A 56684-nucleotide genomic window follows, 5' to 3' on the forward strand; every position below is an offset into this window, starting at 1 on the left:
CGTCGCCAAACCAAACAAGTCATTATGCAAAATGTGCATGAAATAGCTCGTCGCTATCTATCGATCGCGTCCGGCCGACAAAAGAAACGGTATGATCACCGCGCCAGAGTAAATTCATATAACGTAGGCGATAAAGTATGGCTGACTAATAAGATAAAGTTAAAAGGTAGGACCCCTAAACTAGAAAAACGTTGGTTAGGCCCATGTGAAATATGCCAAGTGTTGTCAGACCTCATTTACATAATAAAGTACAGAAATAAAACTAAAGTTTTGCACCATAATCGCTTAAAAAACCATTGATGTCAAGAATCTAAAGATTGTCTTGCTGCTGTTACAGTATGCCGTTACCTGGACTTGGAAAGATCCCTCTCAAGTCATATGCACGTAGGAAGTTTGTGTGCAGAGAATGCTGTGTCGAGTCTGATTTCGAATTGCTGTTTTATAGGCATAACCAAGATCATCATGAAACATTTGTTGAATGCAAGTGGAGGTGCCACTGAATTTCCAATTAGGCGTAAACGTAACCTTGAACGCCGTGAGAGCACATGTAGCCGCAGGAAATATTATGAAGATCGGTCACCCAAAAGACTCGCACCGCAACAGCTACAACGGCAAAAACTTTTACAACTTCTACTACTTGGGCAACTGTACAGAGCATTACCCATAACTACCCCTGCCTACTACAATTCAGTTCCTGACCAAATTGATCCACCTCCATATTTTGGAATAATGCTTGAACAAGATCCAGGTATTCAGACTCTTCCCTAACTTCCATCGTATTATTCTAAGAACGGTTTAAATCCTTTCAGTGAACCAGATCTATTCAAGGGATCTCTTTTAGGCGATTCTGATGATTTATCTAATGTTTTTATAGCCACAACAGGCACGGCCTTACCAAAATTTTCAACGGCTGTAATCCCGCAGTATATAGTGCCTTTGTTACTTCAGTCGCATGTACGCCTGCAGATTGTTCAGTACCTATATCTGTAACGTCCACTGATGTACTTTCTGCAGCAATGCGACAGGAGCTGGACGATAAAATGCAACAATTTGAAACTGTAACAGCTGAGGTTAGTAACTCTCCATTACCTCCTGATGAGATGTTTACGCCATAAGAACAGCCTGCACTACCTGCGCCTGCCCTTCCCACTGCTTTGATGGAAAAATACACCCCAAAACAGTGATGTCACCAACCTTGCCAGTGTTCCCCTTCTCCCAAGGTGTGCGCCCCCAGAAACAGGAGTATAGATTAGTAAAAGTAAAAGAACAATAATATCAGCCCTAAAATGGAAATTATGAATATATTATGCATGACCCAAGGACATACTTATGAAGAACTCCATCTGCTTATGTAAACACTACATATTCTCAAAAAATTAGAGAACAAAGAATCAAGGCCTTGCAGTTAGGAGTAAGCACAGGAGAAATTGGTAACACTTAAAAGAACTCAACCGTAATTAAAAAAGAAAGAGAGTTATTTTCCAATGGGGACTTGTACACCTATAAAACCAAATCCAGCAGAACAAAATTAACAGTCAAGGAATATGAAAACTCCGCCTTGTATTTGTAAGCATTGTGTCATGGATCCTTTTTAAATAATGAAAAAATTGCATGTAAAATAAACAAACAAGACTGGACTGTAACTAAATAAATATGTAAAAATTCTAGCTCAAAATGCAGAAGTTACTTTTATAGTGAACGCGAATTTATAGTGAAATAAACTACCAAATGTGATGATAAGTTACTAAAACCTGTGTGTGAGATTTACAAATATACAGATGTGCTATGGACTGAGCATTTCACTAGAGTAAATGGAAAGTTAAAAGTTACAGGAAATTAAGATTTTACATGAAGCAAATAAACACTGTATGGACTTTGAAAAGTACTTGAGAATTTAAAGTTCGAAGTGTATTTATGATCATTTTTTATCAACTAAAAATATTGGAAAACGTTGACGTCATGACGTCATCGATGACGTCATTTCCTGTGGACTTGTTTCAAGATATCTCCTACAAAAGAACAGTGTAGAGACGTTATAAAACTGTATTATGGGACTAAATCATTGAATACGGTAGTGAAAACAATGAAAAAAAATCATCCTAGCCTCGGACAGCGCAGCAAAAAAAAAAATTCAGAGAACTGTCAAACGTTTTGTATAATCTGCATCAGTAGAAGACAGAAGGCATAAAAATCTTGGGCGTCCAAGAATGGCCAGAACAACAGAAAATATCGAAGCGGTGAACACTGCCATTAGTGAAACTCCTCAAAGGTCAGTGCGGCGAATATTAGGAGATAAGACACACCCTGCTAGTGCTACCAGTGTCTACAGAATGTTCAGCAAGATGAGGCTGCTCCGAACATGGCTGGGGACGTGATAGAATGGCTAGCAAAAACATTTGGATGAAATTTCATTTCACTCAGGACCATTACCACACCACTTGTCCATGGGGTAGAGGACGGTTCAATGATATTTCTGCCCAACATACCTTTAATTTGAGTCTCAATTTTTTTGTTCAAGTGTTCGGGGACTCTATGCAAAGGTTGCTTCACTGGTCTAGAATCTCAGGTTGGAATTTGATGTCTTACTATACCTGTTCTACCTACATCAGTTTCTGACTGAGAGAAAATATTTAAATACTTATTTAACAATTTAGCTTGTTTGCTTTGTGTTCCGGTAAAACCTGTGATAGATTTCTCATAAAGTTCTTTCAAATGTTCAGTTATTTTGGGAGGAACGTTACATTTGTTTGACGTGGAACTTACACTCGAAACAGAACTTAAAATTGCTAAATTTGTTCCAGGATACAAGGTTTGTTCTTCATGAGAAAGGTTCATTATCCGAAGTGTGACAGTACTATTTCCACATACTAAAGATTTTGCAATCAGACTATTATTATAGGTGTGTTGGTTCTCCATAGTTTCTACAATATATAGTCCGTGTTTATGTATCAGTCGAACTTTTCCCTCAATGATTGTTTCAGACCTTGGTAGAACAAGCGATTTCTCTTTAACAAGAATTCTATAACACCCTCGGTTTCCTTGACAGCTTAATTTACATGTTTTCCCGTGAAGCAGCATTGTATCGTCTACCATATTTACAACTACATCATGAGTTGTCATAAAATCAAGACAATATCAACATCAATGTCCGAGATAACAACATTTGCCGGACATTTACATTTATTTATTATTATTTTTTTATTATTATAATTGTTATTATTATTATTATTATTATTATTATTATTATTATTAAAGGTGAAACTGATGCAGTCAAAATGGCATGCTCAAATATCTTTAGATCTTTATGTTCAAGCATCTTAAAGAACTGTGATGAAACCATTGTTAAAGGTGCTCCTGTGTCAATTTAACAAAATGCCTCTCCTCCATTAACTATTCCAATAGCATACAACCCGGTACCTTATTTTGAATTCGAAGAACTATTCCTAGAAGATGAATTAAAATTATGTTTAGGTTTTGGCCCTATTGAAGATTTGTCATTATTTTGTCGTCTTTTCGGACAAGAATACTGAGTGTGACCTTCTTCACCTCAGTTAAAACATGTAAACCTATTGTTTGTATTTCTATTCTATTTGTAAATGTCCTAGATGTGTCTGTATTCTTAGGTGTGTTAGTTTTGTCTTTATAGATATGTTTACCCTCATTAAAGCTATCTGATATTTTTGACCTATTTTTTTTTGTTTTGAAATGTACCAAACTTTGTCTTAAGTTCTTCAACTGACTTTGCCAACATTTCTATAGTTCTGTTTCGCTTTCTCATTTCATTTTGTTCTGATGAGTTAAAGCTTCTTAAATATCTTTCTAGACGTTACGTTCAGCCTTATTGAAAGCTTCTAGTTCTACTGCATGACGTACAGCATCATTTAGATTTATTGGCCTAACTTGTTTTATTCTTAAACGCATTTCTGAATTTGAAAGTTAATCAATGAATTGTTCTTTTGCTCGAGTTTCTTTTACATCTCCGGGGGCTAAAGGGTATGCTAAATTAATTGGTCAAACGTCTTATTGCTGGAACCATTTCAGATCAAGTTTCTGTGGTTTTCTGTTGTCTTTCCCTTAGTTGTGCTCTGTATAGATCTGTCTGGTTCGGGGTGCAAACCTTGAAGTGCAGTCACTAAATCATTATAACTACTACATTTACTAGACTTTCCTAAATTTCCAAACACATCCTAGGCTTGTCCTCTTAGTGATACAGCGAGATACAACCCTTTCTGTTCATCTGACCAATTATTAATTTTTTAACAAGCCTCAAAATGTGCTTTATACTTAGTCTATCCAAGACCCTTTACCATCACGTGTCGCTGGTTTCAGTAAGACAGTAAGCTTGCTTTGAATAAATTCAACATTAGGTTCTACATAATCTAGAAGTGTACCTATACCTGTAGATTTATCACTACTAGATATATTCTTATCATCCGAAGGTTCTTTTTCAGTTTTATTTTTGTTTCTATTAGAAAACCGTATCTTTAGTCTCAACGGACATTTCAGACTTCTTATCACTACTTATTTCATCTGAGCTTTCCTCTGGTTTTGAAAATATATTTCTCCTAGTTACAAACTTACCCCAATCCCCAGCTCCTGCACCTTCATTTTGTAGTTCATTTCTTAACACTAAGTAAGGTATCCCAAACGTTGATTATTTAACATTCGGGTCAAAACCAGGTCTAATGCTCGAAAGTTGCCATTGACTCAAACTCTCATGTTTTATATGTACCTCTGGCAACTCCCGTTTTGGTTTTGAGTATACAGGGGTACTAGGTATATCATCTTTAGCATTCTCCAGGCCTGTAGTCTGTAACTCAGCCAACTGTCTTTCTAAAACTTCAATTTCATATTTCATTCTCAAACTCTCATTCTATTTTTGTAACCTATCTATTTTTTTCCAAATAGAAAGAAAAATCTTCAGTATCCCTTGCTTCAGTCATAACTCATAAATATTTGTGTATTTAAGCTTAAGATACGTAGGTAAGTGACGAATATATATTTATCAACGATATCCCACCGCTGCCACCAATTTTTGTAGCGTGCAACAGGAGCGTTCCTTATTCCTAATCTTTAAATAACTTGAAATATGTATAATAATAATTTTTCTTGGGTAACTTTGCTTAATGATTTTAACTATTTATATGTCAGTATTTTCCTGCGGTTTCTAACCAAATATTGACTTATATTCCTAGAAATGATTTATTATCAAAACAATTAAAATTTCAATCTCAAAATATTTATCTGAATAGATAAAATCATAAACATATAAAATATTTCAAACTTTCAAAATATTTCCAACAACTCTATTTCGGTTTAAACGTTCTAATACGTACTTCAGAAATCTTAAATAGATCTTCTCTTTTTTGAACTCTAAATATATTTCTATATATTCCAAACACTTTCAAACATTTGCCCATGAGGTTTTACTGGAACAGTAAAATATTTTTAATGCCAGATATCTGAGATTTATGTGCATCAGTAAATATTAATACTGCTCCGACACGACTCTAACTCGGACAACCAGCAGAATGATTCTACAGCACTGTGCAGCTCTATTTATACCTCAGTCGTACCCCGCAACAACTATTTCGGTAATTCTGATTGGCTAATATACCTTTACAAGAGATCACAGAGTGATCTTGGCGCCCACCAATGTGCCATTTTTGAGTGTTCCAAATTTCAAGACTTATTGACTAGCTCAAGGTCAAATTTTCATTTCCGTACACAACACTGCGCATGTGGTCCAAATTCGAAAGCTGTAGCTTGAGAAATGTGAAAGTAGGTCACTAGATCAATTTCAAGGACAAAGTTCTTTGTACACAAAACTATGCATGTGCATCAAGTTTGAAGGCTGTAGTTTGAGAAATCTGAAAGTAGGTCACTAGGTCAATCTTAAGGTCAAAGTTTATTTCGGTACAAAAAACTATGCAAGTGGTCCAAATTTGAAGGCTGTAGCTTGAGAAATGTGAAAGTAGGTCACTAGGTCAAAATCAAGGTCAAATTTCACTTCAGAACACAAATCTATGCAAGTGGTCCAAATTTGAAGCCTGTACCTTCAAAAATGTGAAAGTAGGTCACTAGGTCAATGTCAAGGTCAAAGTTTGTTGCGGTACACAATCCTATGCATGTGGTCTAAATTTGAAGCCTGTAGCTACAGAAATGTGAAAGTAGGTCACTAGGTCAAAATCAAGTTCAAATTTAATTTCGGAACACAGAACTATGCATGTGGTCCAACTTTGAAGCCTGTACCTTCAAAAATGTGAAAGTAAGTCACTAGGTCAATGTAAAGGTCAAAGTTTGTTTCGGTACACAAAACTATGCATGTGGTCCAAATTTGAAGGCTGTAGCTTGAGAAATGTGAAAGTAGGTCACTAGGTCAAAATCAAGGTCAAATTTCATTTCGGAACACGAAACTATGCGTGTGGTACAAATTTGAAGCCTGTACCTTCAAAAATATGAAAGTAGGTCACTAGGTCAATGTCAAGGTCAAAGTTTTTTTCAGTGCACAAAACTAAGTATGTGGTCCAAATTTGAAGGCTGTAGCTACAGAAATGTGAAAGTAGGCCACTAGGTCAAAATCAAGGTTAACTCGTGTCAAGGTTCATCTTGCCACTCAAAAATATACATGTGGTCCAAATTTGAATGTTGTAGTTATTGACAAGAAGATTTTAAATTGATGTACTTACGAAATAAACGGGCCTTAAAAGTGGTTCAAAAAAAAAAAAAAAAAAAAAAAAAAAGAAGATTTTAAAAGCTTTACCCTATATAAGTCTATATGAACCATGTGACCCCCGGGGCGGTGCCATATTTGACCCTAGGGGGATAATTTGAACAAACTTGTAGAGAACCCCTAGATGATGCTACATTACAAATATCAAAGCCCTAGGCTTTGCGGTTTGCACAAGAAGATTTTCAAAGTTTTTCCCTATATAAGTCTATGTAAACCATATGACCCCAGGGCGGGGCCATATTTGACCCTAGGGGGATAATTTGAACAACCTTAGTTGAAGACCACTAGAAGGCCATATTTGACCCCAGGGAAATAATTTGAATCATCTTGGAAGAGGACCACTAGATGATGCTTCATACCAAATATCAAAGCCCTAGGCCCTGTGGTTTTGGACAAGAAGATTTTCAAAGTTTTTCCCTATATAAATCTATGTAGATTATAGAAATAAACAAAGGGCCATAACTCACTCATAAATTGTTGAACCAGTCTGATTTTTAGGGGGACAAACTAGTGTACCAATACATCATTCTGACAAAGTTTGGTCAAAATCCCCCCAGTCGTTTCTGAGGAGATGCGATAACGAGAAGTTGTTAACGGACTGACGGACGAACGGACGGAATGACGGACGGACAGACCACGGACGCAGAGTGATTTGAATAGCCCACCATCTGATGATGGTGGGCTAACAAATGTACTCATAGAGCGTCTTCTGGCTCTTTAGAATAGCACTCTTTATAAATAGAACATAGTCATACAGCAGTTATACCATAATGCAATGCACGAACTGCGAACAAGGGAGCGTTTTCTATATACATGTATTACGAATCATCAACAAATTGAACAATCTCAGTAAGTAACATGCCAACTGTACAAAATTGTCGCACCTGTTATACGAATAAACAAAAGGGATGAAACAATAACTAATTAAAAAAATACACTGGAACGAATGTAGGAAATATACAAAATATACAGACATATTATTTTAACAAGACGATTCAAAACACAGTCAGCAAATAAAGAGCCCTGTTAAAAAGTATGTTGCATGCACATTATCCAATATTCTGCAACAATACTAATAAAATCTTGCATTGGAAGAACAGTTTTAAAGTCTTAATAACAAATTATAATATTTACGAATTCGACACGCCGAAGAGCACTTGTGTTTAAAACATTTAATGCTAAATCATTTTGATTCATGACGTTCAAAGAATGCATCAGCACAATTAAAATCATAACTATATGCAACTGATTCACATAACATAAGACGCAAACAAGATGATGATCCCGAATTACTGAGGTGGTCGAGATGTGAGCTGTGGTTGGTGTCTGTCAAACATTTCCTTATTGAACATACACATTTATGCATGATTTGGTAACCAAAAAAATGGTGTTGCATTAGATTAGCAACATGTTTTACCGCAGATAACAACTAAATATTACTACCAAAAGTCAAATATCTATGTCCAACTAAGGGGTCATTTGTAATAAAACACAGCTTATGTGTTAATTGTTTCAACGAAGTTCAAGATGTGGCCGAAATTAAAATGTGTGCGACAGTTTACTTTAAGATAAACATGTTGTTCATCATCACATTTCGAAATTACAATAAATTTAAATTGTGCGTTCATAAGTAACATTCTTATATGACAAGCAATGCTTAAATCATATTATCGACGTGATATTTTGCGCCATATATGCATCTAGAAATAGCGCTTTCAAATTTGCTCAAATAGTTTACTTGATAGCATGTTTAAAACGAAATGTCGCCTTGCAAAACTGTCTTGATTAATTTATACATATACCGAGTTCGTTATTCGCTTTGCAGAATAAGTTGACATCATTTTCGCCCACATTGAAGTATTACCATTTCCGGTCCTGGCGTGTATAAACAAGGAGCGTGACGACCTACCATTTGGCGCCAATAAACAGTTCTGTCATATTTTATCTAAATTTTACGATTGAAGTTACATTAAAATCGAAATAATTTATAGCAAAATCCTGTATGAACAGGCGGTTATACTTCGAACGGAATAATTTCGCTCGGACTACGCCCTCGTGAAATTATTCCGCCTGACGTATCGTGTATAAATAGTGTTGAGACACGGTTTTGCTATAAATTATTTCTTAAATACACATCAACCTCTCCTACTTGTTCTGAACATTCTTGTCATATTTTTAGAACAACTGTATGAAAAGATAAAATTACAAAAGAAAATGTGCTCAGCATTGAGGACAGTATTAAGACTGGTCAGTCCGGTTTCAGTATAACGTTACTAGGTAGGGTAAGATAGTATTATAAAGTTGGGCATCGTGCTCACTGCTACAATTAGACACCGTCGTTTATTTGAAAATTGTTGAAAAAGACGCTAAGCCCGGACACATGCACGCACACACACGAACGGCATCTGGGTGGAACTAACAGTCATTCCGAAGTCAAAAAGATGTCACCTCATAAAATCAGTCGTTCGGCCGGAGTCCAAAGCAGTGACGTTATTTAACTACTAGTTATAACTGTTCAAATAAACTTACAAGCATTTTCAAATTACATCTTCAAATTTTGTTCATGTGTCTTCTTGCCAAACACTTCTTGTCAAGATATCCAAGTACTTTTATGAAATGTTAAAAAGTTGAAGTGTTTATTATAGTGTCATCCATATACACTCGTACCTCTCATATCATTTTTAGCTCATCTGATTTTTTGAAAAAAAATGATGAGTTATTGTCATCACTTGAGCGGTTGTCGGCGTCGGCGTCGGCGTCGGCGTCGGCGTCTGCGTTGCCTGGTTAAGTTTTATGTTTAGGTCAGCTTTTCTCCTAAACTATCAAAGCTATTGCTTTGAAACTTGGAATACTTGTTCACCATCATAAGCTGACCCTGTATAGCAAGAAACATAACTCCATCTTGCTTTTTGCAAGATTTATGGCCCCTTTTGTACTTAGAAAATATCAGATTTCTTGGTTAAGTTTTATGTTTAGGTCAACTTTTCTCCTAAACTATCAAAGCTATTGCTTTGAAACTTGGAATACTTGTTCACCATCATAAGCAGACCCTGTACGTCAAGAATCATAACTCCATCTTGCTTTTTGCAAGATTTATTGCCCCTTTTGGACTTAGAAAATCAGTTTTCTTGGTTAAGTTTTATGTTTAGGTCAGCTTTTATCCTAAACTATCAAAGCTATTGCTTTAAAACTTGCAACACTTGTTTACCATCATAAGTTGACCCTGTATAGCAAGAAACATAACTCCGTCCTGCTTTTTGCAAGATTTATGGCCCCTCTTTGACTTAGAAAATATCAGATTTCTTGGTTAAGTTTTATGTTTAGGTCAACTTTTTCTCTTAAACTATCAAAGCTATTGCTTTGAAACTTGCAACACTTGTTCACCATCATAAGCTGACCCTGTACAGCAAGCAACATAACTCCATCCTGCTTTTTGCAATAATTATTGCCCCTTTTGGACTTAGAAAATCATTTTCTTGGTTGAGTATTATGTTTAAGTCAACTTTTCTCATAAACTATTAAAGCTATTGCTTTAAAACTTGCAACAGTTTTTCACCATCATAAGTGGACACTGTACATCAAGAAACATAACTCTATCCTGCTTTTTGCAAGAATGATGGCCCTTTTTAGACTTAGAAAATCATGGGTAGGACAATATTTCTATTACACAAAAAAAATCAGATGAGCGTCAGCACCCGCAAGGCGGTGCTCTTGTCTTTATTGCAAGCTGTCAGGCTGAATGCATTGTTAAATTTCAAAACAAGCATAACTGACTGCTGGTAAGAGTAAATTAAGGCTTCTACAGGGTTTACAACCTCCATTTAATATTGGATATATGAAACGTGTGGAGATCCCAGACTGATCACTGGTTCCTGCAATTACTGTGTCAGCTCCCAATAAACACTTTGATGAGAAAGGCAAGATGCAAACTTTAAGCATTTTCGGTTTTTTGTAAATGAGTAAGTACTGTCTATAGCCATATAAAACTTCCAGCACGTGTCAGGAATAACTAAGTAAACTTAAAAGTTGTGTCAGTGTTTAGACAGGATATCAAAAAACAAGATACACAAAATATTTTATAGATTCATTTAATGATATCAATTAATGATTTACCTTGATACATAATGATACAGGTACTCTGTGAGCAATATAACAGAAAACATGATGTACACTACTCCTACATTATAATGTAGTACATGCACTTAGTACATCTCATCTTTTTAGTAAAGGAGACTAAAGGATTAATACCTCTCTTCAAAAAAATGCAGGAAGTAATAACTTTCGTACCATTTTTGTTCACCATTGTCCAAACTTACAAAGTAAGAACACAATTTAATTTATTCAAATATGTATCTTTTTTTCAAAGAGCTTGATATATACTTTAAAATCTTGACCAGCTTTGAACACAATAGCAAGTTACCACAAAAACGATGTTTCTACCAATATTGAGGCCTTGAAAAATGTGGAAATTATCTAAATGCCTTTATTTAAAATATCTTATCTCTACTTTCTTGCAATTAATATGACATTATGATAATAAAGTGGTTTTATGCTTAAATTGCGTAACTAGTCTCTACACCAAATATCAGACCCAAGTCCATAGCAAATTATGTGCATATAATGAGCAAGAATTTAAGATGGCTTCCAGAAAAAGACGTTTCAGCTGATATGTACCAATACCTGAGGCATCTATCATACGTATAATGTATGAAATGGAATGGTTTAAAAATTGCGTTAATAAAATGACTTTACACATGTTACACAAGTAGAAAAATGTTTATATACAAAACTGATTACATTGTACAAAAATAGGGCTATCTACATATGTAATATTATGTGCATTATATATTGATAAAAAAGATGTAAAAATGATATGTAATATACAATGGAATGTAGCAAAAATATATACAAAATTAAATTTGAAAAATATACATATATAATAATGCATTTGTACAAGTAAGATCTTCACAGATAACAATAGGGTAACATTTTTAACTGTTACATATTTGAAATGTATACAATGTTAAATTACTTTGACTAATACAGAAAACTCTCGGAGGCAAATGCAGCATTTATCTGAGAATCAACAGTAGATTACACCAAATGCTCTACTGTATCCTTACTATGTAAATTACAACAGATTAAAATAATGTGACTCAAAATCCCATAAAAATATAGTTTTTTTTACAATTCTTGCTCTTACTGATGCCATAAAATTTCTCTGTTTCTTAATTTATGTTTCTATGTAACTTAAAAAAAGTTACTGAAAGTAAACTTTACACTATGCATCTATATATTTTTTTTATTAGAGCCCAGTTAAAAAAACAACTGTCATGCTGGTTCAACAAAATTTGAAGAACTTGAAAACCTTTTCAGTACAAAAAAATGTTTCACATTCAAATGGTAATGAAAATAAAAGAAACTTATTATTGCAGCATTTAAATGAAAAAAGATGGCATTGGAAATAAAGCACTATTTGCTGAAAATAAACAAGTACAGTTAACACACAAGCCTCATTTATTAGTAATTCTTATTCTATAAAACAATGAAGATTTCATCTTTTCAACAGTAATAAAAACTAGCTATAAGCATTACCTTTAAAAGTTATAAACAAGGGTACCGCAATGCAAAGCAATATACGCCCGAAGGTATTACCTTTGACGCCTAAGCGTAACTTTGAAGCGAGCCATCCGAAATATGTGCTCTGCATGTAATCTCGATGCGGTGCACATTTGTGCCAAGTTTCTTTAAAATCCTTCAAGCAGTTCAAGAGTTACAGGGCGGACACGAAACAAAGTCATGTGACCTTTGACCCCTAAGTGTGACATTGACCTTGAAGCAGGCCATCCAAAACATGCGCTCTGCACATCAAAATTTCTAGTGGACAGACAGACACCGGCGTCATAACGTAATATGCCCACTTTGGGTGTATGAAAATGTAAAAGCACAAAAACAGAACTAGAGGTATTCAAGATGTATAAAAACACTATAGTTTACAACTCTAGAATAATATCCAGACAATCTAGAATACCATGTACAATGTGATATGTAATATTTCACAACGCTAATGTTTGTGTCACCAAGTAAGTCTGTGGCATATTTCACTGTGTAGTATGTTCCCACTTGTCAAAGTATTGAATACAGTAAACAGACCGTCTTGTTTAGCTGTAACACTTGGACACCTTTTTATCTATCCTTTGGAAATACATATTTACAACAGTATATTTAACTTTACTTGACTTTATTGTGCATATCTGACACAAAGAATCTTTCACTAACTTGTCCGTAATGCATATTTCTTCGCAATGAATCCAAGAATAAGTGCTATGCACGTGAAACTTGCCTTTATCACTGTGCCAACATTGAAGTATGGACAGTACGGACACTGGTACGATCCACACACATAACAAATGTTGAGGTTGAACATGTTGTATGTTGAGTAGAATGTTGTGTTGTGCATACCTGGAAAACAGAAAATGAAACATAGACAATTTTTGATAATTAAAATTTACTGATGCCTGTACAGAAATAAAATAATTGTAGGTTATTAGATTTGTATTGAGATATATGCGTAAGTTCTGCAGTAGAAATATTGCACGACTTTGAAGCGCAATATTATTTGGCGAAAGAACAAGTGAATATTTTTCATGCAAATCTAATAATCTGTTTATTGCATATGCATCTAACCTTAAAATTATTATACAATTGATACAAATGTGTTATAAAGCCTGAGTGAAACTGAAAATATTGTCAAAGAACTTTTAAACGCAACAATATACATGAAACTGACTTCACAAATGACGTCACATATCTGGTATGAGATTTAAACGTCAATACGGAATAATATTGATGTTCAGGTTCCAATGAAACTTAACGGAGTCATTAAATGAGTACCGGTGTAACGGTCATTTTTTTCCCAGGGAAAAAACTGACTGGTCAGTTCTTCCCCCCCTTGTCAATTCTTTCTCCCCCTTGTCAATTTTCCTGGCTAACATTTGTAACTTAGAAATCAAAATTATGCAAATTTCTCCTTAATAACATTAAAAAATTTAATAAATTCATATACAAACATTTCATAAATTAGCAAATTTTGACTTTTATCATCAGTTTATGAAATAAGTGGTTTGAACTCATAAGGGTGTCTAGTTCTTCATTTCATCTGCATAATAACAAAAAAGCTGGCTTTCGAAGCGAATTGGAGTCCACTCCCAAAACTCTCAATCTGAAGCTAGTCTCTAAACCATGACTTAACACAGATAGCAAAGTCACACTTACCAGGTTCATAATAATCATAGACCCTCATTCTATGCTGGATTGTCATATTGGCTGTGGGATACCATCTATCTGCCTGGAAGTTTACACACGTTTTACTGTTGTCCACCTGGAAAAACACAAAGTCAGCTTTACAATACTGAACATATAACAACATTTCATTAACATTTTCATAAATTTGGCATAATAAAAAAAAACCATCTGTAAACAGAACAGATTCTGAAGAAGTTTTCAGATAGGACGTTTTTAGTACCTTAAGTTATCTTCAGACTTTTGGCATATCATTACCAATTAAGTTCTAATGCTTGATACTGTAGGCAAATGTGTGTGTGTATATTTAATCTATTTATAGTATCCACAAGTAAGTGTTGAGCTTCCCTGCTTCTCTAGCGTGCAAGGTGTAAAGTACTCATATACAGGACTTTTATCTCCATATACAGGACTTTATCTGAATGTTAGTAATTTTAGCTGAAACTCACAGCCCTTGGTTTTGTAGTCAGTCAGTGTTACCACTGCATCACTGTGTCTGCTCTTTCACATTAGTTTTATATCACATTTGACTGGCAACAGTCTTAACCCCTTTAAGTTTTCACCTTTACAAAGCATACATCGTGGACTGAGCGCGAAACTATTGTAACTGTATATAAATAAAGAACAAGATACAATAGTTTCGCGCTCAGCCCTCGACATATCTTATGGAACTTTGATAACTTTTTCTACATAATTGTTTTAGATTTGCAAGTCATTAAAATAAGGAAAATTAGAGCTATCATTAAAGGCGATTAATACCTACAGATGCTGCGTTGACAAAGGGAAAAGAAAATATTGTAATCATTACCTTTGACCTTCATTTTATCTTGACCTTCAACCTAGCGACCTGGGATGTAATATCTACAGTATCAATTGTTGCTAGTTTTATGAAAATGCTGCCAGTGGTTAAGAAGATATACAGCGGACCAAAATTCGAGTGATCTGTTCTTTACCCTCATTGACCTAGACCTTGGACTTAGTGGATTTGGTTGTGTGCTCTGCACAACATCTTATTAATGAGATAAACGAACAATACTTGTTTTATGAAAATCTACAATGAGGCTTACAACGATACAAAGCAGACAGAAAGTTAAGCTATGACCATTGGCCTGTGTGATCTTGATCTTGGACCTTGTGAACTGGTTGTGCATTCTGCACATTGTATTCATAAGGTAAATAATTGATGCAAGTTTTATGAAAATCTTCCCAGTGGTTAAAAAGATATGAAGTGGACATGATGAACCGACAGACTAATGCACTGATTTCCATGATTAAAATACAGCCTCCATATACCTTGTATCTGGGGATATAACTACAGAAAGTCAAACCATATTCGTCAATCTACAACACTGACTTCTAAAAGAAATGAAAAACTTACATGTGAGAAGTAGAAAACTACTTTTCTGTAGTAGAATTCAGCTCTTTTCAGATTTGGTACAACACCAGAATTTACGTAGTCTCTAAGTGTGTGATTCATCACCACATAGCCGGTGGGTACGTCAATTTCAAGAACAGTCAGGCCCGACTGTAAACTCTTGTCTAAATATACCCATCTATAATATAAATACACAACTTGAAATAAGTAAACTGTTTCTTTCTTTGAAAAATATCGGAATCAATTTTTGAAAATCTAGCTGACCAGTTTCCACATATACAAAATTATGAATTTGACCTTGGTATGCACTAGATCAACAGCGTTAAAGAGAAAGTGATTGTAAGCCAAGAGTCATTCATTAAAAGCTCTGCTGTGGAAAACTGCTAAAATTTTACATAAGTTTGCTACTGTATCCCTGATGACGACCGTGTGAAAGGTTGAAACGTAGGATTATTAGTAATCAAAACCTCCATAGTCATTTGTTCCACTTTATCTTCTTTTACTGAAGTTTGGTCCTAATCTGACTGAAGTTAAATTGATATTTTTGCGATACAAGTGCTTAATCTATTGGAGCTAATGTGAGCCTTATGTAACAGATATCTACAAATAAAAAGCTTTTTTAAAAACTTTCAAGAAAACTAACCTAACACATGGATTCATCACCATAACCGAAGAGTTTCTTCCAGTAAATCGAATGTAGTCCGATGTCAGTTCAAAGAACTGTATTGTATCTTGTGTTTCCTTCAACAAGAATCTGTATTCTACATTGACGGTTGTAGTCAGCTGCATCATTGATCTACCCACTCCCTGGGCATTCACTCTGATAGATCCATACACATAGTCTTGAGGCACCTGTAATCAAATAGGCTTGGTTTATCAATTTCTCTTCAAGAGCCAAGATATAACACTGTCAAATCATTTATGTGGTGGATTCACTTTTATGATTTTCGTTTTTGTATTAATCAATGAAATGAAATTCCAACAAGAAAGTTAGCATTCTTTTACCTTGATACATGGAAATCAACAATTTCATATCCAAGGGAACTGCCACTTTGGCCAAGTCCATGACATTTCATACTGATAAAATTAAATGTGGCTTATACAGAAAATTAAAACCCAGTCTATGCTGATTACTTATACATTGTATATCTGACTGCGATGTCTTATGTTATTTACTATTCATAAAATGGAAGTTAAATATGGTCAAAAATAGAACCAAGACTAGTGGCATTTAGAAATAATAAGTATCATGCAATGGTAAAGAGTTTCAGTTGCCATATATACTTGCCATTTGACATAGCCTTCTTCTTCTATTTCACACACACAAAAAACATATTTTTCACAGAGGATAAAGATGCATTTGTATAAATTGGCTACCTATACATTTCAAAGTCAAGTCAGTTTGAAAAATTCTTATATTTTATTGAAAAAACATATTGTGAAATCATTAATATTCATGAGGGATTGGGGGATTAATTTCCATAAACTTTTATGGTTTTGTCAATCCTAGAAATTAAATCCAAACAAATAAGTAAAATTCCCATTCATTTATTGTTCAAAATTTGAAATCCACAAATTCATATCACTATGCTATAGCCGTTTTGGACAAAACCATGAAATTTTGTGCCCACAAAATTAAATTTCATAGAACTTGATACAGCAAATTAAAACACACTTTATGTTGATTACTTACATATCTGATTGCAATGTCTGTGTAATTACTTTTCGTCATGGCAACAGTTTCCACCCATGTTGGCGTAGAGGAAGCTTCCATTGTGATCATGGTCTCAAACACATTCCTGTTGGGATCTACCAGTGTAAACTCAAACAATGCCTCCATTGCTGTCAGTGTGTCCTGTCAAATATAAAATTAAACATAATAAATCATTTCTAAATATAGTAACACATTTCTACATAAAACATATTTCATCCGTGACTGAGCTTTTTGAATGTTTGAGTAAGTTCAGACCACTTGCATTTCACCACTGCCTGTTGTACCCTTGCCATAGTCAAAATACTCCAAATACAGAAGTAATTCAGTTGGCAAGACGAAAAGGCATGGATTCCAACCCATATCGCTTTCTCACCTAAATATTAGCATTCAGAGGGATACCTGGGGTCTTCTTACACCATTAAACTGTAAAGTCACCATGCTACTTCATTTGCCCATGTGACAAGCAAATACTCATGACACAAAAGTAGCCCTCATTTTCTTTGTGGCATGACAACAAAATAAAGGTATAAAGATGCAAAAACGAAAAATGTCGACAGACCTGTGTAGAAGCAAATCCACCAATGAAATTTCTCATGTGGTTCAGCCATTTCATCATAGAATCCCTCTGAATCTTTGTGTCTGTGTCTATACCCATACCATTGTGTTTGATGTGAGCCATGAGAGCGTATGCTGTTGACTGAACGGCATATCCATCATTCATCAACTCTGTCCTTGGCAACAAGTATCGCACAGTGTTGATAAAATCTGAGGGATTTTCTGGCATTGGAGAATCCGAGAAATAGACCTCGTTTGCTAAAAGAAGATAAATTTCATCAGCATTTAGGTATAAATTCAAACATAGCAAATACATAATGGCAGTCTGATAACCTATCTACATTGTAGATTGTTTACTTCAGATTGCTTTCTCTATACAAATAGCTAGCAACTTCCCCACATGCAGCAGAGATGGAGAAAAAGTGATTTCAGACATATTTTACTCTGCCAAACCATCACAAAGATGTACCGGTAATTTGTATATTAACAATAACCAATACTGAAATACTGTTTTCAAAACCATTGCTAAAAGACCTTACAAAAGGAGAATTTTCACTGGTTTCTAGGACTGAGTGACAGAAGTTTATTGAAGATGGTCCGCCTTTTCTTTATATGAGCCGTGCCATGAGAAAACCAACATAGTGGGTTTGCGACCAGCATGGATCCAGACCAGCCTGCGCATCCACGCAGTCTGGTCAGGATCCATGCTGTTCGCTAACGGTTTCTCTAATTGCAATAGGCTTTGAAAGCGAACAGCATGGATCCTGACCGGACTGCGCGGATGCACAGACTGTTCTGGATCCATGCTGGTCGCAAATGCACTATGTTGGTTTTCTCATGGTGCTGCTCATATTTATAATATACTAACCACAACCTCCACTGAAATTCTTTTTTTCAAAATCATTGTGAAAGATCACATAATAGCAGAACTAACATTCATGAAATGAAACTTACACTGGTTTCTGAGTGACCAAAGTTTATCAAAAATGGTACGACTTTTCTGCTGACTTAGAGACAATGCATAAGCTGATATTGCTAAGTGGAACACTTCTCTATTGGGTGTCTTGAAAGCCTCTCTAGACAGATATTCTGATGCAAGCTGTCTGGACTTGTCAATACAACTCAATGCCGCCTGTAATATAAACCCACGTAAACATTTACAATGAATACCCAGCAGAGACATATGAGAGATCGGGATCGATACAGAAAACATTTCTATTCTTCAGAGACTAATTTTCATGGATTTTATGGATGCCTCAATCCATGAAATTAAATTAGTCTCAAACAAACCAACAAAATTCTCATTCTTTTGCCTTTATAAGCATAAATCAATGAATTCACATCCCAACAAAATGTAGTTGAAACTCGATATCTTGAATTCCAAGGGACCGAGCATTCAACATCAAGATAACCGAAATTCAGCTGAAAAATATATTAAGTGCACATGCTTTTGTGACAAAGATAAGCCAGTTAGAGAGATCAAGTTTCAACTGAAATTGTTTTAGACAAAATCATTAATTTAAATGACTTTACAGTAACCTAATGTCTAACAGCAGTATACACAAACTTTAAAATTATAAAATAAAATAAACCAATTAAATTTAATCAAAACAACATATCAATGGCCCTTACAGAAGTTTTGATCAGCTGGGAAAGAGATCATCAGCCAACTAATATCTAAATCTGACAAACAATATACATACCCCTGATACATCTGTTTCAATTTTGTACAAAGCAATGAGAACGTATGCTGTGAGTGGTACAGGATGTCCAAACATCATCTGGTCCTTTGCTGACTGTGACGACTGTCAATTATATAATGAAATATTTTTAATATTATTTGAGAAAATTTTAATTATAATTTACATTATCAATTATTATTCAATATTTAAATGAATCAAGAAAGTGATAACTTTTAAAAACTCTGATTCTGCCAAGAGACAACACAGTATTTTTCAATTACTGAAAACTAAACTGATCCAACACTGGTTCAGTGACAGCAAGTGTCTGCATCAAGTCACTTTTTCCTGGGAAAGGCTTTAAACATCAATTTGTTGTAAGTACACTGTATAGAGCTAATAAATCACCCCAAAAAGATTAAGTTGAAAAGGCAAAAAAATCTCCAACATAAACAAAAACACCCTGACACATCTCAACCCAGGGTTCTCACAAAGCTATTAACGCACAGCATATGCGAAATGCCTTCAGCCTTTGAGTTATATATTCAACATCCCTTACTTGAACCAAAATATATGATATACAGCACAAAATCAGTCAACTTACAAACTTCCTGTCATAGATCTGGCCTTCAGGGTACCATGCTCCAGTTTCATTCTGAGTCTCACACAAAGAGACAACAATTTTGTCAATGAGTTCTTTAGGAATGAACAAGTCCCTTTCCCACTCTCCAAACCTTGCCTCGTGTAGTGTTTTAGCAACAAAAGCCGTCAACCAGATACTCGTGGAGTTTTCATCATCCCTGAACATCTTGAATGATCCATCATCCTTCATATAGCTGAGCTGACGCTGTAAACCTGTTGGTAAATTTAAAACTTTTATAACTTATTTCCTGTTTATTCGATCAAGTGGAAATGGATCTCATACCGAACACATGATAGTTACTTTTCATTGTATTTGTCATACTTAAATATTTTGAAATAAATTCCACATGTTACCGCTTAAAGGACTTCAATAAACCCTTTAAATGGACTAAGAACTGTACATAATCAAGCTGGAAGGATCCTATAGGTCAACTGTAAGCAAATATGAGCCGTGCCATGAGAAAACCAACATAGTGGCTTTGCGACCAGCATGGATCCAGACCAGCCTGCGCATCCGCGCAGTCTGGTCAGGATCCATGCTGTTCGCTAACGGTTTCTCTAATGTATTACAATAGGTTTTGAAAGCGAACAGCATGGATCCTGACCAGACTGCGCGGATGTGCAGGCTGGTCTGGATCCATGCTGGTCGCAAAGCCACTATGTTGGTTTTCACATGGCACGGCTCTTTATATGGAAGGTTAATCACTTGAGAATGTTTTTGATTTAACAATACTACATAAACACCTTTGTGCAAGTTCGTGATCTGGAAACTTTGATGTAACAATGACAGCTTGGTATCAAGTGTTATGTTCCACTTACCCACATTTAGGTAATCAAGAGTTCTTGATAGGACATCTGGGTCCAGTTGTTGATTAGCCTTTTTGAACTTCAGGGTAAGGAGATTGTAGGCAAAGTTGAACATATTCATTTCTCCAGCACCGTATGGCTTACGGAAGATATCTTCACAATTCATGTAATATGTGATGAACCCTGGGGTCACAACATCACCTGTAGGGGAACAGAAACTTCTGATTTATCACATTATACTGTAAAATCATTTAATTTCGTGGACATGAAATTTCGTGATTTTGTTCCAAATGGCAATTTCGTGGGGATATAAATTCGTGGATTTCAACTTTTAGACATACAATGAATGGGAATTTTACTTGTTCGTTGGGATTAAATTTCCTGGATTGTCTCAACCACGAAAATTAGTCCCCCACGAATATTAATGATTTCACAGTATCTAATACAAAGGCATTTCCCTTCATAAAACCTTTGAACAGTGAATGTAATATGATTTGAAATTAATTATAATGGCATTGAAAAAAGATCAATTAATAGTGACTGTTAGCCCGTGTCATGCCAACTGATGTGCCCTGGAATATATGTATTCAGTGCAAGTTCAATTCCCATTTTTCAACAGTATTTCCTGGATTCTGTTCTAGCACTAACATACTTGGAACGTAACTGATAGCTCTTCAACATGAACCAGACATGGAAAATAGACTTTTTACTCACTGCCTTCTATGAGTTAGTAATGTGAGAATTTACAATGCCTGAGGATCAAACTCCAGACATCCCTTTAACATAAACTTTTGCTCTACTAACCAGACTTGTGTGCACATAATGATGAACAAAAAGAAAGATTCCTCCACATTGCAAAATCAAGAAAATATAAAATTTATTCTATTCTTACCAAAAAGGCTGATTTGAGCGACACCAGATCCTGGCACATACAAGTGACTTCTTACTTCTGGTACAACAAACTGATCTGGTACATTAATCTGGAGCTGAGGAATTGTCTCAGAGCCATACTTAATCATGTCAATAAGGTATGGTGTGTGGAAATAATTCAAAACACCATCGGGCTAGTAATAGAAAACAAATGAATTGCGTGTTATAAGTGCACATCTTCAAAAAGAACAACACAATTTTTTCTTCAGCTTTAATTAAAGAGTCATATTGTTAAAAAATATTCCTACCAAAAGCACCAGTATGAAACATAATTTATAATTATACCCCAAAATAGTGCTGATAAAACTTTTTGTTTTCCAGAATTGCAAACTTCACAGACATACCTGTATCTTATGCGTAAGTTAGGTTACTGTTAAAATCGTTAAACACTGGTGAGAAATTTTGCAAAATTAAGCAGGCCATTCTAAGTCAAAATTAGGTTATGAACATAACATGTTTTAAAACATCATTTTCTAAAGGTGTACTGAAGGTTTCAATTTATTATGGGTGTCTTTGTCTTTAAAGGGACTAATCCACACATTTTAGGTGAAAATTAATTTCTCTCAAAAATCCACACTCTGAAAGTGACTAATGGTACAGACTTACTGACGAAAGATATTTGCAAGATAGTCTTATAAATAACCAAAACTATTGTGCAGACGGCAGTAAATCGTTGGAAGCTTTTGAAATAATGAAGATTTACATTCTTCTAGCATTTTTATCATTTTTAATCATTTGCGTTGTCATATATACATTCATTGCCTAATTTGGTGGAAATGAACATATTGAAAAATTTCACCCAAATTGTGGGCGAGTAGCTTTAAAGCCATTTCAAAGACCAATTTATAGCTTAATAAGCCAGCAGTGGGTTTCTTTTATTTACAAAAAGTATACAGGGTATGACTCTTGGGGATTATTGACTGTTCCTATATACCCTACATCCACTACCAAACCATCCTACGTAGGTCATCGAAATGTAAACAAGGGAAGATAACTCACCATGATTCTAATTTTCTTAGTGACAGAATCTCTCTCCATAAAGCAAAAGGCATCAACTGTGAATTCAATTTCACCTTGAACAATAGTCGGCACAATTGGCATGAAAATATCCTTCGCTTCTCCTGGTTCCAACTGAAATATAGCAGTATTTCTTAAATGTATACTAGACCCAAATTTCATATTTGAAATATGAACAATTACTATTTACAATTTATGTAAACATAAAATTAACAAGTTTATATATACTAACAGTACTATGCATTAGGTTTAAAATTGTAAACATTTAATACATGTATAGCTGAAGGCAATATAAAGTTCTGTGTACTACCACTAAGAAACTGGAAGTTCTTTTTAACAATCGACTGTTACTGAATGGCATTTAATTATGAGTGTAGCTAAATACATTTGAAGAGGATTTTCTACATCTGAAGTAAAAATCAAATACAATATTTTAGTGAATGATGAGCACTGGTTATCTTTAAAATTTTCAAAACTGTACAAAGTTAACATAATAATTCCATTAAACATGATTTTTTTTTGCAAATTTAACTTCAAATCTGTGTAATTTTGATCATGCAAAAATAAACAAGAGCACCGCCTTGCGGGTGCTGACGCTCATCTGATTTTTTTGTATAATACAAATATTGTCCTACCCATGATTTTCTAAGTCTAAAAAGGGCCATCATTCTTGCAAAAAGCAGGATAGAGTTACGTTTCTTGATGTACAGCATCCGCTTATGATGGTGAAAAACTGTTGCAAGTTTTAGAGAAAAGCTGACTTAAACATAATACTCAACCAAGAATACTAAGTCCAAACAAGAGCACCGCCTTGCGGGTGCTGACGCTCATCTGATTTTTTTTGTGTAATAGAAATATTGTCCTACCCATGATTTTCTAAGTCTAAAAAGGGCCATCATTCTTGCAAAAAGCAGGATAGAGTTATGTTTCTTGATGTACAGTGTCCACTTATGATGGTGAAAAACTGTTGCAAGTTTTAAAGCAATAGCTTTGATAGTTTATGAGAAAAGTTGACTTAAACATAATACTCAACCAAGAAAATGATTTTCTAAGTCCAAAAGGGGCAATAATTATTGCAAAAAGCAGGATGGAGTTATGTTGCTTGCTGTACAGGGTCAGCTTATGATGGTGAACAAGTGTTGCAAGTTTCAAAGCAATAGCTTTGATAGTTTAAGAGAAAAAGTTGACCTAAACATAAAACTTAACCAAGAAATCTGATATTTTCTAAGTCCAAAAGGGGCCATAAATCTTGCAAAAAGCAGGACGGAGTTATGTTTCTTGCTATACAGGGTCAACTTATGATGGTGAACAAGTGTTGCAAGTTTTAAAGCAATAGCTTTGATAGTTTAGGATAAAAGCTGACCTAAACATAAAACTTAACCAAGAAAACTGATTTTCTAAGTCCAAAAGGGGCAATAAATCTTGCAAAAAGCAAGATGGAGTTATGTTTCTTGATGTACAGGGTCTGCTTATGATGGTGAACAAGTATTCCAAGTTTCAAAGCAATAGCTTTGATAGTTTAGGAGAAAAGTTGACCTAAACATAAAACTTAACCAAGAAATCTGATATTTTCTAAGTACAAAAGGGGCCATAAATCTTGCAAAAAGCAAGATGGAGTTATGTTTCTTGCTATACAGGGTCAGCTTATGATGGTGAACAAGTATTCCAAGTTTCAAAGCAATAGCTTTGATAGTTTAGGAGAAAAGCTGACCTAAACATAAAACTTAACCAGGCAACGCCGACGCCGACAACCGCTCAAGTGATGACAATAACTCATCATTTTTTTTCAAAAAATCAGATGAGCTAAAAAGGCAATAATTATTGCAAAAAGCAGACTGGAGTTATGTTTCTTGCTGTACAGGGTCAGCTTATGATGGTGAACAAGTATTGCAAGTTTCAAAGCAATAGCTTTGATAGTTTAGGAGAAAAGTTTACCTAAACATAAAACTTAACCAAGATATCTGATATTTTCTAAGTACAAAAGGGGACATAAATCTTGCAAAAAGCATGATGGAGTTATGTTTCTTGCTGTACAGGGTCAGCTTATGATGGTGAACAAGTGTTGCAAGTTTCAAAGCAATAGCTTTGATAGTTTAGGAGAAAAGCTGACCTAAACATAAAACTTAACCAGGCAACGCCGACGCCGACAACCGCTCAAGTGATGACAATAACTCATCTTTTTTTTTCAAAAAATCAGATGAGCTAAAAACAATTGTAGTACTTTATCTCTGGTATATTATGTTGTATTTACAAATCGTAAAACTGTCGAAACTCTTGTATTTAATATTTTGGGTTACGGCAGTTTTGTTAACCCTCAAAATATCTTTTAACTTACAAAGACTATAGTTTGATGATCACCACTCTTGGTCAAGGGTGCATACGCACTTGTGATGCCCATTTCATCCACCCAAACAAACTTGTAATTTTCACCATCCCTCATTGTCACCAATACCTTTAAAAAAAATATTAAAGTAATCACACTGGGATACAAAGTGGCAAAAATCTAATTTCAAAAAGGTTATAATATTAGCAGTAAGTACATTTGCAGTAAACTGATCTGTTTGTTTGCAGACTGGTGTCTGATCCTATTGAGGTTTTACAGGCCAAATTATCCTTTTGAGTTACCAAAAATAGATAATCTGTTCTTATATAGGAGAAGGTTGTGTTTTTCCAAAGTTAGAAGAAAGTTCTAGAAAAAAAACTTCTAGAAAATTAAAAGTAAAGTGCTTCCGAAGTAAGTAGGTACTGGTATACCGAAAAGCTTATAGAATGTAGTTTAAGCAACTTACCTCAATATAATCATCAGCATACCAGTAATTGAACACTGTCACTCTTATACCGATCTGTTCTCCTCGTATTGTCAAATCTGGTGCTTCAACAATGATATACATATACCGGGTGGCATCATACTGAAAACAGGAAAAGAATGAAATGTTTAAGCATAAAGCTCAAAACTGAAATCAGTATTGATGTATAGTAATAATACCGCAAAAAAAGTACTTAATCTGGGAATTTAACATATCTCATATGAGACATATTTTTAAGTACATATTAACATGTGCCGATTAAGCTGTTCTTTTTTTTCTGTTTTTCTTTTGCAATGTAAACAAATGTAAAATTAACATAAAATTCTAAGAAATGAGTAATATTCTAAAAGGTTTTGTTTTTTTGCTAAATTTTGTTGACAGTTTGACCTGTGTGACTATTAACCAGAAAAAAACATGACAGGTCTGCACCCTTTAAAACTCAGATCAGGCTTATAAAATGTGAAATAAAACTGACACAAAAATCACAACCTCCAGAGGTTCACAAGAAACATTACAGCATTGTGTGTATACTTCAAATTTGTCACAGAAAACTCACATAAACTAGAGATGCTTTTGAGGAAAGCGCATGTCTCCTACAACTGCCCCTATGAAAAATGTCTAGTTTCTCGAGATGGTTTAGACGAGTGGATCGAATTAGATGGTCTGGATGAGTGGATCCAATAAATAATTCAAGGGCCATAAATTAAAAGTGCATGGGCGGATTTGGCTAAGTATCAAACTTGGCTAAGGTCTTATGGCCAAACACATTTTGTTTAAGTTTGGTGAAGATCGGATGAGAAATGTTCGATTTAGAGAGCGGACAAGAGTAAAAAGGCGGATTTTTCAGTAATTCAAAGGCCGTAACTCTAAAATGCCCGGAACAATTTGGCTAGTTATCAAACATGGCTGAGTTCTCATGGTCAAACACATTTTGTTCAAGTTTGGTGAAGACTGGATGAGAAATGTTCGAATTAGAGTGCGGACAATAGTAAAAAGGCCGGTTTTTGGTAATTCAAGGGCCATAACTCCAAGACACCTGGACCGATTTGGTTAGTTATCAAACTTGGCCGAGGTCTCATGGTCAAACACATTTTGTTTAAGTTTGGTGAAAATCGAATGATAAATGTTTGACTTAGAGTGCAGACAAGCTTTGTGACAGACACACACACCACACACACACAGACTGGAGTAAATCAATATGTCTCCCACACCACTGTGTGGTGGGAGACATAATTTACAGAGGAACTATTTAATAATTATACAGAAGAGAATTATGCTTTTGTATGTAATTATTAGAAATATAATAACTTACCCTGATTGGGCTCTGCATAAGACCCAGCCCTTTGTCTCTACTCACAGACAGAGCATTAATGATCCATGTGAGAGGGTATTTGGGTGGTTTGATACGAAACTGCACCATACCATCAGGTCTGAAAGATTACAAGATTTGAAACATGATACTAAGGGGTATATCAAACAATGCAAGTGAACAGAGCTGTACTGGCCGCGGAAGACACCAGGTCCACCCCCCACCCTCGGGCCGTGTTTCAGAAACAGTGCAAAGTAAAACCACTGACCACGATGGCATCTTCAGTGGAAAAGATCAGGTTATGTTGAGGTTTGAACCCATACTGTAGTGGTCGTGGATTCTAGATCAACATACTGACCTGGGCCCAGTTGTTCGAAACTTTAACAGGTGATTAAGCTAAACTTTAACAGGTGATTAACTTTCAGAGTTCTTTTTCGGCATTTCAGATGACGTTGAAAAATAAATGTATAGTGTAAGAATTATGAACAATGAAAACTCTTTACAATAAAATCAAAACATCATACTAGTGTTTCTCACCAATTCTAGTATTTTGAATCAAAATTTAACAGCTGGTTAGTTTAACAGCCGGTTAAAGTTTCGAACAACGGGCCCCAGATCTTCAAGAATAATGCTATTCTTTAAAATACTGTTGAAAAATGTATACTTACTTCACAAATCTCTCCTGCCAGGCAAAGCCACTGTCCTCATAGAATCTCAAATTTCTGTTCACTCTGTAGATCATGTTTACTGTTCTGTTGTCAATGTAGCGTGGATCAACCAGGTTACCTGTAAAAAGTTTATGGTGGTTCTCATGTTATTACTAAATTAGATCAAACAGAAATTACAGCAAAATCATTATCATTCATGGGTGAGAAATTTTTGTGTTTTTCATAGTTGAGTAAATCAATGAATTCAAAGTAAATCCAAGCATACAAATAAAATTCCAATTCATTTTATATTCAAAATCTGAAATCTACCAAATTATATCCCAAGAAACAACCTTTTTTGCCTAAAGTCTTCTGAAATAAAATGAGTTCACAGTGTACACATTAAAAGGAGTTGAAAAAAAAAGAAGTTTACATACATTAGCATAATATGGAACAAACACTAAATTTTATATACTAGTAGATTTTCTTGTACTCAGTGTCTGTTTTTGGTTAAAATTGAAAATAGAAAGTTAGCCTGTGGCCTAGTTTAAAAGGGATTCCTATAGTTTTTTTGCCATTTTCTGGCAGCCGACACTTCATGAAAATGACTGAAGTCAACATTTGTTGAAACAGTTACAGACAATCTTAAAAGAGAATTTTAATGAATAATATTTTGATATTATATCAGTACTCAAAAATGTGATATGGTTTATGTTATTGCAGTTTCATGCTACGGGAAATCCATGTATTTTTTAGGTTGGTTTTCACATCTGTTTAGTACAAAGACAGTGTTGTTCAATAGTAAATATGATAGTACTGATAAGACAATGTCACCTTTCAGATTATTTAGTATTCAATTATAACAGAATTAAGAATTTTAAAACTTTTTATAACTTTTAGCAACATCATGCAATCTTTTGGCCAGGTTTGCGCCATTTAACGTCCAAACAGGTCGTTGTTTCAGGTCTTAATCATAAATTTACCTGGTGTCACCATACATTTTAGCCATTTTTAATGCTCACAATACAATTATCATGATACACTAAGAAAAAAAAAAAACTCTATGAAAATTTTTTCAAATAAAAAAAGAAATCTTACTAAGGGTATTTTCATTGAAAAAGTTCACAAAAGTTAAATATGAATCAAACTTTTTTTTTCATATGTACCATATAACGATAGAGTATTACAATTAGGACTTAATATCAAATAGCATTGATAAAATCTGTAAAATGAAAAAAATGGATTGTGCCCTGCCTGGATGTATATTTTGGTTGGTATTATAAAAGTTGAAATTATGAAATGTTGAAAACGCTGCATGTTTCAGCAACAGTGGTGGTGTTCAAAACATTTTTTCACAATAAACAAGCTACATTATTTATTAATTTGTTCATTGTTTTCAGCAAAATTCATCATATATGTGAATTTAAAAAAATTATGAAAGGAAAAAATATAGATTCTTATAAGCCCTCAGTTATTTCCATTTACATTTATCCTCATTAAAATTTTGATCTCTGATAAAGTCCAAACATTCATCCTCAAAAAGTATACACAATTTGCCTGATATAATGTACTACTAAAATGAAAACTATGTAAAACATTTTGTTCAATATCCATTAATTTTTCAGATTGGAAATCTCAAATTCTGATGACAAGTTCAAATTTCAAGTAAATATAACAATGCAATACATCAATGTAAGATTTACTACAATTCAATAAATGTATGTAGATATAAATAAAAGACTTAACATCCTTGTTTCATCGCCGCCATATTCTTTCAGTCCATGAAACATCAAGTTTGTTGACATGGTAAAGTTCATAAAAACATGGTCGTTCACCAAATCCCAGTTACCTGTTTGCAAAAAATTAATTCATGTATTCACCTAAATAAACTTAACAAAATATACATAAGAACTAGAACAGTGTTAGTTATTCATCACCTCTAAGCTTATCATGTAATCTTCGAACTGGTTGTACCTTGTTGCCAATGAAACAGTGCAGCTGCTGGCTTTTGTAAACACATGTGCATTTGATTGAAGGCAGTACCAGCAATTTATTGACCTTTTTATTATACAACTTTTTTATCATGGCATTTTTTCCCTCATACTTTTCACAAAATTATACATATAGATTTTATTACTTTTTTCATCCAAAATGCCATTAATATTTGAGAAAATGATTCAGCATCATTTCACCAACTGTAATGACATTACTACACAACGTCAAAGTTTAGATAGCACTGACGTTCTGGTAACTCAGGGCCATTATGATTGTAGGGATAGCGCGTGTTTTATGTTTCTTCATGTTATGTCTGCAGAATTCTGAGGGATTGGTTGGTGCCCGAGCCCGTAGGGTGAGGGATTCTGAAGATGTCAAACATGAAAAGAACATGCGCGAACGCTATTCTAGCATAAAACGTGAAAAAAAACAACTAATAAATGAATACATTCTCCCTCAACGTCATTAAATTTCCATGAATTGTGCGGGAATATTCGAATTGTTTTTTCACGTTGACTTCAACTCTATTTGAATTATCTGTTTTGGGGCCGTAATATGTTTACGCTTTGCAACGAAACGTGCATATATAAAAAGGTGTTATAACAGCATGTGAGCGCGTGAATCTCTCTATTAACACACGTTTTCTCTCTTGTTAAAACACCCCCGAAAAGTGACAAGAACAGCAGTTTTATGCTAGAATAAGGCACAAGGCAAGGCTGTGCATTGTGGATACATCCACAGAAACTGTAATGGTCAAACCTATGCTACAGTCCTTTATGTTAACTACATATTACAGTAACTCTTCCGAGATTCAACTTTCTTATGTTAATTGGACAAAACACCCAAAAAAATGCTGTGTTGCTCATCAAAAATAGCATCAAATTACCTAACCCTTAGCCTGCTGGTGGCAAGTGATTCTGCCTTTGCGACCAGTGCAGACGAAGATCAGCCTGCCAATTCGCCATTCAGTCAGTATCTTTTTGGTAAGCACCCCTTTTAACAGTTAATGGTACTGTCTAAATTGAGAGATGGACAAGTTCATTATAGAAATTTAGCAGGGTAAGGGCTACAGGTCTGTTTTCTCATGTCATGATTTAAGCACAGTGTCATCACATTCAACATTCTCACTGACAAGTAACTGTTTTGAAGACCTCTTATCATATTTTTCATCTTTAATATTTGGGTACAATGAATACCATAAGATATGTAGTACAAAGTGTAGCCACAGGAATTGATAACTTACCAGGTATATCATGAATGTTAGCATCTGATAAAACCAGGAGTCCTGCATGCTGTAAAACACACAAGTTATATATTCTATTTAAACCATATGAATATATAATACAATGCTGAAACACAAATATATAGCAAAATTGTTCGAAATTTCAGATTTGCTTTGCAAAAAGAGAAGGCTATAGCGAAATGTATGTAGCGGCTACATAGATTTAAAAGATTAGTTAGCCTGTAAATTCAAACAAAAACTTACTCGGAAAGCTACATTAGTGCTTCTTTTTACAACACATTAACAAAAATTATAATACAACAAACACGAACATTGGTCAGATTTTGCTTACCCTGAATGTAGAGTTTGCATCAATGCCATATCCTGTGGATGCGTAGAATTTGTACTCGTATTCTGTATCACTGAGTCTCCATAACTGTTTGTAGCTCCCTTTTGCCGGTTCATCATAGCTAACCAACTCATCTATAAGCTGTTGAGATATAAAACAGTATTATACTGATAATATACACAATCATATGTTCAGGTAAATGTGCGCAGATTACTTTTTACAGGGTCATGTCACAGTAACCATACATGTCATTCACAAGTTATTTTAATGTATTTTTTTAAATAACTTTATTCAATTAGAGTCTGTTCTAGCCATAGGTCATTATTTCTGGCATGACCCCCACCACACCAACAAGTCTGCCGAAATGTTGTTCTTATCGAAAGTTGACCCCATGTGGGCACCCTGGCGTTATTTCAGGCATGGGCATGTATTTCGGCTGAAATACAAACGAAATACAAACCAGATTCCTTACACATGCAACATGAACAAATTTTTCTCAAAGCTCTTATCAACAGAAGCAAGAGCTAACTGATTCATGGTATCTGGACATGGAGGCCCACTAGTCACTGCACAAACTGATTACTTGATTTAAAACTAATTATTGTATCTGGGTGTTAGTAAATGTAACAGTGGATCAGGGGTCAGTGAAAATATTTTGACAATCTTACCCTAAAATGTAATTGTCTTCAACTCACTGACAGAAAAATAATATCCTTCAATAATGACCCTAAGTAACTACTGATTAAGAAACAATTGAAATGATGAAACTCACGTTATTTTCTGTCAAGCCGTCATTCATTCCTTTACTGTATAGATCATTTGGCATGGCAGCAAATGCAACATAGGATCCTGGGTCAGCAATCGCATTAATTTCTATAGAGTGAAGTGTGAAATCCTTCCCTTTGTTGATTATAGCTTGCACCTGCAAATATGGTTGCAAAATTTGGTTGCATGAGAAGCTGGATTTTCAGAACAAAATAACAGAATAATAACATAAACTGGATAAGATATACTTTGCTTTTCTTAGTTTTGGCAATACCTTTACAGAACTTTTTAAAATTCACATTTTATATTTGCTTTTCTGTTAGGTTTTTTGTCACACTGACAAAATTATAGGTCATATGGTGACTTTCTAGCTTTTAATGGTGAAGACCCCAGGTGCCCCTCCATGCATTTTTTTCATCATAGGCAGGCACCTGAGTAGAACCATCAACCTGCCGTAAGCCAGCTGGACAGCTTCCACACAAAGAAATCAACACCCTGTGCAAGGCTCAAACCCACATTGATGAGGGGCAAGTGATTGGAAGTCAGCGAAACCACTAAGCAAAAGAGGGGCCCTCACATTTTAAGTTTTGAAATTTGCTATTTTTAAAAATTCTTGTATTTAGATATTTGAGCCGTGCCATGAGAAAACCAACATAGTGGGTTTGCGACCAGCAAGGATCCAGACCAGCCTGCGCATCCGCGCAGTCTGGTAAGGATCCATGCTGTTCGCTTTCAAAGCCTATTACAATTAGAGAAACCGTTAGCGAACAGCATGGATCCTGACCAGACTGCGCGGATGCGCAGGCTGGTCTGGATCCTTGCTGGTCGCATACCCACTATTTTGGTTTTCTCATGGCACAGCTCATTTGTAATGATTTTTTTTCCACACCCATAAACCTCAACACTTCGCAAAATAAGGAAGAAATTTTTAGTACTAGACATGATTTTTACCAACAGAACTCATTTTTTTGCTGCCAAGACATTGTGTGAAAAGACATAACTGATAAACACAAATATCCATATGACTTTCTTCAACATTTACTGTTAGTTCTTAAAGATTGATCTTATTACAGATTTCTTACAACAATACTTACAGGATTTGATCTTGTTCCATTCACAAAGAAGTTCAGTGTATCAACGACCATTTCCTCTGGTGACGTCTGCAGGAAATACACAACAATACGTGCAGTCGGAACCATCTGTCTGGAAAGGGCCACGGCGAATGTCTTGTGACGTGAAATCATCTCTAACTCCTCTCCAATTAGTATGTTTCCTTGTGATACAATCTATTAGAAAAAAGTCATATAAAACAAAACTGACGCAATCTGTCGGAAAAAAGTCTTAAATCTGACGATAATATTTCTTGATAATAGGTAAAAAAAGGAGGCAGAATGCATGAAATGTCTATATTTTAATTCAGGATAATTCTCATCTCCCTCTAAATTCTGAAAATGGCCATGTCCTTGACCATACAAACAATAATAATATATTTTCAGCATTACCTATCAAACCAGCTTATACTATTACAAATTGAATACATTTGAGCCGTGCCATGAGAAAACCAACATAGTGGGTTTGCGACCAGCATGGATCCAGACCAGCCTGCGCATCCGCGCAGTCTGGTCAGGCTCCATGCTGTTCGCTTTTAAAGTCTATTGGAATTGGAGAAACTGTTAGCGAACAGCATGGATCCTGACCAGACTGCGCGGATGCGCAGGCTGGTCTGGATCCATGCTGGTCGCAAACCCACTATGTTGGTTTTCCCATGGCACGGCTCATCTGTACTTATGTGTAATGTAGTTCACAGCTCTCAAACTTAAAATACACTTAAAATTTTTGTGACCATTATGTGTTCCACAGTGTTCTATGTGTCTAATCATAGCATTTTGATTCTTTTTTTATTCTCTACCAATTTCAACATATTTTTTTTTACAAGAGTGCCAGAATGTCGCAATATACGCCCATCACAGCAAATTTCTTTACACTAGCTATCTTCCATATCTATCTTCCATAGACGTCAAACCCCTTGCAGGAACGTAGACGTTTTGCGCGTCAAAATCATAAAGAGAAAGAATATAGTGATAAAAATTTAGAGTGGAAGAAACTAAAAAATAACTTTGGTGATATAAAAAGGTTAAAACTTGAGTTTGCACGATAACTAGGGCGAGGCGTGTTCAAGGCTGCAAACTGCTCTAGGGTAGGGAGGTGGGCGACACTGGGGGGAAGTTGGTTCCAATGGTACACAGTTCTCGGAAAATAAGAAAACTTGTAATAGTCAGTGGTTGCAGTAATTAACCTATGCACCTGTATTTGCAAATGGAATTTTAATTTTGTGGTTGTTTAGTAATTATTGTAATTCTTTTGTTTTTCTAAGTCCACAAAAAACTCCTTACCAGGTAGAGATACCTTAAAATACACCTAAAATTTGAAAGTAGCATCTATGTTGTACCACAGAAAAGTGGTATTGGTTTTTCCCTACGGTCAACTATAAAAAAGTTACAACGTAAGTCATTTATAGTAACAACTAAGGCAAGTCAATCTTTAAAAAAAAAAAAAATCCCCCCAAAGAAATTGTAAGTCCACACAAAAATCCTTACCAGGTAGAGATAGGTCAAAATACAACTCAAAATTGGATGTAACATGTATGTTGTACTACAGAAAAGTGGTCTCGATTTTTCCCTACGACTAGTATTAAATGAAAAAGTTACAATATAAGCTTTTTATAGTAACAACAAAGTGAAGTTATTCTAAAGAAGGGACACGCGCATGACACTCCTGTCTCATGATGGTGTACAATTGTGCCAAGTTACATCAAAATCCCTCCATGCATGAAGAAGAAATGCTCCGGACAAAGTCATTTTTGTATCTGACCTTTGGCCTCTAAGTGTGACCTTGACCTTAGACCTAGGAACCTGGTTCTTGCGCATGACATTCTGTCTCGTGATGGTGAACATTTGTGCTAAGTTATATCAAAATCCCTCCATGCATGAAGAAGAAATGCTCCGGACAAAGTTTTCATTCTTCTAAGTGTGACCCTGACCTTAGATCTAGGGACCTGGTTCTTGCGCAGGACACTCCGTCTCATAATGGCGAACAATTGTGCCAAGTTACATCAAAATCCCTCCATGCAAGAAGAAGATATGCTCCGGACAGTCATTCTTGAATCTGACCTTTGACCTCTAAGTGTGACCTTGACCTTAGACCTAGGGACCTGGTTCTTGCGCATGACACTCCGTCTCACGATGGTAAACAATTGTGCCAAGTTTCATCAAAATCCCTCCATGCATGAAGAAGATATGCTCCGGACAAAGTCTGTGGACGCCGCCCGCCAGGGGCGTTCCCATAATACATCCCGTTTTTCAAACGGGCGTATAAAAGGTCATTATCATATATCATTCTAACTTAGACTGGTTCGTACATTTCTTATTAAATGCAAACTAGGACATAGTCTAAGAAAAGATCTTACCTGATAATAAATCATTGGAACAAAGTGACTGGTTTTCACATGGAATATCATAAATTCATTCACATTGGGACTTTCTGTGGATGTACTTATAGATATATAACTTCTACTCGGAGAATAGTACCGTGAAGCTTTCAAGGTTTGTGTTGTCCTGATGTCATAGTCCCACTTTGCCTGAAATGTAAAGAAAACGTGTGTATCTAAATGTGTACCCTTTAGGCAATTTAAGCTATTTAAACTACAGTTTTAAACCAGACTAAAACTGGATATTAACAGTCCAACAGTTAAATGACTTGTCAGGGCTTTCCATTTCCATAATAATGGCCACTTCCCAATTGAAAACAAGGCTATTTTTTTCCCAGTTGTGGAAAAGAAACATCCTTAATTGTATTTTTTTTAATTCAGCAATTATATTTTACAAATAAGGAAGTAATGAGTTCTATTAGAATTTGAACCCCTATTACAAACATCTTTTGTAGATGGATAAACATGCTGATTTTAATAAAATGTTGTTTTCCCAAAATGAGCAATTACATATTAATTTCCCAGTTTAAAAGATCAAGGTCTCTTCCCAATTTCCTGATGAAAAGCCCTGTTTATAGAGAAAACATGATTCAATGAACAATACAACTTAACTGCTCACAACTGAGGCAATCAACCAGAATTTTGACACTGCTCTTGAATGACAAGAGATCACAGAGTGATCTTGGCGCCCACCAATGTGCCATTTTTGAGTGTTCCAAATTTCAAGACTTAATGACTAGCTCAAAGTCAAATTTCATTTCCGTACACAACACTGTGCATGTGGTCCAAATTCGAAAGCTGTAGCTTGAGAAATGTGAAAGTAGGTCATTAGATCAATTTCAAGGACAAAGTTCTTTGTACACAAAACTATGCATATGCATAAAGTTTGAAGGCTGTAGTTTGAGAAATGTGAAAGTAGGTCACTAGGTCAATCTTAAGGTCAAAGTTTATTTCGGTACACAAAACTATGCAAGTGGTCCAAATTTGAAGGCTGTACCTTGAGAAATGTGAAAGTAGGCCACTAGGCCAAAATCAAGGTCAAATTACACTTCAGAACACAAATCTATGCATGTGGTCCAAATTTAAAGCCGGTACCTTCAAAAATGTGAAAGTAGGTCACTAGGTCAATGTCAAGGTCAAAGTTTGTTTCGGTACACAATCCTATGCATGTGGTCTAAATTTGAAGCCTGTAGCTACAAAAATGTGAAGGTAGGTCACTCTTAAGGTCAAAGTTCATTTCGGTACACAAAACTATGCAAGTTGTCCAAATTTGAAGGCTGTAGCTCGAGAAATGTGGAAGTAGGCCACTAGGTCAAAATCAAGGTCAAATTTTATTTCGGAACACAGAACTATGCATGTGGTCCAAATTTGAAGCCTGTACCTTCAAAAACGTGAAAGTAGGTCACTAGGTCAATGTAAAGGTCAAGGTTTGTTTCGGTACACAAAACTAAGCATGTGGTCCAAACTTGAAGGCTGTAGCTTGAGAAATGTGAAAGTAGGTCACTAGGTCAAAATCAAGGTCAGATTTCATTTCAGAACACGAAACTATGCATGTGGTCCAAATTTGAAGCCTGTACCTTCAAAAATGTGAAAGTAGGTCACTAGGTCAATGTCAAGGTCAAAGTTTTTTTCAGTGCACAAAACTATGCATGTGGTCCAAATTTGAAGGCTGTAGCTACAGAAATGTGAAAGTAGGTCACTAGGTCAAAATCAAGGTCAACTCATGTCAAGGTTCATCTTGCCACTCAAAACCATACATGTGGTCCAAATCTGAATGTTGTAGGTTATCGACAAGAAGATTTAAAAAGCTTTTCCCTATACAAGTCTATATAGGCCATGTGACCCCCAGGGCGGGGCCATATTTGACCCTACGGGATAATTTAAAACAAACTTGGTAGAGCACCACCAGATGATGCTACATTACAAATGCTAAAGCCCTAGGCTTTGTGGTTTGGACCAGAAGATTTTCAAAGTGTTTCCCTATATAAGTCTATGTAAACCATGTGACCCCGGGGCGGGGCCATATTTGACCCTACAGGGATAATTTGAACAATCTTAGTAGAAGACCACTAGATGATGTCACATACAAAATATCAAAGCCCTAGGCCTTGTAGTTTTGAACAAGAGGTTTTTCAAAGTTTTCCCCTTTTATAAGTCTATATAAACCATGTGACCCCTGGGGCGGGGCCATATTAGACCCCAGGGAAATAATCTAAATCATCTTGGTAGAGGACCACTAGATGATGCTTCATACCAAATATCAAAGCCCTAGGCTCTGTGGTTTTGGACAAGAAGATTTTCAAAGTTTTTCCCTATATAAATCTATGTAAATTATAGAAATAAACAAAGGGCCATAACTCACTAAAGAATTGTTGAACCAGTCTGATTTTCAGGGGGACACAACTAGGGTACCAATACATCATTCTGACAAAGTTTGGTCAAAATCCCCCTAGTAGTTTCTGAGGAGATGCGATAACGAGAAATTGTTAACGGAAGGACGGACGGAATGACGGACGGACGGAAGGACGACGGAAGGACGACGGACCACGGGCGCAGAGTGATTTGAATAGCCCACCATCTGATGATGGTGGGCTAAAAATGGAGAACAGTGTCGGGTTTCAGACTCCTGACTTGGGGATCTGGAGGGCATGGGTCTGATGCCCTGTGATGAGTGGAATTTGACAGTGGTCTCTGCAATCTTTTACAAATGCTTGTGTACCAGTTTGAAATCAAAGTCATCAAGCATAGCTCAAGAAATTGTAACAACTACCTAAATAAACGATAAACTTAAAGTAAACAATAGCTTACTTCAATTACATAGGCAAAAAGAGATAACATAAAAAAATGTATCCTATTCCTACAACCAGAAGTACAAACCAAAAAAAAAACAAGAGGGTCATGATGACCCTGGATCACTCACCTGAGTAATATGAGCTACATGTTTCAAATGTCAAACTGATGATTTTTACAAATTTTTTGGAAGATTTTCCGATGTACAATCAAGTAACCCCTGGGGCGGGGCCAAGTTTACCCCATGGGTCATGATTTGAACAAAGTTTGTAGAAGTCTACTAGGCAATGTAACATATCAAATATCTAAGATCTAGGCCTTCTGGTTTATTTTTAGCAGATTTATGAAGATTTCCCTATGTACAATCAAGTAACCCCTGGGGCTGGGTCAATTTGACCCTGGGGGGTCAAGATTTGAACAAATTTTGTAGAGGTCCACTAGGCAATGCTACATGTCAAATATCTAAGCTCTAGGCCTTCTGGTTTATTTTTAGAAAATTCTGAAGATTTTTCTCTGTACAATCAAGTAACCCCATGGGGCGGGGTCAATTTGACCCCGGGGTCATGATTTGACCACATTTTGTAGAAGTCTACTAGGCAATGCTACATGTCAAATATCTAAGATCTAGGCCTTCTGGTTTATTTTTAGAAAAATTTTGAAGATTTTCCTATATAAAATCAAATAACCCCTGGGGCGGGGCAAATTTTACCCCCTGGGTCATGATTTGAACAAAGTTTGTAGAAGTCTACTAGGCAATGTTACATATCAAATATCTAAGATCTAGGTCTTCTGGTTTATTTTTAGCAGATTTATGAAGATTTCCCTATGTACAATCAAGTAACCCCTGGGGCTGGGTCAATTTGACCCTGGGGGGTCAAGATTTGAACAAATTTTGTAGAGGTCCACTAGGCAATGCTACATGTCAAATATCTAAGCTCTAGGCCTTCTGGTTTATTTTTAGAAAATTCTGAAGATTTTTCTATGTACAATCAAGTGACCCCTGGGGCGAGGTCAATTTTGACCCCGGGGGTTATGATTTGAACAAATTTTGTAGAGATCCACTAGGCAATGCTACATGTGAAATATCTAGGCTTTCTGGTTTATTTTTTTTAAAAATTTGAAGATTTTCCTACGTTAAATCAAGTGACCCCTGGGGCGGGGTCAATTTTGACCCCGGGGGTCATGATTTGAACAAATATTGTAGAGGTCCACTAGGCAATGCTACATGTCAAGTATCTAAGCTCTAGGCCTTCTGGTTTATTTTTTAAAAAATTTTGAAGATTTTCCTATGTAAAATCAAGTGACCCCTGGGGCGGGGTCATGATTTGAACAACTTTAGTAGAGGTCCACTAGGCAATGCTACATGTAAAATATCTAAGCTCTAGGGCTTCTGGTTTTTGAGAAGATTTTTAAGATTTTCCTCGGTAAAATAAAGTGACCCCTGGGGCGGGGTCAATTTTGACCGCGGGGTCACGATTTGAACAAACTTGGTAGAGGTCCACTAGGCAATGCTTCACACCAAATATCTAAGCTCTAGGGCTTCTGGTTTTTGAGAAGAAGATTTTTAAAGTTTTTCCTTTCAGTTGCCATGGCAACTAGAGTTCTGCATGGAATTCAATTCTTTGAACAATTTTTGTAGAGCTTCACCCAAGGAACATTCCCGTGAAGTTTGGATGAAATAGCAGCATTCGGCGAGTTATCTTCCCAAATCATTTAACAGGTGTCGCTACGGGCGAATAGGTCCTATCATGCAGTATACTCTCGGCTTTTATCATAGTGTTAAAAAGTGATTAAATTATTTAAAAAGATAGAATCATGTAATTTATCAATATCATTTATTTAGACAGCTGTTTCTTCTGTTTTTAACATGAAATTTATAGCCTCACTTCAAAATGCTGGCCAGTAATATATAACTGAAATAGTGTCGTAGCATTTATTTTTAAGTGAGTCACATTTCTATTTAATTTGTGAGCAAAGCTGGGTTAGTTAATTTAGCTAGTTGAAAATATTGCTAAATTTACCCCTGTATGGATTCTTTGTTTCACATAGACAATGATTACTCTGGATATATTAAGTTTGCATAAAATTTCCTATCCACTGGCTGCATATTGATTGTTATCATAAAAATGTGCATGCCATGTGTCCTGTTAACTCTAGGGGGTTAAAGAATATACATGTCCTTGAAGCAGACTTAACACTTCCTGCTCCCACGTGGGTGTTACATATTGGACAGTCTGATGTTAAGGTAATGTGTATAATAAGTTTTCTTAATACTTTTAACACTGATTTGACATAATGTCTAATAGGTCTCACGTTTTTTTTTGTTTTTTGTTTTTTTATTTCCAAAGCTCTACCAATTTGTGGTCTGTATATTAAAAATCCTGGTGGTGTTTTTATAATATGTAACGATTCATATTTTGACATTCTTGTAATATTTCTACGTTGTTTTCTATAGTTAAGAAACAAACGTGTCAGTTTTTTTGTTGATTAAAACATTTCAACTAATTGTTGGGGTGTTATCTCAAGAGGCGATGCTTAAGGTCAGACAAAAATCTGAGATTGAACCAATGACAATTTTATTGGAAGTTTGTATTTCACTTTATGTGGGCAAGTTGATGAGAATTTGAACTGACTGAAAAGTAAAGAGGCAGCACCATAAAATTAAAATTAACACGAGATATGTTAATTTGTCAATAGAGATCATTTATGCCTCATGGATGATATTTTCATAAAATATATGAGAAAACAGCTGTAATAATTAACTGGGCTGATGGAAAATTGAAGGGACATCTTACCACAAGGGCATATATTTTAATGTTTTACATTAATTATTATTATAATTTCTATATTATTCAAGACCTCATTGCATTAAGCTGTGTATGCAGATCTTTCCGATTAAATTGTAATTTTAGGAATATATACTGTCTATACTGATCCTTATTTAAAGAATGTAGTCTGAATACTTGCAAAATGATAAAAACAAAGTCATATGACCTTTGATCCCTAAGGGTGACCTTGACCTTGAAGCAAGCCATCCAAAAGATGCGCTCTGCTTGCATCTCGATGTTATGAACATTTGTGTCAAGTTTCTTCAAAATCCTTCAAGGGGTTCAAGAGTTACAAAGCAGACACGAAATTGCTAACAGACGGACATATGGACACCTTCGGGTGTATACCAATAAAATGTTTGTACTTACAATAACTTCAACAGAGGAACATCCTGCAGGTATGGGAACATCAAAAGCAGCAACGCCAGCTACCACTTGTTTCTCGTCTGGCTGATTCTCGATACCTCCAGTAGTTCCACCATCTATGAAACTGTATCTTTTTGTGATCTGAATTCTTCGATAATCATTTACCACTGGTGTTCCATCATAATACATTGCTGCCACCTTGAAACAAACGAAGATTGAAAAAAACAAGTGGCAAATAATATATTTCTACATCTCTGTGTTTGTTTGTTCCTTGTTTAATGATGAATAAGCAACAATACACATGCCTACAAAATAGTTGCAATGAAGGTATTCCAAATTTCCCCGTTGGAACAAATTTTGGTAAAGACTTTATCATGATATAACAGAACAAGTTTGATAAAAGATCCATCAAGATGTTCATGAGAAGAAGTTGTTTAATGATATTTCTATTTTTAGCTCTAGCAGCCCTTAAAGGGTCAAAGCATCCCAATTTGAATAAATTTGGAAGAAGACCTAATAAATATGCTACAGACTAAGTTTGATGAAGATCTAACAAGCAATTCGTGAGAAAAAGTTGTTTCAGTGTTTTTCTTTTTTAACTCTGGTGGATCCTATAGCTAAAGCATTTGAAAAAACTTAAATGTCCATATCAGGATGCTGTTGACAAAATTTGGTGTAATTCTGACCAGTAGTTTCAAAAGAAAAGATATCTAAGTAAAAATGTTGCACAGAACGACAGAACATCCATCTATACTAATAGCTCACCCTGAACACAGTTCAGTTATGCTAATAACAGAGGTAAAATTTAAGTGTATCAAAACATTAATCCAGCTATGGGCGCTGAAGCCGGAGTGAGTAGAATACCTCTACTGTGAATATCATTAATATTCGTGGGGGACTAATTTTCGTGGATTTCGAGGTTGAGTCAATCCACCAAATTTAATACCAACGAACAAGTAAAATTCCCATTCATTTTATGTTAAAAAGTTGAAATCCACAAATTCATATCCCCATGAAATTGCTGTTTTGACCAAAACCACAAAAAAACGAAATTTCATGCCCATAAAATTAAATGATTTTACAGCATATACTGCAAACAGTCAGGCTAAAAAAGTTAACAAACAGACTAAATTTGTTGAAGATACTTACATAGACTGTCATGATAGAGTCTGGTTTAAATGTCCTCACATTGTCTCCAATAAACATGATCTTTATGTTTGGATCGAAAATAATTGTGCTTGCAAAACCTTTCTGGGTCATATTGAAGAACCAGTCCTTGGCACTAACATTAAACACACATTCGTATCCAATCAAGTTGTCTGTAGACGGCCACTTACGTCGCACTTCTTCTAATATATCTTGTCGCTTAAACTCAAAATCTATTCTCCCTTTGAACTGAAATGAAATGGAATGTTCTACTTTTAAAAGTTTTAAGACTTCAGTTTTGTAAGTTCAAATAACAGATTCATTCCCCTTCTCCCTCCCAACCTCAATTTTGTGAGCATTATATTGGAATATATATCAAATATAAATTTTATTTGAACAGATGGCAATTACATGCCACCATAGTCAAAGCAAAGAACATACACCTGTTGTCCAAACTCGAGACAAGAATAGTCCTAAAAGTATAATTGCCAGGACTTCATCATATTTGTGGTGATTAGTATTTAACTTTTATCCTGCAAAATTTCTAAAATGAAATGGTCCATCATTCAATCTGGGCAATGTCATTTACTATTTGAAGGTGTGTTCACTGAAAATTTACTGACTGAATAGCGAATAGTGACCATGATCAGCCTGCACGGAAACTATTTTCAGTGAAGTCACTGTGACCTATACCTTTGACCTACTGACACCCAAAACGACAGTAGTCATCTACTGACCACATGCAATCATTCAAGTAAGTTTGAAGACCAGGAGCAGAAGCCAGTTTCAGTGTCAAAAACTGTGGGGGCTATATACTGACCACTGGCAAAAATCCTGTGAAGTTTGATCTCTGTAGGCCACTTTGGTTACTGATCAGAAACCGACTTTCAGTTCAAGGTCACTGTGACCTTGACCTCTAAGCAACTGACTGCAAAACATTGTCAACTGCCAGTCATGACCAACCTGCCTACCAAGTTCGACGTTCCTGTGCTGAAACATTCTTCAGTAATTAACCAGAAACCAAAGAGACGGAAAAACAGGCCTAGTACCATAATGCCATCCATTAAAGTTTAAACAAAATCATTATCTGTAAAATAAATACCAATGAATCTTACATAGTCATAGTGCTTGTAGAGTCGAGGATAAATGCTGTGGTCCCAGGGATCTCTGTAGGCGTTCATGGCATAGAACTGATCATATGGGTAGATATTTTTAGGTGGGATCAACGTTATCTGAATGTCGGCAGAACCCATCACTGGCTTTCCAGTTGTTATACTGAAAATAACAACAACAAACGCATGGTATAACTGGTAATACAGTCAAGTCTGTGCTAAAGGCCACCTCTGAATAAAGACCACTACTCCCATACCTGCTTAAAAGTTCTCTTCCCGTTTAACTATAGATAAAGTAAATTTACCTAGGCTGGGAGACCACCTGTCAACAAAGACCAAATTTTTTTCATTTACCAAGGATGGCCTTTACAGACAAGCTTGACTGTACATTAATACAATGTCTTAAATTTGACGTATAGGCAAAATTGTGCTAGAAACAATCAGAAAATAGACTATCTAGTTATATAGTTTCCTTTCATATCCAAATATTTGCTGCATATTTCACAATCCTAAGTTTGGTCTATATATATGCTTGACTACATTTCAAGTAGATTATATACATCTGACTACATTTTAAGTAGATTATATACACATTCATTGCATATCTGAATAAAGACTGCCTGCCAATTAAAACCACTTTCACAATCCTAAAGTAAGTTTGGTCTTTATATATGCTTGACTACATTTCAAGTAGATTACAGTCTAACCTGTACTAACGGTCACCTCCGATCAGCGGTCACCTCCGTTCAGCGGCCATTTTATGACGTCCCCGACGGATTTTCCTATATTTTATCACTTTATTCAGCGGCCACCTGCCGTCCGCGGCCAGCGGCCACCAAAATTGCCTCCCGACCGCCGTATTTGACCCCTTTCAGCGGCCATTTTTCTTCCAAAATCAATTATTTTTAGGCAATAATCGCCGAAGATACCCGATTTTTGAGAAGCACGTGATTGCTAAGTTTCGCGTGACTTCACCACAAGAACGACAAAATGACATGAGCTTCTCAATTAAAACTGATAACCAAAGGTGTAATCCCCTTTTTGTTATGATCAAATGGCCAGTAATTATCGGCAATTAGCGTGTCACCTCGGGTCAATTTTGTTGTTCACAGTTTGACCTCGGTTAAAGATAATACTCGATAACTAGCTAGTAGTATAATATTTGTGATTTTTCATACTTCTGTCATCAAAATACTATTAAATTTATACGAAATTAATTCTGTTTGAAAAAAAAATATAAACCACTCCATCTTTTACCGAACGTAACGGCAATCGTAGATTTTAGCGTAGACAATAAGCGCGGAGAGTAGCTTCCCTTACCAAAATGGCGAAAATTGTAAACAAACTTGTTTTGAAGTTGGAAAATTGTCTGTAACAATTTTTGTAGTAAAACAATCACGCCGAAGTTTTAGATTGCTAAGAAGACCATTCGTATTGCGAAGGCAAATGCACGTCATTGTATCCTGGTAAAATAATAATGGGAAACCCCCCCCCCAAAATGGGCCTAAAGGCTAAACTGGCCAGAAGTCTGAAAAATACATATATTGGCTGCACCTCCGATCAGCGGTCACCTGGCTTTAGCGGCCAAATTGTCTGCTTCCCTTGGCTGGCTGCTTAAGACAGGTTAGACTGTATATATATCTGACTACATTTTAAGTAGATTATACACATTTGTTGCGTATCTGAATAAAGACTGCCTGCCAATTAAAACCACTTTCACAATCCTAAAGTAAGTTTGGTCTTTATATATGCTTGACTACATTTTAAGTAGATTATATACATCCAATTACATTTTAAGTAGAATATATCCGACTGACTACATTTTAAGTAGATTATATACATCTGACTGCATTTTAAGTAGAATCTAAGATTATATACATATTTGTTGTGTATCTGAACAAAGACTGCCTGCAAATTAAAACCACCTTTTCACAATCCTAAGTTGGTCTTTATATATGCTTGAATATATTTCAAGTAGATTATATAAATCTGACTACATTTTTGGTAGAATATATCTGACTAACTACATTTTAGGTGGTTATGTTTGTCTGACTAATGTTTAAGTAGATTTTATACGTCTGACTACATTTAAGTACAAGATTTGTTTGCAAGGGTGTAGTGCCCATTACGCACAGTACGCACGTGTGTAATGTAAAAAATTCAAGGTATGTTTGTTCGAAATATTGACCTTTTGAATGTCCAAAGTCCCCTAGAATTATATGCCACAATATGCGTCAAAATGCACCCTTTTTTATCTAAGTCTCCAAAATTTTCAGGGAGCCTTTGAGCGGTAATATCAAAATATCATGACCTTTTAAGTGTCTGAAGTCCCCACAAAATGCGTCAGAATGCACCATTTTTTCATCTAAGTTTCCAAAATTTCCCGGGGGAGGCCCCCCTGAACTCACCAGCGGGAGGCAGAAACCCCCTCACCCACCCTCGCCCTCTCGGCACTTTGTTGTGCGTATCATTTTTGAAGCTCTGACTACATCTATGGTTTGAATTTTCTGCCGTATCTTTAAACTTTACTTTTATTTTGAAGCATACCAATTAACATATATCATTCAATAGTGTACCATTTGATTATGTTTTTAAGTGTCCAACATTTATTTTAAAGGGGCATGCCTCTTTCATTTCATATTTTTTTCTGATTTTATCAAACACTCTCTTTTTAGTGACTGAATAATTGTTAATAAAAAGTAAATCAAGTGACTTTCTGAGTTTTATATAGCCTTTATTTATGAAATTAAACAAAATTTCTATATAGTCAGCCATGCCCGTTTAAACTGCTATTGTGTGACTTTATAATAATGTATTTCTTACTTTGCCATTAACGTTCCTCTGACATATTCCATGTTGTCCATGATATACGGCTTAGTAGTTACATTCAGATCAAAACGGGGATCCCCTGGAAATATATTTTCAAATCAATAAAGTTTAAAACAAAAAAGTTGAGAAAACAAAAAGTACTTGGAAATATTCTGAGATTAAACTTTAAACATGTAATCTCTACATATTTAACTCATTTTAAGTAAACAGAAAACATTTTATTTCCTCATTCTCCCTCAATTCTGTGGGACCTTTTGTGGTGAGCCATTATGGATGTCTTCTTTGAATCCCTTTCCTATGACTGCAACACCTGTATACACTCAGGGCATCCCCTGGGCCTCAGAAAGTTGTAGCCACTTTTTGAGAGAAATTGCCGAATTGAAGCTGAATTGCTGAAATTGACCGTATTTTGATAAAATTCTTGTAGCCACTTTCAAAAATCTGTAGCCAGTTCTTTGAATTTGTAGCATTTGGCTACATTGGTGAATAGCAGAGGAGGCCCTGCATATTTCCGTTAGAGACAGCTGGAAAGTTGAACAGGATTGTCTTGTGGGACATCTAGGACCTTCCTTGGTCCTTAGAGCAGGAAAACTGCCCTATCTTTCAAATTGTTGTTACTTGTATACAACGAAACAAACCCAAATTAATCTAAATGTAGGTTTTGCCACGATGGGAAAGCATCTATAGATTTTCATCAGAATTTTGGGAGAAACTTCAAATTTTCCAAATATTAGCTGAAAATATTCAAAACAAACTGTACCATATACTTACAGTATTCTTCAACTTGAAAAAATTTTTTGTATTCATAACCCTGAAATTAAAAGACATGTATGCATAAATGATTATTTACGGTAAAATCAGACAATTTCTCAAGTATGTATTTTAATACTATAATCATGATTTGACTGTATTCATGAAAATAAAAACTTACAAAAATGCTATTCTTGTTATAGTCCAATACATCTCACAAGTATGCAATACATTACAAATAATCAAGAGGTGGCGGAATGATTGCAGACAAAATGTCTTTTTGTCAATCATCACAGAAAACATACCAAAACTCACGGCCCCACTGCCCATAGATCTGCTAATCAGGAGTACAAAACGTACATTCTAAAAATTTACAAATAGATCTACAGAGGTTTTGAAAACTGATACCAGAAGGTACCAAATTACAGATTGTCACCTTTCTTCCTTATTTGCCAGTATGTACAACAAAACTTCTGTCACAATGAAAAGATACTCATGTGTATTAACCTACAAATTTTTTAACAAGTTAGAAGAATCTTTAACCACTTACATAGGCATCCACTTGTATGGACCAATTACCATAGTTAGGCTGGTCAGAAAGGGAAAAGTTCTGACTGACAAACCCACCAGCATTTGTCTGCAGTCCAAGCCATCGTCTCACTGGGAAACCAGTTGGATCCTGTAATACACATGTATGACATATATGAAATAGATGGGTTTTTTATTTGACTTCATTCTGAACCTGATGTTGGGCCTTTTTGTTGCTATGTTAGAACTGTTTACAATAAACATGATAAATGAATAAATGCAATATTCACATAACAAATTAAAGATTGATTTGATTTTCATTTCCCTTCAACATTTAATAGCAGTGACAGCCACAAAATCATCATGAATTTCAAAACATAATAAATATGAGCCGTGCCGTGGGAAAACCAACATAGTGGCTTTGTGACCAGCATGGATCCAGACCAGCCTGCGCATCCACACAGTCTGGTCAGGATCCATACTGTTCGCTAACAGTTTCTCTAGTTCCAATAGGCTTTGAAAGCGAACAGCATGGAGCCTGACCAGACTGCGCGGATGCGCAGGCTGGTCTGGATCCATGCTGGTCGCAAAGCCACTATGTTGGTTATCTCATGACGCGGCTCAATTATGTACTTCTGAATTACAATTACAGCCAGAACAAGTTGTCCAAAACTTTGCCCATCTGCTGACTATCTTTTTAAACATATACAGGTAAGTGCCACATTGGCCAAAATCTACAAAAGTTTATAATTTTAGACTTTATTCCCTTTTCTTAAAATTTAGTGATAAATCTTGTGCAAAAAACTGTTTGAATTTACTCACTGCATATAGCTTAACAAGAAGTTCTGAGAAACAGGGCCTAGATTTTCTACCACTGAATGTTTCAGTACTATTCTTAGGATGTGTGAACCTACCTTAACATAGATGGTCAAACTGCCATACATCGGCATCATATCAGGAAGAATTGGAATCACCCGAAAATGGACTGAAATAGCAATCAAAATATGTACAAAATATGTACATTTGTCTGGAACATTCAAAATCTTGTTCTTCATGATTTGAATTGAAGATTTTACACAGATTTACCTTTAGCACTTTGGGGCATACAACTTTGTTTATTTTGGGTAAAGTGCCGTTTTCCAACAGTATTTTGGTTATGTAAGGGCAGGCAGTAAACCTACCCACCTTCCTCCATTCCATACCAGTATTTGGCAGAAATAACCTGATCTGCCATAAGTAACAATAAAACTTTCACCACATAATTCAGATATGAAGAACCACTGAGGTAAGCCACTTTAAAACTGCAACCAGCCCATAAACTTCCTTTGAATTACACTTGGCTGAGTTAGTTTTAAGTTTAAATGTCATTTACCGTATTTTCCCGTATTAACGCCCCCGGGGGCGTTACATTTTCCAAAGAGGGGGCGTTTATTTGAGGTAAAAAAATAAAAAATGAAAATTTTTACAAAACTTAAAAACATCGTTCAATCTAGCTGTAAAGTGTTTCTGTGTTGTTTAATCCCCCCAAAACGTAATTATTTGGCATCCAATTTAATGCAGTGTGTCTTTTATGCATTTAAATACGGTACCTCGTGTATTCCATGTCTGGCTTTTTGACACGCTCGCGACACTACACATTACGTCATGACCCAAACAGCTGTGTACTCCGATAACATTTTCCTTAGTACATGCGGGTAGCTAATTGCGCAATACACAATGTCAATGGTTTGACACGCTGCTGTGCCTGCTTTTAAATTAAAAGTTCTTAAAACTGCCGAAGAAAAGGGTATATCGTAAACACATTGCTGCAAGTTTGTTTAAAGTCGGCAGGAAGCGTGTGCGCGAGTGGTGTAAAAACAAATCAAAAATGTATTTACCGTTTAATTTTCTGTTACATACCGTAGTTAGTACAAATGTTTTGGACTTACGGTACATGGATTGTTTAAAAGTGTGTTTAATTTTTAATACATTGGACTTTAGTACTGTAAATTACTTATTATGTGGACTTATAAAAATGAGGTAGGTGATTTTTTCCCGTTCTTGTTGATTTTTTTCCCTCCAAAATGGGTGGGGGGCGTTAATTAGAGGGGGGGCCTTAATTCGGGAAAATACGGTAATTGCCTTTCTTAAGTGTGAAACTGGCGCAAATAATAACTATTTGCGTAACAGCAATTAAAGTCAATAGCTCAAGAGGCAAAGTACAGTGCAAGTCAACGAGATGAAAATTTACGAACCTGTTTGTCCCTGCTTGTAGATTGGCTTACTTAGCTGTATGAAGACAGATGCTTGTTTTGATTCAAATGCAATGTCTGTCTCATTGTAGAATGCATATCCCCCAGCTCCACCATTCAACATTCCCTCAACTTTGATTGTGTAGCGACCCAACTGGGCATTAGCTGGCATCTGAAAATACATTTGTTCTTTTTAATTACAATAAATACTGTCTGGAGCCTTATTTAAAATACCATAAAAAGACATCTTCTAAAACAATTAACTTACAAATGACAAAGTCCAAAGTTTTCACGAATAAAAATATATAAATCTGGTATTTTAAAAATATAATATGTAAAAACACTTACAAGCATCTGCATAATCCTGCTGCCCGCTTGGTCAAATTTTAGAACCCCTTCCGCAAACTCGGTGTTATCTTTATTTATAGAAATGCGAAGATCGATTTCAGAATACTCCAGACGTAAAATGGTGCAGAACACTTGGAAAACCTGGTTAGGGCGCACTTTTCGTGGGGCCATTATAATGTAAGTTCTGAAATCACAAACAAATACTGATAAAAACATTTGAAAGTATAACATATTAACTATAAAATCCTTGATGTAAAGTCAATTTAAGACGAAAACTGATCTGAAAGAAATTTTCTGAAGGCATGAGGCCTATAAACAGCCCCTAATATAGAAAAAATGCCCTGTCAATTCATTTCCTTAATATATAACACAGACAGATTTTGTTTCATGTGATCATTGTTAAATTCAGTTAAACGCAACAACTGCAACATAGTAAGGAAAACTGTATATTAACTTAGAAAAATTAGTATTACTTACGGTGCTCTCTCCACCTGGTAACCACCAACATTATTGACAATGTCATCCCTAGTCTGAGCCGTAGCAAGGCCCCAAATTATAGTCAGGCAAACACCCAACAGGCAAAGTTTTGTCATGGTTACGGTTATGCAAACATCTGAATTGTTTTGTAAAAACGTAATCTGCAAATAATAAAAAAATCAGTTAAAATTTTGTGCGGTCAACTCAGTATTGCAATGTTCAGCTAGTTGACTGTTCTACTCAGTATATTAACTGTGATCATTTAGAATTATATACAACACATTCCAACACTAACTTGCCCCCATTTTGGTTGTTTCGTCCCCCTTGATGTTTACAAACTGATTGGGTATGTAGAATATGATTACTTTAGTAGGAATTTCATATGATTGTTAGTTATTGCCTTAACATACCATATAGTATCATTTAATAAATTATTGTCTGAATTTATAGTAATCTTCTGTTTTAGCACCTACATTTGGAATGTGACTTGTGCTTACTGCTATCAAGGACAAATAAGGGGTTAATTGGCAATTTTTGTTTTTATTTTATATAATTTCTCCATACTTTCCTCTATCACTAGTATCAGATGCAAAAAGAAAAGAATTCAATAGTTCAAACATCAACAAGAGCTGTCACAGGAGAAAAGGGGGGATAATTCATAAAAGATCGGTGCCAGAGATATGACCCTTATGCCATATGATGTGGGTGATGATGAGGAATAACTATTTTAAGTTTGAAGCAAATCCATCAAGTAATAACAAAGATAAAGTGAAAGTTCATCAAAACTTTAAGTTTAACCAAGAACGTAAAATTCAACAATTTATAGACCAAAAAAACTATTTTTTGGGGGGGGGGGGGGCGTATTTTTATTTGTTTCTTATATTTTTATTTTTCCGGGACTTTTCAACACTGTCCGGGACACTGGGACGAGCATGTCAATCCTGGGACAATCCCGGATGTATCACATGTGATGTATGCAGTTGGCAGACACAACAATTTAATCAAAGTTGTTTTTCGGTACTGTGTGTGTATGTTATTCTGTAACTTATGTCAAAAATTGTACCAATGTTTTATCTGTTGATGTTTTGTTATGAACCCTAAATATTAGGTGGGTTAGCTTGACTGTGTACTGCATTTTCGCCCGATTTGTACTTGCTTCAGTCGGGCTAGTTGTGCTCTCCTGAATACAGTACACATGCGGGACATGTCAAATAGTCCAATTGAAAAATAATGTTGCATTTGGGTGTACTAAACATGTGATTAGGATAGCACGGTGTTGCATGTTTGTGGCATGTTCACATCTTTTTGACTATTTCATAAAGGATAACAGAATTCGTTTTAAAAAAAAATTCCAAGAAAATCGTACTGTATATGAATCTATACAAGTAATGTAAAATAACCGATCAACTTAAATTATGTCAACTGACAAAATAACTAAATAGAGAAGAAAGTAATAATAGCAGGGAACTTTAGTTTGTCACTTCCGCTATTTTATCCGCCATTTTAATTTTGAAAGATCAACAATCGCTCAGGTAAACAACATTGGATTACAGGTGTTGCGACAAAATGATCGTGTATAAAACTGTTGCAGACTATGAGCGTTCGTTAGATAGTATTTGTATTTACGTACAATTAATCTATACTCTAAAACATTTTAATGATAAAGAGAATATTTACAAATCCGAAAAAATACCTGATTGATGACTCTCACCTGAGACTGGTTTACACCCTCAGTGTTTTACGCAAGCAGAAATCTGCCAAAAATCATAGGCCCCGTCAAATAACCGTTCCGTTTGATTTACGTTTACAGACTTGTTTCTAATCGAACACTATAATCAAGGCCTCACATTACTATGTATATTTAAACTTAATAAAACACTGTCATTTGAATCACAACAGATGAATATATGGGAAGGGTGCCCCTGGCACATTTTTACTGGCAAGGGTTCAATTGGTGATAATTATTATAAACAAGATTAATAAAACTTATTCAATGCTTGTCATTTTTGGTAGTATACTTAGCATTATCTCAATATCATGTATTTGGATTTATTATATTGATTACATTTATATAACGGAATGAATTCAACTGAAGTAGTCATATTCAAACTTTTTTTTCAAAACAGTGGGAAGTTAAGGTTTAAGTAAGTTTAAGAAAAGTGATATATCGCCTCTTCTACAAGTTCCGTTCCATACTTTTTATTTTAACTTGCAGGGGCGTCGGAAGGTGTTTGATATTGGGGCCGCGAAAGAGGGGAAGGGGGTAGGTACGGGAGGGGGATACCTCCTCCTATAATAGGGGTACGGGAAATCTCCCCGGAAATTTTTTTAGAAAACAGGATCATATATGGCGAGTTCTGGTACATTTTAGGGGTATTGACTCCAGTATTTTCTTACCATTTACATAATGTTACAAATTTAAGAAATGATTTAAAAAGTTTTTCATGATGAAAACATGTGAAAGCAGAGAGAATACGTACCTCATCATAGTGAATCAAAGCACTGAACATTGAATGAGAGCTGTTCAGGATTTTTAATTCCAAAAGTGCGTTTTGGAAATTTGAAATTTAGTGGTTGATTAGGAGTATCCATTATGTGTATTATAAAAGTTATGACATAAGTAAAACTTCATTTCTTATTTTGTTTGAAATATCAATTTTTGAGTAAAAAACAATTTATGCAATTAATTCCTTACATATTAGCGGTGTGATACATCTTAATACTTAATTACCTCTTCCATTAAAAAAAAAACATGATAATTCTTTTCTTAATTTTCAACGATAATTCCTTAGATCTTGGCGGCGGGGTATAATTTAAACGTACATTTAAATAAAGACATGTCAATTAAAAACATGCTGATTTGTTCACGCGTAATCAAGTCCAATCACGGACACGTGTGTATGACTCCAATTAACACCCCCGATCGTGTCACTATCATCATGGTAAGAAACTGGACGTGTATTATTTAAAGCGAAGCAAAATTAAATATACAATACAAAACATTGGGTATGCCGACCTGCGGCTCCAACTTATCATTTAAAAAAAAATCGATTTTTGGACAAATTATTGGGGCCGCAATGGCTGCGGCCCCAGTTCCGACACCCCTGACTTGATCAGGAACATGCCATAAAGAATGAATTTACAGTATGCCTTTAACAATATTTCAGTAATTTTTTAAATGTAATTAACAAGTTTTTAACCTTTCAAGAGAGAAGGGGCGAGGTAAAGAAGAACCGTACATACATCGCCTTCCTTAAGAATGCTTTTGTTATACACTTAATAAATCTTCTAACACAACTCTCGAAAATTTACCAAATTGGGCAATAGTTTTTAATGTATAGTACAAACGTGCAGTTTTGAAATTTGCCGATGCTCAGAACATTATAGTACGCAGTAATAACATTTAAAGCGTTCAATAAAATCAATCTCTCTACGCCATTGTAGACCTATACTTATATTCGTTTTTAGTATAATACGACTTAAAGTCACAAAAAAGCACATACTTTTTTTGAATTTAAAAACGAGCAAATTCGTTTTAAGAAAGCAATAACACAATCAATATCAATGCATAGTCTTCCCGCATCATTGTAAAAAAAATATTTCAGGACCAACGATAGGTAAAAAGATAAAAGAAATCAATGTAACGTGTGGTTTGTATTAAAAATAGATTTCAAAATATTTAGTCGTATATACGAATAAATTTATATAACAAGTATAAAAGTCAATATCACTATTTGTAATTTAATTTTCTTCAATCTTGAACAACTGATACGTATTAAACCTTCCTGCTTCAATGTAAAGAAATATAATTGATTATGTTTCAGTTCAACTATATACATGCATGGTAAAACGGATGAATTTCTGCGGGAAAACAGGTATGGCGTCCATTTTTTATTTAACGATAAAATTACAATTTTAGTTGAACTGCTGCTATGAATAAACATGTCACAGCGTTTTAAATATAGTACAGATGGTAATGAATTTAAGAAGCATGCTGTTTCTAGCATTTGTATTTTTCATTATAAAAAGTTAACTTCCAAATTTCAAATGTGCTGCCTTTAAAGTCTAAGCGAAATAATTTAAATCATTGTGGATGATAATAATTTAAAGATTTTGACCATTTTCATTTTTGATTTAATAATTTTTTTATGTTATCTATAGCAATAATCAATACTCTTTCAAACTTGCGTTACGTAAAATATTAATTTATGAATACCGACTCAAAGATTTATTATCAGTAGATATTAATAAATATCACTACATGTTCAAGAACAGAGAAATAGTCTTTCATTCCTTTATGCATATAACTTTATGGATCATTTTCAAACTGAGTTAGATTACGACTTGAAGAGGAAATGAACAACATGATAAAATGATATATATCTATTAAATCCCTTAATTAATTCTGAATTTATTAATAATCTTAATATGGCACCGAGTTTCATAGAATAATAATAATGATTATAACAATAAGAAGAAAAATAGGAATAGAGCAATTTGTGGTTTTATCTGAAAAACATTTCTCAACATTCAAGTGTTTATTATCAACATGTTAAACACAAGTTACATGCCATTTTTACATCCTACCTGCTCATGTCCTCTCTAAAAATCGACAATGCATGTAACAAAAGAGCCTAAGGTTAGCATTAATTTGATTTTGATATCGTATAACATAACTTGTGTTTAATTCAATCAAGGATAATTTGAAATAAATAAGAAACATTCGAAAAATAAACGAGAAATTTTAGAATATTTTTTACTCATTCATCGCGTTAAAAATATAAGTATTTTAATTAATGTTAAAAGCTGTTTTCATGTTACGATTATAGATATCACTTACTATCGTATGGATCCATAAAATTCCATATGTAGACTATATTAAAACTTCCAATAAATACCAATACCTACGACTATGAAATTAAAATACTGCAGAACAGGTATAAAATCTATATTATATAAATTAAGAAATCTGTCGTTTATTTATTTAATATAACTATAGTTAATGATTTATTAAAAGTATTAATATATTAGTATTATCTCAAGATAAATATAGTTACAATTATATTTCTAAAAATAGACTTCAGCCTCCGTACATTTCCGCCATTCTCTGTACAAAACCGATTGTTCCCGAATATGGATGTACGGTACGGGGATTAGGAACTACCAATAATTTTATGATGTTATAGCCATTTCTCTTATATAATAGGGCGTGTTTCTACGTAACATCACAGGAGCGATCAGTGCCAAGTCTTATTTTTCATATTAATATCGACATGTTTTGGTTCAATGATTTCCAGGGGAGTTATAACCCTTTACAATTACAATACAATTACAATTACAAAAAGTTTTATTTCAAGTCGGCAAGACACAAACAGAAATGACAGACACTCTGATAGACTTGATTACATTTCAGGCTCTCGGTCCAAGTCCAACATGAAAGGTCGTGGTGATGGCAATAAACGCGGGAGAGGTCATGGCTCCAGCAACAGGAGGGGGCATTTTTAGGTCAGCGCAGGTTTTTGGAATGTCCGTGGATGGAATATAGACAGTAGTTCGGATAATTTTAAACTTAGGAAGCAATGTATAGATTTTTTAAACTTTGACATTTTAGGAATTGCTGAAAGTCACCTGTTAGGCTTAGATACTATTGATCTAGATAATTATATCTGGTATGGTAATAATAGGAAAGCGCACAAAAATGCAAAACGCGGTTCAGGTGGAGTTGGTTTTTTAGTAAAGAGTTGTCTTTTAAATGATTTCAACGTAAGCATTTTAAATAATTCACATGAAGGAATAATGTGGTTAGAATTAGCTCACAAGCATGAAAATTACTGCTGAAAATTCATCACGTTCAGATGCAAACTCATTTTATGAAAACTTACTTTGTGATATTTATCAGTACCAAAATAAAGGATTAATCTTTTTATGTGGTGATATTAATAGC

General features: G+C 35.1%; 1 protein-coding gene across 1 annotated transcript; it reads right to left on the reverse strand.

Moving 5' to 3' along the window:
• Positions 1-10805: 10805 nt before the first annotated feature.
• On the reverse strand, positions 10806-52474 carry LOC128558042 (CD109 antigen-like). The gene is made up of 32 exons (XM_053546815.1): positions 52434-52474; positions 50741-50901; positions 50264-50447; positions 49919-50087; positions 48599-48669; positions 47707-47835; positions 47178-47217; positions 46401-46485; positions 43581-43740; positions 42469-42714; positions 41323-41517; positions 35315-35485; positions 32943-33134; positions 31856-32005; positions 31087-31224; positions 30756-30804; positions 27539-27683; positions 26874-26991; positions 25544-25663; positions 25090-25206; positions 22737-22868; positions 21700-21871; positions 20820-21008; positions 19963-20213; positions 19383-19484; positions 18634-18811; positions 17684-17937; positions 17104-17265; positions 16054-16262; positions 15414-15588; positions 14009-14114; positions 10806-13195 (listed from the first exon to the last, which is right to left on the reverse strand). The coding sequence occupies exons 2-32, from the start codon at positions 50854-50856 to the stop codon at positions 13008-13010; spliced, it is 4713 nt and encodes a 1570-aa protein (XP_053402790.1). The 5' UTR covers positions 50857-50901; positions 52434-52474; the 3' UTR covers positions 10806-13007.
• Positions 52475-56684: the final 4210 nt, after the last annotated feature.

Source organism: Mercenaria mercenaria, chromosome 6 (genome assembly GCF_021730395.1).
Source record: "Mercenaria mercenaria strain notata chromosome 6, MADL_Memer_1, whole genome shotgun sequence".
Lineage (NCBI taxonomy): Eukaryota > Metazoa > Mollusca > Bivalvia > Venerida > Veneridae > Mercenaria > Mercenaria mercenaria.

What these genes read in the sequence shown, in the direction of transcription:
- LOC128558042 (XM_053546815.1), bottom strand. Translation starts at nt 50,856, where the DNA reads ATGACAAAACTTTGCCTGTTGGGTGTTTGCCTGACTATAATTTGGGGC. An exon ending in AGAGGAACGTTAATGGCAAA is followed by an intron (nt 43,741 to 46,400) that starts GTAAGAAATACA and finishes TGTTATTTTCAG; the next exon opens with TATAACAACTGGAAAGCCAG. An exon ending in ACGGCTTGACAGAAAATAAC is followed by an intron (nt 31,225 to 31,855) that starts GTGAGTTTCATC and finishes ATATCTCAACAG; the next exon opens with CTTATAGATGAGTTGGTTAG.